We start from the raw sequence: 72089 nt of genomic DNA, 5'->3' as shown, positions 1-72089 counted from the left end.
AATAAGTTTTTTAAGATCTTTTCTCAGACCCAAAAACTCAAATCTGTGTCACAAAAATTACTAGTTGCTATTTAATAAAATGTCTCCTATATAAGCTGATTATTTGCAAACTTGCTGACCTTGTGTATAATACATGCAAATGAGATATTGCTGTTTTCTTAAGTAAACTATATATATACAAGGAGGCACAATAATGAATTCACCTGCTGACATTTTTGGTATTGACAGGCCTTGCTAACCTCAAATAGATTCAAAATTCCAGCAGACAGAATCAATAGCATACGTAATTCCTGAGGGAATACTTGGAAGAAATAGAAATCTGATGTTTACTATTCTATTATGAAAGACTTCCATTTTAGAGTAGTTCCTTTATTTGCTTTGGCAATGATGAAATGTAATTTACTTTAGGCCTCTCATGCTGTTTTGCATGAAGAAAATCACCAAAATTGTATTTTTTGTATCTTGTGGCTAAGCCTTATTGCATGCCCAGCAAGTGGCCAAGGAAGAGGTTAGTGCTCATTCCCTTTTTATTTGTGATATCTTGTACCCCACTTTGCAAAGGGAGAGGAATTGATGCTTGCAAGATAATTGCTTTCACTCAGCTATGTTTCAAACCAACTGTACTGTTGGAGTGAAAAATATTAATATCTCTGTCCCATCTAAATGCTAAGTTATTTAATTCTCATCAACATGCAAATGTCACTAATTTCCACTAACACAGAGTGCTCTGTAAAGGTGATTAGAACCCATTTTGTCACTGAAGAGAAAAACAATATGCCTTGGCATATATCTTGACCTTTTAATTGAGTTCATCATCACTTGTAAGCCATATGTAGCATTGTGACCATGGTGTAGCAGAAAGTAGAAACACAGGGAAGGCAGGCACAGTAAAAACATCTCTGGTAGATCTGTGTGCTATGGTTAGCTTAACTTCAGCTTGGAGAGCATAAACCTGTGAAGTATGAATGAAAAAATGAGCAGCATTTATTGAGTTGCTGATGAGTCGCTGTTGTTGATTTGGAAAGCTTTTTATCTGGACACCAGCTAAGCACTAGGAAGGATAACATTTCCATTCTAAAATGGTGTTCTTTACTTCCTGTGTCTCTTGAACTCATTTTCCAGTTTCAATCTGGCCTGAAATTTTTCATAGAATATTATTTTGTGCCGTGTTTTGAAAAAAAAAAAAACTTCTAAGCAATGTCTTCTATAATTTCTTCTTTACATCCTTTTGTGGTGAGATACAAATACACTCTGAGCAGTATGTTGTAAATTCAAAGATGTTCTACCCCCCTGCAGAATAACAAACAATAGTCTTTCTAAAAAGCAAGACACATCTTGCATAATTACCATTTGATTTTAATATGATGTTACTTCTGCAAGGATGATGGTGTGGAAAACTTTTATTTTTATAAGATATTTATGTTATAGAACAGTCCTGACACAAAATGGAAGAGGCTCTTCTTTAAATAGAAGATCCTACACAAGAGATTTTATCAGAGTCCATCAAGAACTGTCAAAGCACATTTCCTTCTTCTTCAGAAATTAAGTATCCCTTCAAATCAGAAAAAAATAAGAGGTTGTGAAATTAAATTATGTTGCTTTAATCAGAACTTAAAGACTTTCAGCCATAAACTGAAAAATTAAGGTATAGAAAATGCTTTATGGAAAATATTGTTTATTTCAGCATCACTTAGATTTCCTTGATAATTTCCTAAATTAAGATGAATAGATATATTCTCATTAATAAATTTCAGTATAAAGAACTGTATAGTTGAGTACAGAATATTCCATTCCAGATACCTTAACTTTGACATTTCTGAGTGTAAGGCAGAATTGTCTCACTTCATTTAAGTTTGCATTTCCAGCTGAGTTTTTCACAGAAGTCAGGCAGTTGGATGTGTTTGTGAGCAGTCTGGTCTAGTGGAAGACATCTCTTCTCATGACAAAGGAGTTGGAGTTAGGTTAAAAGGATGTTACCTTCCAACACAAGCCGTTCTATAATTCTATGTAGAATCAAGGATATGAAATGATTTGAGATCAGTGACAATAAAGCAGAGTATTCAGGTCAGAGAACCCTAATAATAACTCTAATTGCATGCTCATAGGGATTTGGAAACCTGCTAAATTCCCACTAATACTTAGTCCTCAAGAGAATTAGATTCTGTTCAGTATGAGAATTTATTACAACTGATTAGAAGTATGGGAACAAAACTAAGATAGTGCTCTTAATAATAAATTAAGCACCTACTAAAACTTAAAGACACTTTTGAGGACGTAATTAATTATAAAAGTTTATTTTGCAAACTTTGCAAATGTGTTGTAGAACACAAAAGTCTGGATTATTTCGAAAGAGAACTTCATGATCTATCAGCCCTTGATAAAAGTGAAGAAAAACTTCTTTAAAAGTCGTAAAAGAAAGAATTCAGACTTTTAAATGTCTAGGGAACTTTTAGCCACAAGAATAAAACTAGTTCAGAAAATTATTATGCTACTTTTTATTCATGAACTGCCATTCATGAACTGAAACTGTTAAAACAGACAGCTCATGGTGATCCCGAACTAGTGAAAAAATAACAGCAACATTTAAAATATATACATCTTCAGATAAAAGGTTTCAATGAAGTTGGAGGAAAAAAGATGGTAACTCTTAGAAATGTAAATCCCACCTATTTTGCTAACTACCTCACAGCTCTCCTCAGCTTCTCAGTTTGCTTTTTTGCTTCTCTACTGGTCTTACTCAATTTTGCCAAGGCTGTGTCAACAACGCCTTGAACCACATTTCAATTCTTGCCACTCCTACCTACCCTAAGCGCTGCTGTTTCTTACAGCTGTCACTTCTGTGCCTCTTTTCCTGAACCCTCAGCTTCTTCCAGCTGTTGAGCTTGGACTTGCTATTCCCTGTTCCACCAGGCAGGGCTGGCTGCTCCCCATCTGTCAGTAATGAATGGACTGCGTTACCTTTCATAAGCTTGTGAAAGTACCAGTGATCAATACTGCACTATTAACTGTTGTATTTGTATATGAAAGATAAAGAGAACCCTCAGGGTTTTTTTCTGCGTATGAATAAAATATTTTAAGTCTCACTGATTTTAGAGCAAATCTCAAAGATATAATATTTCTCAAAAGCTCTTCACAGAGGAATATAAGGAAAGGATTGTAATTGAAGGAGTAAATGTTTTTAAATGTGTTCTATTTTACATTTTATATTTGTTTTAATAATCAAATAATTATTATTGATAGCTCTGATTTTACCTTTTCTTGGGGGGGACAGAGGCCTGTGGGGAAGATGTTGCCTTTAAATGTGACATAGTATGAGACATGGAAAATAAATCTTTGGTGAGGAGACAGAATTTTTAGTAAGAGAAAGGAGTTATCTGCAAATTCAATTTTTCTATTGCAGGACTCCAGATTTTATTGCTGATACCACCAGCACCTGTCACATACAAACACTCCCCCTTGCCTGGCCCTTCAGCCTTAGTAGTGAGACACTCTTCCAATAATGCCTTTTTATGCAGAGAAGTTTATAAGTTTTAATATAAATTATTTGATCACCATCTCTTGACTGCATCAGTCCATGTCATTTTCTATGATTATTTATTCAGTATCAATATTCAATTGTCTCCTCTTCCTACTGCAAATTCTTCACACTTCTAAACCATTCTCTGCAGAATTTGAATTAGCTGAACAGATGTACCTTAAATAGAATTATTATGCAATAGAACTCAGGTAGTTTAATGTCAAATACACACCACAGCCAATTCTCTCCTTTACTGTTCCTGTGCTTTACAACAAAGCTGCACTTTTCAACCAGAAATAGGTACCAAGATATTGAGTCCAAGTTTTAAAATAAACAGCTTCATAAGATGCCAACACAACCATTCTAGTATTTGATCTGCACTATTTCTAATTGCAGCAAATTACTTTGGTGTGTCACATTAGATTTTGTGTTATTGATTTACAGTTATTAATTTAAATGAAGGAAGTTTCACTTTTCCTCAAATTTCTTGGATATCAAAATGAATGCTGTTTAACTGTGGGGTTTATATTTTTTGGTTGTTTTTAATCTGTAAACCTAAGGGAAATAGATTCCCTTAAGTTAAAATAATAAAAAAAATAGAGATAAACCCAATGACATGTAAAAAATACACTATATGGGTGCAAGTCAAGTCAGATATTTATAACTGACACACCTCAAGTTCATTGCTAAAGTCATCTCCAGCTAGAATCTAGGTCTCTATATATATTTAATGAATATTTTGCCCAGTCTTGCACGTAATAAATAATTTATTCTCTTTGAACTTCCCATCGAAATGGTGTTAAGAGGTAGTCTTTGCCTACAAAAGGCTTTACCATTATGAGAGCTGCTCAGAACAACATTATTTATGGAAGAAACACAAGTTCCAGACAATTAAATGTCTTTTATGTTTCAGAGAATATTCAGAAGTGGGGAAAGAAGCAGATGGTTATGCTACTAAATATGGTGTGCAATAGTGTGATCTGATGACAGAAAATAAAAAAATAGACACACACCACCCTACCTCATCTTCATCCCTTGCTCTCAGTTTCAAGCTCCTTTCCTCATGAGACAAGAACTTAATCTAATTAAAAAATGGTCTAGGAAGCATAAAAGTCCAGTAACCATTTTTTTTTGTTTGTCTTTATTTTGTTTTGGTTTTTTTTCCCCAGATATGGAAGAAAAAATAGTATGAAGAAGCATGATGTTGTGGAATAAAATCTTACAAGAATGTTAAAGCAATGTCAGAAAGAATGAGGACAGATATGTGCTCAGAAGAAGTTATGTCGTGCAAGTGCACTGATCAGAGTGGTTTCAACATCTGCTGCAGCACACTTCATGTTCCTCAGCAATCCACACTGTGGATGATAGGAGGGGAGAGATTAAAGATTAATGTGACGTCATGGAGAATATAAAGAACGTATTTTATTTGTCCAGTATTTTATTAAGTGTAAAATACAAGTTTATGGAAAAACCAAGAGACACAAAACCAGAAAATATGTTAAATAATTTAAAGAAAGTAACTTGCACATTAGAAAGTGAAATGTCAAAAAATATAAAGAATAAATTAACCATGCTATATAGGGTGTCTTCTCAGATGTATATTTTTTCCTAGTACTTTCTGAAATGTATTTTGCTGTGAAGATCTTCCACTTTGTGATTTTGTGGTGCTGCTCCTGACTGAGCAACAGGAAACAAGAAGTGTCTTTTCTCTCCACTACTTCCAAGGAGCAGTGGCTCTTCTGTGGCATGCTGCAGTTTACCTCTTATATGGGCACCATGGCCAAGAAGATTCTTATGGTCTTGTAGCTGTAGCTTATGAATCTGAGGCAGCTCACAAGTAAACTGACACTTTTTTTTTTTTTTTTTTTAACAACAGTTTATAAATAACATTATCTTTCTGGGCCCAGTGAATTAGTAGGACCACCTAAAGTCATACCTTTTGAATTCTAAGGATAAAAGATGGCCAACACAGTTTAATGGGGAAAAAAAATAGAAAAATGTTTTTATAGAAAAGGAAGGAAAGACCATAAAATGTTAAATGAAGAAAAAAAATATACTGCATACTGACAAGAGAAAATTGTTTGGGAGCTGTTGCTCCCAAATCACAAAGCTTCATACCTAGGGATCATCAGGCTTTATTCCTGATGTTCGAACATGAAAGAAGCAACCATGGTCCTGGGTCAGAAGAGACTATAAATAAAACATTATGTTATCATGAGGAGGTAACACTGAGTAGGTGTTACACACAGCACTGTAGCACTGGCAAGGATGACCCTTTCAGACCCTGATTTGCTCTGTTGAGCCTAGACAGTGCAGGATCCTCCAGACTCTGAGGCTTTGTCACCTTCTGTCTGTTGTGTGTGTCCAGACTCCTGCATGTGCCAGACTTCATCCCACAGCCTGTTTCCTTGCAGAGTTAATCTTCTGGATCTTCTGATTGGAAAAGGAAATGCAAAAGCAGAACTGCAGGAAAGCAGAGGGTATATTATGTGAGTCATACTTTCACTAATGGTACTGTGTCCCTTCATTAAATATTCTTTGCTATCCAATTAAAAAAACAAGCAAACAACAACAGTAATTTTATGATTTTTTACTTGGATACAATTTCATTCAATAAAAAAGGTGGTTAAATTATCAAAGATTAAATGCCAAAATATAAAAACGATTAATGCCTTTTTATTGGGACAGACAGTGAAATATGAGTAAGAGCATTAAATTATTTTATAGAACTGAAGCCAGAAGCAGTCTTCATTTGCCTTTATTTGTTCTGGAAAAATAAAAACTTTTTTATCTCTCAGAGAATCCTGATGAGCATTTCCTGCACATAAAGGCAAAATCCACAGAGTACAATTGCATTAGTGTTATGAACCCTTATGACTTTATGAGTAAACATACAATAATAGATGAAACATGTCCAAAAGCACTCTTAAAATGTCCAAAGCCATGCTAATGAAAGTGTTTTCATGTTAAAAACATCATATCTTCCTGCAAATTGCCAACTGGAAGTTGTTCCCATATCATTTTAACCAAGTCCTGATATGTACTGTGTGGGGGAATATAAAATTGATTGGGACAAATAGTCATACCGACTGTTAACAAAGATGTGTTCTATGTTCTACCATAAAATATTAACTGGACATGTTTAAATTCATTAATAGAAGTACAGGTCATGTAAGAGTCTATAGCTCAGATAGGGTTTGGGTTTATTTTGCAAATCCAGTTCATAATTTGGTAAGAGAATGTGTATGACATTGAAGAGTTTTCTTAGTGATTTGCAAAAATATTTTTAGGACTGATTAAAATGTAATCTCCCATGCAGCATGAAAATAAGCAAATTTATAGCTGCTTTTGCACACCTTCAGAAATGATGTATATCAAGAGATGTGCATTTGGCATTGTTTCTTTTGTTAGTTTTGGTTTTTCTGTTGTTCACTGATTTTTTTCAAGAAATTAAGTAAAATTTTGAGTATTCTATTAAAAAAGAGTAAATATGTAAGGCTCTTTTAGTAGCGGCATAGCAGAATTTAATGATTAAAGTTCATATCTAATGAAGACAGACATAAGCCTGTACATATACATATGTGTAATGATTTAAATTATAACTGTTTTTAACAAATTTAAGTTTAGATAATCCTTCTAAAGATTTCAAAAACATGAGAGCAGATTTATTCCAACAGTGAAGATAAAAATTAAGGGCTGCAAATATGAACTCTATTTTCTTATTGATCCAAAATCTTACTTTTGATTCCGGCAATTATTTCTCCCTTGAACAACCTGTGTTCAAAAATGTATCTCTTTTTATATTTGGCTAACAAAGAAGCAGATAAATTTAAGACATTTCTCTTCCTTAGAATTTTAATCCATTTTTTCTTCTTTTCCTTTCCCCTCTTTTTTTTTTCTCTTTTACTTTATTTCTTTCCCCTTTTTATTTTCTTTTTTTTTTCTTCCTCTTCCCTTTCCTTTTCTCCTTCTCCTCCACTATTCTGGGGAGTATTTTTTTCAGTTTATAAGATATACAAAGCCATGTTTCTCCAAGTGATTTTACAGTTCACACATCTGCAACTGGCTGTCCTCCAATTGTGTACGAAATTAACTTCAGGGTAAATTGTTCACATATGAAGAAGTAAGTTCAAAGTAAAGGTGAAAGGTTATTCTAAAAGACTTTTTCCTCAGCAGGAAGGTCAGTTTACCTTTGCATGCTTTGGGAATTTGATAGGGAGTCGTATTGATTTCCTTCTCTCCTTCACCATAAAACCACTTGCCATAAAAAGGTTATTGAAGTCTCCTAGATCAAAGTCATCACTAGGAACTTGGCAAAAACTAGAGGATATGTTTTCAACCGTCTTGATATCAGTAGTAACGTGACACATCACAGATCTGAGCATGATCTTCTCTTTAAGCAAATTATACTTTCCTTATTCTTACCTTTTTTTTGCATTCAGGTCAAAATGGAAGGCTTGCATAGTGTCTATTCTCTTTTAATAGATATGAGAGACTCTATTACTCTAGATAAAATTTTTCAATTCATTGTAATAAATAATTTCCCATATTTTTACCTTAGACTTTCCTCTTTACAGTGCTGTGATTCATGCTTTAATAATAATAGCAATTCATCAGACAAAAATCTATGAGACATATAAATTGTGTTGCATTTCTAACACATCTGTAGTGGTGGTGAAGAAGTTAATAACTAGTGGAATTTTGTAAGAATGCAAAAGCAACAATTTGACAAAATTGAAAAATAAACTTTAGAGGTGTATTTATGGTCTTTTATGGCAATTGGGAAGTTTTGTGGGTGCACTTTAATCAGTCAGAAAGTTGCTTCATGCGCACCTACACGTTAGACTATAGGAGTCTATATTTTTAACATATATTATAAAAAAATTTAATGGAAACATCTCATCTGAAACTGACAGCTTTCCTCCTCCAATTTGTTACAATATAGGTGAATCTCATTTATGCATAAGACAGAACCTCTATAAGGAAGTTTTAAGATTGTGAAATGCATACTCGTAGGACCAACACAAGCCTAATGAACTCCTGCTTAACATACAAGCTATTTCAATAAATACTATAGAGTATATGTGATTCAAATAAACTCAAAAAGTTTACATATGAAAAATACTTCATATAAATAAGTTTATGAGAGAAAAGGCTTAGCTTTAGTTAAGATGCTATCTTTCAAAAGAAGATACAATACTGTTAATGATAAAGTCATTTTGGTCACTAGTGAACTACTTAAAACAAAAAGTTCTTTTGGTAGAATTGGATGGCCTAAGGTGATAAAATAGCACTAATAAGGAAATAATAAGCTGAACAATTGAAAAAGTTTTTTGTATACCTTATTTAAGTCAATAGTAACAATAAATATAAACCAGTTTATAGATTTGAAGATAAAGCTGGAAAAATCTCTCATAAACCACTATTCCCCTTCTATGACAAACAGCTGAGATAAACAATATTTAAATGTAGTCAGCATAGATAAATTAATAAAATGTTTGTTTCTCTTGAAACATCTGTGCTTAAGCACTGCACATAGCAGGAGGGCAATGAAGAAGGTGAAGGGCCTTTGGAAGAAGTGTGTGAGGAGCAGCTGAGGTCACTTGGTCTGTTCATCCTGGAGGAGACTGAGCAGAGACTGTTGCAGTCTACAACTTCATCATGAGGGGGAGAAGAGGGACAGACACTGACCTCTGCTGTGTGGTCATCAGGGACAGCACTGGAGGGAAAGGCCTGAAGTTGTGTCAGAGGTAGTTTAGGTTGGATTAGGAAAAGGTTTTTCACGCAGAGGGTGGTTGGGCACTGGAACAGGCTCTCCAGAGAACAAGTCACAGCACCAGCCTGACACAACAGAGCTCGAGTGTTTGTACAATGCTGTCAGGCACACGGTGTGACTCTTGGGGATGGTGCTGTGCAGGGCCAGGAGCTGGATTTGATGATCCTTGTGGGTGCCCTTCAACTCAGCTTATTCTGTGATTCTGTGGTTTAATTCATAAACGCAACAACAAGAAAGCAGAAAAAAAAACCAAACTAACCATTCATGAATGACCAGACTTAAATTTAGGTACACGTAAGTTTGGTCATACAACATTGATTTTCCAACCATTCCTTCCTAGGATTATGCCTATATTAATATCTGGATGGACTTTTCTGTCATCATTACTAAAAAAAAAGTCAATTTTTTTTTTTGCTCTAAAACTACTTAGTAACTTCACATAGGCAGCTTTTGGATTTTATTCCTTTCCATGAATTTCCATATGAGACATTCACTGAAAATATTGGGAGTTCTCAGTGTATCTATGTCTATAATTTGCTGTAAATGTAAATTGTCATGCTGAGCTGTTGTCTAGTGCATAAGAAAAACATCAGCTCATATCTAAGAACAAGTGTTTTCCTAAGCTATCCTACTCCACTTCCATATCCTACTTTCCCTACACAAGATGTTTCTGGAGTGCTTTGAAGACAACTTCTACATCAAGCTTACTTTAGGAGGAGTATTTCATTGAACCTCTTACTTAAAACCAAGGGAAAACGGGCTACAGAGACAAAGGTTGGGACCAGATTGCTGTAACTGTGAGTCATGGATGCTTATGTTGGTGCTCACGAAAGGCAAATAGCAATGTCACAGCCCAGAGCCATCACAGACACTCACCTTCAGGGACATTCTTGGAAGAATCCTAGGGGAGCATCATTTTTGAGAAAATGGAAGAGTTAGCAAGAGTTAGTTTGGTTTTCTAAGGGTCACCTCTTATCTCAGAAGCAGTCCACCTGGAGAGACAGGAAGTCAGAAAAAAGTTGGAGAAGACCTGTGGGAATTAAGAAGCTCCTGAAAATTTCAAAACACAGGGAAAAGAGAAGCATGCAGGGGGTGGAGGTAGGCACAAGAGAGTGGGTGTTGTCTATAGCACAGGTGTTTCTGCTGTTAGAGAACTTGCCAAAACTCTTCTTCAATTTTCATATCCGTAGTGTCTCATCTCCATTCACCTCAAAGCAAGGTCAGAGCAAGAATGCTTGTCAACAGATCACATAAACATGCTTACAATATTATAATTACAGTATTACAAGCATTGATACATGCCATGTAACTCTGTTCAATGAGTTGTTGTACAATCTACTCTATTGGGTTTGCATGGCCAGACTGGTAGCCAGGGGGCTACAGGGATGGCTTCTGTGAGAAGCTCCAGAAGCTTCCCCCTGTACAGCAGAGTGAATGCCTGGCAGCTTCAGACGGATGTGCTGCTGGCTGAGGCTGAGCCAAACAGAAATGCTAGTAAGACCTCTGTAATAACATACTGAACAAGAAAGAAGAAAGAAATAAAAGCAAGAGAGAAGAAAGAAAGAAGAAAGAAGAAGAAGAACAGCAAGAGCAACAACAAAAAGGATGAGAGGAAGAAGAAGGAGAAAAGAAAGTTATCCCACAGTTTTAATTGCAGTTAGGGAAGACGTGGGTGAGATGCACTCAAGTTGGAGAGGTCAATGGAGAACTCTGCGGGAGACACCACAGCTCTGGAGCAGGGGAAGGACTCCTCTCCCTGAGCAGCTGGAAAAATAACTTGTGATGATGCCCATAAGCCTTGTTCCCTGTCTCCCCGTGCCACTGGGGAGGAGGTAGAGCTGTGAAGGAGGGACAGGTGAGGGAATGTGTTTTTAAGGTTTTATTTTACTTCTCATTATCATGTTCTGATTTTGCTAATAACAAATTCAATTGATATCTTTAATTCAAGTCTATTCTGGCCACGATGGTATTTGGTAAGTGATCTCTCCCAGTCCTTAACTCATGAACCCTTTTTTATAATTTCTCTCCCCTGTCCAGCTGTGGAGGTAAGCGATAGAGCAGCTTTGGTGGGTGCCTGGAAGCCAGCAAGGGTTAACCCACTACATTAAAAAAATTAACTTTTTTTAACATTTACCAAATCTATAAGGCAAATAAGCATCCATTACTGAAATCATATAAGAGCAAAATTCCATAAGTACATAATTTTCCTAAATTTATTTTCCATTCTCATGACATCAATTCATTCTCTTAGTTAAATTTTGTACTTATTCTCAACTCTTAACCAAAAAAGAATCAATTTCACATGTGATAATGAATTTAATTTTATTGCTGTGATGGAATAAGCTGATGCTATTCATGTTATTCAGTTAGAAAAAAAAAAAATACAATACACAGGTCTTAAGAGTGGAACTAAGTTCTGCTGATGGAATGGAAAAAAAAAAAAAACAAACCAAAAAAACAAAAGAAAAAAAGAAAAGCAAAAAGCAAAAAAAGGCAAATAAACCAAACCAAACCAATGCAGTTTTTCCTAGTTTTGGATAAATTACTATGTCTGGAACTGAAATTCATGGATTCTGAAAGATCCACACCAGAATAATTACGTTTTTATTTCTGTGTATGGGGTGTTCCTGAGATAAATTTCTTTGCATCATAAATTTAATCTACAGGACACCCATACCTTTCTGAGGCAAATAAAAGTTTGCAGTTTGTTTAAAGGATATCCTAAGGGTTTTTCATGAGCATAAAATGTTTTTAGGGCTGGCAGGAACATCTAGTTACACACTTCTTACTGTTATTGCCAATGGCATTCTAATGAACAGCTTGTCTTATCAGCAACCTGTTCTTTATTATAACAATAAATGGTACCATGCAAGGCATCGTTCTTCTCTGCAATAAGCATTAGGATAATATATTCCTTTTGTTCAGAATCTGCAGGGAGAAGGAATTCTTTTCTTCTTTTATGTTTCAGTCTAGGGTTGTTGACTATGCATAGAGAGCTGTAACAGCATTTAATGAAATCTTCCTTGGAAAAAGAAAGAATCCCATAAATTCTAACGCAGAGCTATGCCAGAAGCAGAACACCTGCCACTGACTCCTTCCAATGGATAACAGTAAAAGACTCACTGCTTGTAGGTAACCACCCACTGGCAGTAAGCGTTCAAAAACAGCTTTGGAATTTGACAGCTTTGTGGAACATGACCTGATGCAGCCACTTGTATGTGCTACATCATACCATCAGCTTAAATAAATTAGATATTTTGGGGGGTTGTTTGTTTGTTTTTATTTCATATACTCAAGGATGTTGTTTCTTGAGTAACAAATTAGCTTATTCTGATGCCCACTTTTTAAATAAGAACTTTGGCCTGATAGATCATAGATTTGAAAATCTAATAATATTATTCCAACGCCCCAAATCAGGTCCAGAAGAAAGAATGCTTGATACAGATCAAACACTTTCCTGTATTATCTTGAATTATTTTACTTGTATATTTTCCAATTTGTTCAATCACAGCTGATTCTAGCAGTGTTTTCCTTACATTTATGCTCTGAATCTTTCCACTTCACAGCAGTATTTTCCAGTGGTGTTCTACAATGTACCTAATATGTGAAAGATAATCACTGAAATGTAAAAGACATAAACCCACTGCCTCAGCATGTATAATTATATTTCTCAATTCTTGCTGTTCAAAGTGTATGAAGTACATTAAACCTGATCACACAAATTCTCTTCAAAATATAACTCCATCCATACACAGGCACAAACACACCTTGTTAAAAAATAAGTAAAGACTACCACATAGCCTAGGGAGCTACATCAAGGAATGCATAGGCTTCTTTTGCCAATTAAAACTATGTGATCAGATAAATCATTACCATAGATATGTAAGAAGCAAATTGTGAAGCACAGAATGATAAAAAAAAATTTGGTTGGTACTGTTTCCAAAACGTAAAATAGAAACATGAGAGACTGCAATTTGGAGATCTTTTTATGACTGGGTCACTTTGTATTATTTCTTTTCTCATTAGTTGCATAACATGGATAAAATTGCCATATGGAGCCATGACCAATACCATCTTCTATCCCAACTCCAGTGCTTAACCTTTGCAGCCTTTTCTCTCAGCTGAGTGTTTTTATATACATCTTCTTTTGATCTTCCCGTGTCGAACTTGCCTCCTCACGAATGCTGAATTTCTTCTTTCCTATCAAATTCCCTCTAGTTACACTACTTTTAACATATTTTGAACTTTTTTCTTCTCTCCATTATTGATCTTTCCTTCTAATCAGTTGATCCTAGCCTCTGCATCTCCAGTTGTTTTTCTTCCACATTAAAAAACAGTATTGACATGCATTTGACTGTGGCTGTTTCATACAAGGAGTACAGCAACTTTGCTCTTGATCCTAACATCACCTACAGACATCCTAAAATATTTCTGCTTCAGTGTCTTTATTTAACTCAGCTCCCTCAGACATCTCCACTTGTAACTTGCCTAAAAGATGTGATGACAAAAAACTTTCAGTCCTGTCACTTGTAATCTGAGAACATTATGTCAGGTTATGTCAGGGACATGAGCTGATATACCACAAGAGTAAAATTCTACTCTATTACTTTTAATTACCTGGTTAATTGTTTGCTGGTACAATTCACACTGAAAGTAAAATTTGATCTTGGTGTGTCAGTGTTTTAAATGCTTGTAGCTTTCCAATGCACAGTGTGATGTATTTTAGGAGATTGATTACAAACATAACTAAAAAACTTCATGAGACATCCCCTTGTTTGAAGAAAGAAAAAAAATCTAGCAAAGTCTACATGTGATGTAAATTACTGTAATAGGAATACTTAAGTTTTCATTATCTCCTAGTGTATGAACTAGTTTTCAGTCTCTTAATGAATGAACAGTCTGTGATTGCTATGTGTTCTTGTTCTTATTCCCTTACTATATCAATAACAACTTTTTCCTTTTTTTCCCCCCCTCCACTGTTGAGAGAGATGTAACAAGAGTCTGAGATTTCCCTCCCACAAAGGTGAGCATTTCAACAGGCATAAAGTTATGTAGTTAAAAAATTTATGCACATGACTGTTAGTCTTGTAAATCTGTTTTTATAAATTGTTAATATAAATTAAACTGTTAGTTATTATTAATTAGCGTATTCCTTTCTACTGGGAAAATTTTCACTTCAGATGCAGAACATTACAAGTGTGTTGAGATAAAATGGATTTTCAGAGTTACAAGACTTCAGCAGCAAAATCAGCAGAGTCATGGAGGGTGGGACAGCATAAAAATTGTGTTTGTTTGATTGTTTCTTTGTTTTTAATTTTATTTAATTTTCATAGGTTTGACATGACCACAGAGAATGTTGGAAATAAATTATTTAATTGCTATGATATAGCAACCTGGAAAAATAAAATACATTTATTTTAACTTGAATGGAAATATTGAGGCAAATCCTTTATCAACAAAATTCTGTAGTGTCAGTTTGTGTCTGCCTGTGTAGTTGAACCATATACAACATCTTAAATAGGAATAAAAATTTTATGCATTTGTTCTAATTTGCTAGCTTCATAAGCAGTGTGTGGTGGTGCACAAATCCTATTAGAGTAAGTATTATTAATGTGATTATTTAAACACTCAAAGTATGAGTTATTGCATGAGAGTTATACAGTATTTCCTCACTGAACTTCAACACTTTGTGATTTACCACCTGTGTTTCAGAAGCTCCCTGATATGGCTAGCAGATCTTTAAGAAAATTAATGTGTAAGTGGGTGCACAGAAAGTGTAGAAGGTGAATTTCTTCATCACAGAGATTTGAGACTCAGAAACTGACATAGTGTCTTCAGAAATTTCTGTACAAGATTCTTTTTCCATGCGGTTCACTTTGATTTTATCCATTCAGGGAATCCTGCCGAACCACTGTCAAAATTCTCACACAAACTGTCTGTTTGATTTTTCACTAATTCCCCCGTGCTGAACATTTTCTATATACAAAGTAAACTTCTTCACTAGCTGTATTTCCCATGCTTCAAGAACTGCAATTTACTATTCTTGACTAGGAAGGATTCAGATTCAAACACATCTTTCTGCTCTGTAAAATGGCAGCAAGGGCAATTATTAACAATCCAAAAAGTCAGAATTACTGTCAAAATTTGCCTCAGAAATATTTTGCTGTTTCAAATAAATTTAAAGGTATTTAAACTATGTTGTAACAGCTGTTTCTTACGAATTAAAAATGAGTGATTGAAAAATTTTTATGAGTTTGTTGACTAGTCACACTCATTTTCTTTGTTGAAATGCTCCTTAGAGCTCCTTTTGGAGTCCTCCAAACAAATCACAGATACACATAAAGTTTAAGGATTTATTGCTGTAAGGATGTGTTCTATCCAGTTAATTTATATGCATATTTGGGGAAATTGATTTCATATGGAAGAACCAGACATCCAACAAAAGATAAAAGTTGGCCTATTCTGCAAACTAGGCACATAAAGATCTCTGAGTACAGGGAGAGCTAAGCCAAAAAAAGGAACTGTACAGCAGTTAAGGTCAAACAAACTGAAGAGATCTAATTCAAATACTTCTGGCTTTAACAGTCTCAGAGAAACTGCTATTTCAAGTGAGCACACAGTCAAAATGTTAGAATGTCTGTTCCTGGAACAAAATGGCAGTTTCACTAAAGTTTTTCAAGCTTCCCTGGACTATATTTTTATCAGAATTTTGTTCCTTGGTAGGAAATGTAATCAAAAATTTCTTGCATTTGCAATCAAGCATACAGAATATTGATGAATGAGAATATTTGAAAATATGAAGGAATTACTCATTTAAAATTTCCTTTAAAAACAGTAGTTTATTAATTTTCCCTTTTTTTGGAAAGATGTCTTTTTTGTCTCAGTTTTTAAATCAAAATGATGATTATCATGAAAAGAGGTTTTTTATTTTTCCCATCTTTTTTTTTTATATTATTTTGCAATATGAGGCTTAAAACTCGAGAAAACTGTAGCATCTTCCTTGGTCTATAGAAATCAGGGATTTTACCACGAAGGAAAGGTCACATAAAGCAATCCAAATAGTAGTGACCAGAGGTGCTATATTTTCAGAAGGTATGCTATTAAAGCATTAGCTGGGCAGCTTCACTGCTGCATGGAGATAGCTCAGGGGATCTTTGCCAGTGCCCAGAGGGGAGATGAGTCCCAGCAAATTCCATCTCCAATAGTCCATCAGCGTTAGATAATCCTGTTGGAGGCACTTTCTGACTGCCTTTACAATGTGTTTCTGAGAATCTTTACATGGATCCCAGCTTTTTCCTTTTTCTAAGGCACTGTCAGGTTTTAATATCCCATTAATTTATGCATGAAGGCTAATCATAAATTGGCCCAAAACCTGAAAAAACTTTAAAATTAATTTTAGAAATTCAGTTAATAATGATGCACTGAATGAATGAATAGCACATGGGGACTTGACAGAAGCAGACAGGAAAGAGGGAATCTCTGTGTCTTTTTTTTTCTTCTAGAATTACAGGTATTCCTTTATAAAGCAGCCTGGGACAGGCAGGCACTTCAAGACTCTGAGACAGAATTTTCCACTGATGATAAATCAAGAATGGATAGGATTTAAACAGGTTGGAAGGAATGTTAGCATTGATACCAGAAAGGTGAAAGAAAATGCATCAACAAGAAAATTCTCCAAAAACAATGAGAAAATATTTTATTTCTCTCATAAATGAATGCATTATTTCTACATTACTATATTGTAAAGTTTTCTGTGTTTCATGCACAGCGCTTTATTTCAGACTCTCTACTTGCAAGTGAGGATGAATTGCCTATTGAAGATATCCAAAGAAGGTATTTATTTTTAGACATCTCAAGAACACCTGATGTGAGGCTAAAGTTAATGGTATTTAATTTGAAGAAGGACTTACAGCTTTTGAACTTTGCTCTTATTACTGCAGATAATAGATAACAGATTGGATGATTAAATAATAGCAAGGAAACCTCTTTTCATTCCTGGTAGCAGCTATAATTCCTCCAGAGGTTTGGATTAGGCATGAATGGAGGACTATTCCTTGCAATTCAGCTCTACATAATCAAAAATTTATAAAATATTTTATTATGACTTAAATATTTACTATTTTACTATGACTTAAAAGATGGACAATATCTAAAAAGGAATATTAAAACAAATTATTCAGAGACCTTATATATGAGATACTCAAGATGGATCTTTTATATGGATTTATTTTTTTAATCAAAAATATGTACCAAAAGAATTTGCAGCTATTGTAATAAAAAAGTTTTGAGGAAATTTACCTGAAACTGCAACAAAATAGGGAAATTGGTAACACAGTAATGATGCTTTAATTTTATGAAACAATCACTTCATTTCATATAATGCATAGATAAGTTTCTAGTGCAGACTGCAAAATTAATCAACTTTTTGGGGGTTTTTTTGGGGGGGGTTTTTTGTTTTTTTTTTTTTTTTTGTTTTGTTTTGTTTTGGTTTTTTTTGTTTTCTTTTCTTTTGTTTGTTTGCTTTTGATGCTGCTATTTTCAAATGAAGGCATTCTGTGTCAAATCCCAAGACCTTTTCTGTCTGCCACTATGTAGTAACTAGTTGGATGCCTGTGTTGCTGGTCTGACACAATGCAGGTAATTATAATTCTGTGTAAATTTCTAAAGAAAAATAAATTTCCCTGAATTCAATTCAAGAAACATTCATTCAAGATGTAATATCAGAGCTCAGGGCCAAGCAGCTGTTCAGTGGGAGAACAGGACACAATACCTCAATCTAGAAGCAGTTGGAAAAGTTTTATGTTTTGTATAGCAATTCTGCTATGTCTTAATTGAAAGTAAATATTGATTTAATTGTAAGTAAAATATTAAAAGTTGCCTATAAGAGAAATGCATTTTTCTTTTCATTTCTATAGCATAATGTGAAGTATTAACATAATTATAATAATTTAATATATAGGAAAGTATTTTTTAAAAGTATTTTCAGGAACTTTTCTTGAGATGATAGCTTTTTTGGCAACTTCATGCATACTAGACAGATATATTCATTTTTTCTGTTTTATTTGCTGAAGCCTTTAATTACAATCTACTTGACTTTACCTCATGATGACAATTACATGAGAGAAAAAAAAAAAAGGAATGTAGGGAAGTTTCTGCATATAGGTTGAAATGGTCCAGCATTATTTTGTGTTATGTCCATGTGTTTCCAAAGGACTGTCATTTTCCCAGAATGTCTGTTTCTCATGCTTGATTAAACTGGTTTCCCACAGTCTTACATCATCTTTCTTGCACTGAGACTTATACCGGTAACCTAAATCCAGCCCTACCTCCATATCTGTTTTGGAAATAAATGTCATTTATTTATTTTTTTTATTTTATTATTCCGGGTGTGCTACTCCTGACATGTTTATTTCTAGTTTTTTCTCATGATCTTTCAGAACTAATGCTGAATGGACTGGAGCTGATCTGAGGTGTGTTTTCTCTTTCTTTAGTTAGCTTTTGATGTATTTATTTTGTTGTTTCTTTACTGCAAGAAAGATGTACTCAATTCTGTATACTTCTCACTGAAATTCACATATCTTATGGCAACAGAAAGGGTCATCTTCTCATAAACTCAGTTGTCCCTAGCAGTGCCTTTCCTAACTATATTGCAAACAGATTGCAAAAAACCACTTTTTCTTTTAACATTCAAAAATAGAGGGAAGTGAATTATGCCTGAACATTTGAAAATTAATTTAAAGAACACAAAGCAAATGGTATTTTGTTTTTTAATAACATTTGGGCTAAAAGGAATTGTAACATATTAGCAGTGTTTGCAAGCTGATATTTAAGGAGACCTCTTTTTAGCCTTGTATAGGAGCTTCTATGTTTAGGAATATTTGGATAGAGATTATGAAAAAGAAACAGTATAGCTTGATACAAAGGACTCCTAGTTCTTTCTTTTAAAGTTATTTTTATTAACTCAGAAGTAGAAAGATGATGTCCAAAATCCGTTTTATTTTCTGTGCTACATTTTTCACCTGTGCAATCATGTAGGTTTTTTTATGGCTTCTCAGCACTGAATATATTTGTTAGCTAACATTGCCATACCAAATTTTCCTGAGGTGATGCCCCCTCAATAAACAACTTCAAAATCAGTACTACAGGATATAGGTAATGACACTGTGGATTTCTATCACACCTCAGTCTTTTCCAGTTCCCAAGTATTAAAAAAAAGCTTAGCATTGATTTTGCATACACTTGCAGCATAATTTACTAAATTAGATCTCAGTATTAAAACCACAAGGACACCAAGCTCCCTGTCATGTACAGGGTTGGCAAGACTCCTGTTAAAAATCACTTTCCCAGCAGAAGGCCATGGTGTTAATGCAAACTTCTCTAAGTTTACTTGTTTTGTGGAACACTGGAATTAAAATAGGATTTCTTCTTTTCACTTCAGTAAATCTAGAATCACAGACACATAATTATTCTTGTCTTTTCAGGAATTTATAACAAAGCAAAATGAAATGAAATGGAATGAAAGCAAAAATATTTAGTTGTCAGAAATGCAGGAGCTACTGTGAAATAATCATCAGCAGAGCAAATAAAACCCTCAGTAAGAACATGTTATCCTTCCCAGAGGACCATGTGAAAGCCATGTTTCTCTGAAAAAGCCTGTGCTGTGAGCTCATTACTGCACCTGGGCAGCCTGCTATCACAGACACAACAATCTTTACTATACCTGAGCTATTTATTAAGAGAAAGAGGCACTGTGCAGTAAATGACCTGAAGACCTTGAGAGAAAAAATTTATAAAGACCATTTCTCACTGTTTTTTAAATAAAAATGTGTCTGCATGGTAGAATACAAGTCACCGTTATGGTGACTACATGGAACATATAATTCTGAAATGTATTTAAATAAGTCAATAGTCATTAATAAAATTATAAGGGTAAAACATGTGTTTACCCTGCATTCTGTAATGATTGCAGGGAAATGAATGCAGGGACAACTTTCAGAAAATAGCAGTGGCAGTCCTATATGTGCCTTATAATTCCACCTGCAGAGTCCTCTTATTGTATCTTGCTGTTAATCTAGATTGCTTTAATTAGAAGTTTGAAAGCTGATTTTATTACAGGGTACAAACACCTTCTCAGGAAAGGAAAGACATGAAAAGAGCAGGGTTGAATTGCTGTCTCCAGTATGACCTGATCTGCCCTTCACTGCTTCTCAATGAAACAATTTATCAGCTTTCAAGTGAGCAAAATAGATGTAAGCATAACCACGGACCTCCTAATTTCAGCTGTAAGTAACAAAGCAATGTGGGTATCTGAACCCTATGGAGACCCATGAGCCTATGGGGAAGAGGGCAGTGGTAATGCTCTGGGGGACATGCCATAGGCTCCAGGCACTCCCCACAGCTTAGGGTGAGGAAAGACACTTCCCCCTTGGTGCTCTCCAGCACCATCTCAATTGGTCCCTGTTCTGCCTTCCCCATTGATCTGTTGGCCCTCCCTACCCCTTTTAGCTTTACCCCATTGGTTTATGTAACCCTGCCTCTCCACCCTTGCATTCCCCATTGATTCCTTCCCAGTGTACTGCCCCTGAGCCCTCAGACCATTGGATCCCTCATGGTCTCCTCTGCCCTTCTTTCCCTGTATTTCTACCCTAGACCCTCCTTTGTCTTCATCTTTGGCCCCTGGGGCTCTTCAGTGTCACCTGAGATAAAGCATGTTGGAACTCCATGCCTGGACCCTCCCGTGTCTTCACTGCCTCTGAGCTGCTGTCTGTGTGTGTGTGTGTGAGTGTGTCGGTCTGTCTGTCTGTCTGTCTGTGTGCTAGTGCTCTCGTGGCTCCTACCTGCTGGCAGATGATGCTCCTGGGGAAGGTTGTGTCCACCACCACTGTGGACCACAACAGAGCCCCATCGGAGAGAAGGCTTCCCTGGAAGCAGGCAGAAATATGCTACCATCCGTGCTGAAGTGCTCTCTTCTGAATGCCAGGACATTTTTCAAAAAGATTGTCCTGTTTATGTCCTTTAGCAAAATTCCTTGTAGTATCTTTAGCTCTGATTGTAAATTATCCAATAGATTCTTTTTTCCATTCCTTCATCATTTTTTACTACTTCTAATTATTTTGCCATTTTTATCAGACTAACAGTAAAAGCAAAAAGATTTGTAAAGCCCTATAAAGGAGTTGAATTCAGTATAATGTCAATATTTTTAGGTTAACAGCACATTCACTGTGTCTTCCGTAAGACACAAACTGTCTCAAGCCTTAAAGGTCTGCAGATGCTGCTCTGTCTTGTATCCATGATCCCACAACCTTCATAATATTCTTAATGGCAAATTTTGGTTTATCTTACTCTATGTATGTTATTAGCCCATCTGGAAAAAAAAGCCAACATCAAATAAATCTACTAATATCTATTGTCTCCAGCTACTTCTCTTGTTCTCAGACAAGTGGTTATTCTTGGATTGTGAGAAACAACTGATTCTCCTTGGATCTACTTAAGGATGCCAAAAATGTTCTGGTGAAGCACATGTTATTATATCAACTGACATACCCTGGCTTTTTCTGATGTTTATTGGGGATAAATCATAGATAAGAATACAGCTGTGAGACTCCTATGAAATAAACCTGGACAGATTGATTTCTCAGCAAATGGAGTTTCTGTTGATACCATGATATAATCAAGTGATTGGTGGGGTTGTCTGACAACTGCAAGTCTTCTTTTCCATCTTTTATTCCCCTGGTAGTCTTTCATTTACCTTGTTATAGTTCATTATTGTATTTTCCCATAGCTCATATTTATTTCAGTATTATCTTTCTTTTTATGGCAATTACAACACCATAGGTACAATTTTATTATGCAGTCTTTTTTCTTGTTACTTGCGCCTGAGGACATGTTATGCTCTCTGATAAAAATGACAGCTGTTATCAGTTATGGTAAGGAAATAAAATGGTGGAATAGGTCATGTCCTTTTCTAGAAATCCATTGGAAATTTTTAGCAACAATAAATCTGACTACTGGAACTTAAATCCTATGTCTATGATAATGAAACCACATGGGAAATTTTCATATTTGGAAACATTTATCCAGTTCAAATCACTTCTGCATCTGCTACTACCGGTATACATGAAGGAGAACTTGTAAAAGCCATTCTGAGAAGTGTATACTACAAGAAATAGTGTATTTTAAATCTTGTTGCAGTGTAACATGACAAAAAAGACATATTTCATATTTGCAACTAATAGTAGACACGATTTGGTGCTAGATTCTTGAAAGAAAGATGCGTGAGACTTTGTGTACAATAACAAAACAAATTAACTTAGCTGCTGGAAAAAATAGAAATGTTGGAACAGATCACTCTAGAGGTTATTTCCAGTTTTGTAGTCACCTAGAATGTGATTATTGGATGCCTGCAATAATGAGCATTCTTCAAAAAATTACTTGAAATTCTTAGTAGGTTTTCCAGTTCACTTCAGTGTCCTCTCTATATGATTGCCTAAGTCATTGCATTCTTAATATAAATTTAAATGCACTAAAACTGCAGCAACCAATTGTGTGATTGCTTGTATAATTGGCTAATGTAGGAAGATCCAGCACAAATGTGTAAATGTTACCTAATGAAAAATTCCTGAGGAGTTGAATGGATTTAAATTGTTTCTTTGGAAATTTTATAATGTCAAAAGAAGGAAAATATTCAAAGTCTAATTTAATTCTACCTTCCTTAGAAAGGGTTATATAGAATCTCATTTCATTACTTCATATGAAGGAGACATTAAGTACAATAATAATTCAAATGAGCTTTCAGCAAATAAAGGCATGAAAATTTTCATAGATTTTGACATATATTAACTTTATTTATTCTAGTGTGTATGTTTACATTGATTACCTTGACCTTGATTGATTATATAGATGTTGAATATGAACTAATGAATATGTGAGATTAATATACGAAGGATTTGGAATATTAAATGATTGCATAACTGCTAAGGGTTATGACGTAAATAAGTTATAAATTGCTCTCTTGATAAATGCTGCAAATTAATTCCATTTGATTGTGTACATATATATCCATACATCTATGTATATATGAGAAAAGTTAATATTTATTGAAATTTATGCAATGCAATTTGAAATATTAATGCAGATCAAAGGCAAAGTATCAGTAACATATTGTCTGAATAATAGTAACAGGAGCAGAGAAAGGGCAACCATTTCCATGTGGCTAGTTGTGATTATGGCCTTTAAAAATATATCCACATCAAATTTTTTTGGGCTGCCTGACTCTAGGGCCATCTGTTTGGATGGCAGAATGCCCTTTCAGAAGTTGGTGGAGCTTTTGCCATTAGGCAGGGATGCCAGGTATCAATAGGATTGAGATAGGAAGACCTGCAGAACACTGCAAAGGACATCTGTTCTCCAGGAAAAGGGGAGAGGAGTCCATCTTCTGCGACAGCCCCACTATACTGGCACCACATGCTTCCTTGCACCTATTGACACCTGTTCCTAGTTATATGCCAAAATAGCAGGAAGAAAATGAGCCATCTCTGAGCAATGGAAAATGGGTAGTATGGGCTGTTACAGGCCTCTGTGGCTGCCAGGAAAATAGGTTCCACTGTGGTAAGCATTTGGGAAACCAAGGAAGACCATATGGGATATCAGAATCAAAGTCCAGGCATTTTGTATACCAACAAGCCCCTGGCAAACAATTTTTCTTGGAAACAACAAAAATTACAAAAAGCAGTAAATGAGGAAGATCTAGACATAGGTTTTTTGCACTTTTTATTAGAAGTGCAAATTAAGGGTACTAGATCACTAGAGGCATGGGTTATTCCTCTGAGTGCCTTATAAAGAAGCAGCATAACTTCTGAGTTTATGAAAACTGTGGATTACACATTATTAAAAAAGTAAATGCAGCATAACTTTCTGTTTTATTTTGTCACCCTGTCAGATAAATGACCAAATTATCATTCTTCCAGATGAAATAACAATAGGACACTTACACAAAGACATTGAAATTGTTGTAATGTCCTGTACATTATAATTGTAGTATAGGATTTTTATATATCATCTCCAGCTATAAAGATTAGGGATATTCAAATTTTTTAACAGTTTTATCAGGGAGAGCACAGTTTCTTTGAGACAAAGTTGTGGGTACTACATATGTACTTAAAAAACCTGTCATTCTAGTGCACAAAAAAGGAGGTTTTAGTCATAAACACAAATACAAGTGCTTGCAATTCCACCTGAATACAAGAAAATACTTTTCTGCTGTGAGGATGGTGAAACTGGAACTGGTTTCCAAAAGAGACAGAGCCCCCCGTCTGGAGATACTCAAAAGAATGACTTTCTCTAGCTGACCATGATTAAGCAGATGGTTTGGGAGAGATGATCTCAAGACACCCCATCCAATCAAAAACATTCTGTGAATTTTGTGGTTCTTTGAACATTAAATTTTGTGAATGGAATAAACAATTAAGGGATGTGTTTGACAAAAATGACTAATCATCTGGGTTTCGTTCCATAATTTTGATTGCATTTTTAATGTTTTTTTAATGTTTTATATAATTATTTCAGACTTATTCAAAAGTTTCCACATTCTAAATTTTTATTATTCCCTAGACATATTTATAATTATGAAAATATTAATAATTATTAGCAATACTTATTAAAATTATATAGTATTAAATATTTCTCCTCCATTGTTATGAAGAAGAGAGATTTTTAATTGGTTGACTGAAACATCTTAAAAAGGAAGCCATCAAAAGGCATATGGTATTCTGAGAGAGACTTCCACATGAATTTTACTTTTTGTTATTATTATAGACATATGACATATGACAAAACCAAAAACTTTGAGCTCTGTATCCCTCATTTGTGAACAAAAAATAATGTGATTTTTTTAAATTGATAACATGAAAGAAGCTTTTTTTAAGGTCATAGAAATGGTTTTCTAATAAAAGTGTGAAAATTTCTGCAGAACTGCAGCAATGACTACTAACTTAGTAGTGTTCAAGTTGTCAAGCAGAGTTTAAATCTTGCATGCATGTGGTTATTATGCTCCAACGAGTCTTTCTGACTTTATCCGATTAGACAAACTTCCACATTTCAGAAAAACATGGCTTCTTGCGTGTCTGGCAGTATGATTCATGAGAAGTTCTTTGCCTAATTTCTTGTCTTTTCCTTATATTATATTTCAAACTGACAAAGGTCATTTCATGAACTGTAGATCTTTACACATATCTATTATGTGGAAACGAATTCAAATAAGAATTGTATGTCCAGCTGTTCATGGTGATAGCCACTGGGCTTTAAGACGTCTCTCTTTGATTCCAATTTCTTATCTCAGGAGCAAATAACCTCCCAAGGATACTTGTAGGAGATTCAAGATGACAGGCAATGCAGTAACAGCATTTTTAACTGGCTGAAAAGCAGGCATATTTCTCATTCCAGGGAGTTTCTGGACAGAACTTGCATCTCCCAACTGAAAGGCTAAATTTGGTATATAGTGCATAGCTATTAAGTTTTTATATTATATTCCATGAACAAAGTTAATGTTAAAAGATAAGTTTTAAAACCCTATTGAGATCACTTCTGTAAGTAATGTGGAATTTTTGCTTTTAATGACAATAATTCTTGCAATGTAAATACTAAATTCTATTGCAAATGAAAGTCCATTTTATTAAATAGAACAGCTTTTATTTTCACATAATAAACCTTTAAAAATATTTTTCACAGCATAATGCATAGTTTACTAGAATTGGTTAGAAAATATTGATTGTTCAACATATGTTTTTTTTTTCTGGAACTAAAACTGCATCTTGAAAAAATTCAAACATGAGTATGTATAGTAATAAAGAATTATTATCTCTGCTACACTCAACATTGTGTAAATTGATGGTTATTTTACTTTATTCTTTACACTGGGAACTCAGTACTACATGCAAGAAATATTTCCACTGAAACAGATACAGAGAAGTTCCTGTAAGGAACTTCTGCTTTGAAAAGCCAAGCTGTTCATAGGAAAAAATAACATTGCCATATTTCTAGAAAGAAAAATAAAGCCTGCTGAGAAAGGTTATTTTTTAATGCTCTTTTATTCTGACTCAATTGTTACTTTATATTTGTGTAGAATTTTTAAATTATTATTTCACAAAGGAAAGATTTTACAAAAGTATTTAACATCATAAATGATGTTCTTTTCATAATTAAAACGTGCAGGAAAGAATATAAAGTGGAAAAGGATATGTCTCTAAATTCCTAAAAAGAGCTAGGCACAGAATATTCACCTTTTGCATTATACAGCTGATGTGTAGATGCAACACACTATTATCAATCAATTATATTTAGAGCTGCTCAGCAAAGCAGAAGAAATATAGAGTTTTATATATGTATGAAATCACTATCAAGAGTATTAAATAGTGTTTCATATTTTTTTCCATAACACATATACAACAAAAGGTTTACATCAAAATTTTGCCATTTATTTTTAGTCTGCATTTAATTAAATATATAAATGGTAAGATGCAAGGTATGATTATCTCGTCTGGTAATCTTAGTTGGTTATCTACTGTTTTCCTATGGTAGATCAAAAAGGTAGATCAAATTAATTTGGGCCAGAGAACAGGATTATACACATTCCATGTACAAACTGTACATACAGGAAAAAAATCTAAAAATGACCATTTAATGAGGTTTTTTTTCAAAGATTATATGCCTGAAATGTCTGTTATGTTTTAGATATGCAGATAATGAGTACAGCAGTTGAGCATAAGAAGTTCAGAATTAACTAGGAGGAAGTTTTACAAGTTTATAAATTAAACAAAACCCACATGGGATTTTGATTTCTACCAAATAACTACACCTCTCATTTGTCACTTCTTGGTCACTTTAGATACAGAGATGACCTGGAACACTGAAAATATTCCTTCTGTAAGTGATACTTCTGTGCAGCTAGATTCATATCTTTTGTGAGTAGCAGGTTAGGAAAATAGACTTTGAAACGTGACCTCTGTAGCTGATTCTTCACAAATTTTCCCTTGAAATCCTATCTTATAGGAAAAGGAGTCAGATGTCAGTAATTTAACTAACATCCTTCTGAATAATACACAGTTTTTTTCTGACTTGGATTTACAGATAGATACTTTCTTGGCAGATACATTATTAGTATACATGAAGGTGTACTGACTTTCTTATATAGAGAAATATTTTTAGTATTAATGTTTCGTCATGATACAAAGAAAAATTATGAATTCATTTTTTTCCTGTGCATTTTTTTAAAACTTGCTGCCTTATTTAAATAAAGATGTTTTGCCAAGATAATATCTACTGGTTCTTCATAAAATTTCTAATTAAATGATTTCTTTTTTTCCTTTTTTCCCAAGTTCAGAGCTATCACAAGGAAACACATATTTTTAAAGTCAAAGTTTGGCCTTTGTTTAAGAACGCCATTAATTTTAATGACAATGGTAGATTTAAAACTCTAGGTACTGTTCTAAGATTAAAAATATTTAATTTTTTTGGTTGCTGTTTTTAAAATATATAATTTTATCATTACTTTTGCTCTTCCTCTGTCTATAACATACATGAAAGTATGGATAATCAAAGATCAGCACAAGTATCAAACTTCTGAACTATATCAGCTATGTATGCTTTGGAAAATAATCTTTCTGCAATTTAAACCATGAACAGATCAAAGATTAAGAACAGTTCAGCCACAAGCAGGATATACTGCATAAAGCATTAGTGTGATATTAAATTAAATTACTTGGGTTTTTGCTGAATATTTTTGCCCTTTTTAGGGTCAATAAATAATGAACACAGATAAGCCAGACCAAAGCAAAAGGTAAAGATTAGTCTTTAACAAAATCAAAAGATTAGACTCTTAATAAAATTCAAGGGGAAAAAATAGTTAATTCTTATGCTTTCGGGAAACTTCAGTAATATTCAATACTTAAAAACGGGAAGATATTTCTGAGAAACAATGTTGCATTGCTCCTAAGTACTGAAGAATAAATTAAACTTCTTAATTTAACTATCTGTTAAAGTTAGTATCACAGTTTGAACAGCTCTTCAGATAGTCCTTGGAGAAAGAAAAATGTATTTCCATCAAGGAAAAATTCATTTTTTCCCTTTTGATTGTTTAGGGAATTTAGAACAGCTTTTTTCCTGTTTGAAACACTACAAATGACAAATATTTGATAAAGAAATCTGAACATGAATCACTTTGTGCCTAATCAGAAATTAAAGCTTCTCTTTCTTTGTGGTAAAGCAGGGTGATTGTTTCCTTAGGAAAATAAGATTAAAAGGCAATATGATTAGTAGAATAAATGTGCATTTTTATTATAAAATGAAAAATTAATATCATATTTACTCACACTTTCTTAAATATCTCTGAAATAGTTTTGTAGAAAGACGAAAAAATTCTTTAGGAAAGAAAAAATGGAGTGACTATCAAATCTCAATCTCATCTGATGGATGCTTGTTAGTGTTATGAATGATGGGGAAGATGGTGTAGTAGGAAAAGCAGATAGATTTGACAGAGTATTAAAGCACTGAAACCAAAGTCTTCTAAAAACTATTGCAAGAAATCTACATTCTGAGAGAATCGTTTACATATTGAAAAAAACGTAATGTCAATTAATAGAATAAATGTTTTCTTCATTATGTCCTCAAACACAGAAAAAAAAATAGTAGATTAAGCCTTGGGGAACAAAATTTATTATGTGCATGAAAAATGTTGCAGTTCTAATGCAGTTTTTAAATGACAGCATAATATGTTATGGATCATTTGATTTTTTGTATGAAAACGGTATTCAGCGCCCAAAAAGGCATATGCTGCTAACGGCATGTATTGCAGTCCTTTCCTTACGACAGCTGGCAGCTAGCAAATGCCAGTCAAAACACAAAATGTCAAGCAGAAATTCTTCTCAATAAATGTATTTGTTTGGATAATAGTACCTAAATATACTTCTCAAAAGTGTTTCTATTATTTTTGGATGCATCATGCAAAAGATCAACTACATTAACCCTTCAATAGTACACGAAAGTATGTAATTAAAAGCTGAGAATGATATAGCTTCCTTCAGAGGAATCACTATTGTTTCCATTATTATTATTTTTTAAAAAACACAACTTGAACTTTTCTTGTCAAAATATATAAGGAGACAGGAGAACATTGCCTTTCTTTACATAATAATAAAAAAAAATCTCATTTAAGAAAAGATGATGTGCATAGATTATTGCTACCAAAAGTTTTGCTTTTTTTGAAAAGTGAATGATGACATACTTAGTTTAACAACAGTTTGTACAGAAGTCACCATTTGTCTCCATCAGAAGTGACAAACTCCTCATTCTGATTTTTTTCCTACAAGGTAACTTATCACAGCAAAATCCATTGTTTAGGAAATTGCATTTTTCCCCTTATAGTTGTCTAATTTATTTTTTCTTTTTACACATAAGCAACATTTCAGTGAAATGAGTGAAATATCCAAGAAGGAAGATAAAAATTTCTAATTTCTCTTTCAACCTCTGTTGGAGAAGAAACACCTAAAAAATTTTAAGGAAATGGGAGAATGGGAATACTCTAGACTAGAAGTGGGTAGAGATTTATGGAATTAGTTCATAAGACCAAAGGCACGAGAAGATTCTACTGGCATACAGATGTCCAGGCGCCCAATAACCTTTACATTATCAGATTATGTAAAAAACTGAATGTCTTTAGTTGTGTTTAAAGACATTTATTTAATGATACCAATATCACTTATTTATTAACATCAAGTCTCGCAGGTAGTAATAAAAAAGTTTATCTTAAATGACTTAATTAATGATAACATTCCAAAAGTTGTCTTCAAGTGTTGTAATGAATTTACAGAACTGATTCAGGCAGTGAAAAAAAAAGCCTAGAAAGCTCTTATCCCTTACATTAATTTCATACACATTGTTATTTAGAGGGGAAGAATGCCCAGTCATGTAGGAAAGGAACCAATATATGAAAAATTTTGTAGCAATCCAAAAGAAAGGCTGAACAGAATACAACTTCTGTTTGTAAATAAGAAGAGGTGTCTCATGATACATTGAAATGAGACCGCTAACAACTGTTTCATAAAAAGCTCACTTTAAAAAACAATTAGCATATATTATGACACAGAAACAAGGTAGCTTTGAAATAGAGAAAATGCATGTGTCAGATAATGCAAGTTAAAATAAAGGACTCATAAATCAGTCTTTTTCCAGTTCAACGTTTCTTTGTGTCATGAGTAGTTCATTCTGACTTCTTCACCATCAAGAAACTTTGAGTAACTGTTGGGTTGGAAGTAACTTCACACAACTCTCACTAGGTTCCAGGAGGAATTTTTAAAATAGTCTAAAAGTCTGAATAATGAAAGACTATGTGCTCCATTCAAGTAATCTACATAGCTCTCTGTGAATTTCTGTGCGTTAGCAGCGTGAACTAACTTAATGAGCTAAAATAACCATCATCCAGAAAGAAAATATACCCTGATAATGCCGAAGCCTGGCCTTACCGTTTGTTATATTCATAGTTGCCATGTTCAGTCTTTCAACAGAAATGCATCAGTGGGGCATTTTGGTTTCTGGATGTGTTACGGTTTCACTGAATGTTGTGTCTTCTTACACGCTGCCCTTACTTCTCGCAGTATAAACATTTCCCTAACTGAACGTGCTCAGTTACTTTCAGGGAAAATCTCCTCCTCCAGCTTTATGATTTTTATGATACAGTGCATTGCTGCTATGACAAAACAGACTCAGCCATACAGTAAAACACACCCAGTTCATACAGTAAGCTACTCACAAACAGAACAGATAACATCTGTCATAGAATGCTCGAGCATGCTTAATACATGTCAGCATCCTTGATACAATATAAATCACAACAGCCATAACTACTCTTCCTCTGAAAATATAGCTAAAGAAATGGAAAATATGCCTTTAACATTGAATCTGGCCATTATACTATGTTCTTCAGCAGTGAGCAGGGAGCTTACAATCGAGGTCCCTGCGAGCTAAGGATGACAAGGGGACTTGTGATATCAGCTGTTAAGGTATCAGAACTCTATTATAGAGAAGTTAGCATCATAAGAGGAGATTATGTTTGATTTGAACTGATCAGTCAATTTTGGAACATTAAGGGATCAAATCCCTAAAAGGAGAACATGACACAAAACAGAAAACTCTGCAAGAGATCACAGAAATTGACCTGTGATGAAGCACTTGAAATTTCCCAAGCAGAGGTCATCAGGTCCAGAGGGAATCTAATGAAAAAGAAAAAATAATCTCACACAGAGAACAGGACTGAGAATAGAGAGCTGAGAGATAAAGGCCAGGAAACTAAAAATCCTTCAGATCACATACAAAAAGCTTTGCACATTATGTTAGTAAGTAGATTATCTGTAATACTTAGAAAAAGCTGTGACAATGTAAATAATTAAACAATATTTATTGTAATAAGCTCCAAAAAGCAACAGAATGTGATGATATTCTTTGTAGTTATCTCATAAATGGAAGTTTCTGATTGCTGAGTTAAACTCAGTTGATTCTCAGGTGGCTTCCATATCCTTTAGTCTCATATAATTTCAGCACAAGTACAGGGAGCTAGTCTGCAGCCACCTCCTTACCTTGAATGGATTACTGCTCACAGAATGCTGTTTAAAATAGCATTATGGTATTTCAGTCTTGTTTGCCTGAAGGTAGAATATCAAAAGCTGTGTTCCTAAACCAATCATGATCAATAATATCCTCAAAGTGTCTTTCTGGGCAGATGTGCTGTGGTTTTTTCTGTATCCTATTTCATTGCATAAGAGTTATTTGGGCATTTATCTACCACTTATGTTATCTGTGTACCCAGCCCATCACAGCTGGCATTCACTATTGACACCTAGATAGACATGTAGTCAAAAGATCTTAAGAACTGCCCACTTCATCTCATGTAGAGAACAGCACAGCAGAATGTATATAAAGTTTATAAAGGTGAATTATTTTTTGGAGAAGACATGAATATAGTACCTTCATAAAAACAAATTGAGCAGAAAAAATAACTTGAACTCCTCTGCCCAAAAATGTAGTGTAAGAAATACTGAAAACCCACAGATTAGTGAATGCAAATAGGCAAGTCTTGGGGACTGAAGTGATGTGTTTTTCTCCTTGCAGAAGAAATCTAGCTGTTTTAGAAAAGAATCTGAGCGTATTATCACATAAAATTTCACATTGATGAAAGGGTGGGTTTAAGAAAATGGAAACAAAGAATCCAATCCTAAGACTGTAAAAGGAAATACAGAGGCAACTTTATCCTTATGGCTTCAAGCAGCAGATTGTTCCTCAAAAATGACCAAACATTCGGACATTCAGAAAAACTGAATGTGCATGTGTTTTTAAAAATATTTTTTAAAAGGTGCAATTATCTTATGAAACAGATCACAAATATCTGTTATCAGAGGGATAGGTAAAAGATGTAGCTCTGTTCTTGAAAAAGTGTCTTTATGGCCTGCTTTGAAATGAAAATGTGGAAAAATGATTGATTTTACAGCTCCTGTATATAGCATAAACTACTAATATAAAGACATGAACTGAAGAAAATCTCTGGCCAGCTCCTTACTCTAGAATAATTAGTGAAGCACTTGTTTTGCATAATTTAGAAATAAGTGGTGTCATTTGCATTAATTTAGACTACAGAAGGCATAATTAAACTTACTTAGCATATATAAAGTATGCGCTATTCCTTCAAAATCATTAAATCATGGAATGGTTTGGGCTGGAAGGGATCTTAAAGATCATTTAGTTTAAACACCCCTGCCATGGACAGGGACATCTTCCACTAGACCTGGTTGCTCAGAACCCCATCCAATCTGGCCATGAACAATTCCAGGAACTGCACATCCAACAGGTTCTCTGGGCACCCTATTGCAGTACCTCTCCACTCTCATGATAACATTTTTTTTTTTCCCAATATCTAATCTGAACCTAATCCCAATTTGAATAATTTCCCCTTTTCTTGTCACTACATCCTATTGTAAAATTCCCTCTCCATCTTTTTGTAGGCTCATTTAAGGTACTGGAAAGCTACAAATAAGAAATTCCAAAGCCTTTTCTTTTGAGGCTGAACAAACACTTTTCTCTAAGCCTTCCCTCTTTGGAGCGGTGGCCTATCCATCTAATCATTCATCCTTCAGTAAATTGTTCTTCTGTAAGACATGGAAGAAATGGAAAAAGGTTTAAGGATCTTTGTCAAGTCTCTTGTGAATCAATATTGTTCTATTTCTTGTATTATTTGTACACCCTTTAATACCTTTCAACTCCCTAGACAGCAAGGTCCTGTAATAAACTGTGTAGAATATCTGGGTTATATCTTTCCACCACCCCCTTCCTGTTATTAATAGTTTTGAAGATTTGTAGGTAGAATATCTGTCAGAATGCAGACAATGTTTGAGCTCCCACAATAGTCAAAATTTGCATTTTTCCATTGTGAGGCTGTCACTGTATGGCTACATGCTTTTAAAAACACTAAAAAAGGTAACTACTTATATAAATGAAATGATGCAGTGTAATGCTTCTGCAAGCTACTTAACAGCTGGAAGCCACATGTTTGAACCACTGTTACTAAAGAGAAAGATGTCTGTTATTTATTTTATTTACTTTTATTATTTTTTCATCTGAAAAAAGGATTTATATCTTTCTGCATTTACTTGACATGCCCCAAAATTTTTAAATAAAATTATAAAAATATTTAATCATGTTGGCTGACTTTTAGGAATTATAACATCTAAAATATGAGGAAAAAAATAAAAGAAAAACGACTTGTGCTGTTTTTACATCATGCTCCAGCATAGATTACTCCGTAAGTAACATTATCCCGTTGAATTACATCATGTCATCTTGCTTTTACTTGATTTACCCCATCTTTAGCTTCTCTAATGCTGGCATTTTTTGTTAGCATGCATAGCATAACATTGTTAAAATTCTGTGCCAAAATTCTAGTCAAACATGCAAATGAACGGTATGTCTGCCATAACGTTTTCCTCTAGGGTACCTTTGAATGAAACAAGCCAAAAATATCTTGTTCAATTTTGCTTGGAAAAAAATGTAACCAAAAAGAAGAGTTTAGATGTGCATTTCCACCACTTAAAGAAAGAAAATAGAGATATGCAGTCCAAAATATGGGTTTGGGTATACACCTTGGGGAAATAACTTTCAAACTCTGTAAAATGCCTGCTTTAGTTACTTTGCAATGCAGGGTTTGTTTTGATCTAAGACATACAATACTTGCAATGATACATGCCATTCTTTCTGTAATGATAAATTTTGTTAGAATTTTTAATCACTCTTTGTTATGTTATGATATCTCCTAATACTTTTTCTCTAGGGTTATGGTTCTATGACAGTGTAATATCTGCCAATTTTTGACAAAACAAGTAGTTGGAAATACTGAGTTTGTTTCTTTAGTGTATTATATCCCCAAATATAAAACTAAACCAAGAAATGCACTCATGTATTGTTATTATTTTTAAACATCCTGCCAACAGACTCTAATATCCAATAACCTTTCTAGGTTTGTATTTCCATATTTATTCTCTAAGGTATACCACACTCACTTCTTGAACTGGACAATCAATTGCTCCCCCTGTTTGTCCAAGACAAACCCAGCCTGCCTACAAGCTGACATAAAAAAGGCACTGCAGGGAAGGAGAGGCTGGTGAGATGCTAGAAGAGTAAGAGATCTAGCAGAGTGGGGAAAAAGGGGCAAAAAAAAAAAATTTTGAAAAATGGACCCTTTTTGAAAGACAAAAAAATAGAGTCTGTTTAACATGAGAATGAAGCCATATCCTCTGAGGACAAAGAGCTATAATGTGACAGATACAGTACAAAAAAGACCAAAGAAGATATTTGTCATAGACTTTTTCTGCATCGAGTCATAACTCAATCTTTCAGCACAAACTGGGCAAGAAATCTATATTAAAAACAGCACCAGAGGTAACTGTAAATTGTCCAAGCTCTTGATGGTTAAACAGAAGGCTCCAGTACATTTTGCTCAGGAAAAAAAAAAATCCCCAAAAATGAATAAAATTTTTGGCAAACATTGTATGTGATTATTTATCTTCATTAAGAGCAGCCAGGTGTAGAAAGTAATGTGGGGACATATATCCTCTGAGGAGCCCTGGCTGGCACGAATATGTGATGGGAGGTTGTAGACTAATTAACCTCTATTGTTCATTGTACACAGGAAGAAAATCATATTCATACAGAAGACCTTAAAGATAAAACAGCTGGAAAAAGAATATTGGAATGATGAGCTTCTAGCTTGTCAGTGTATCACAGAGCATTCAGAGCATTTAGACAGACCTAAAAAGGCTTTTGAATGCAGATACTGGTTCCCTTTGCCCACACTGCAGCTTGACCTGAGCTCCCAGCAGAACAGAGTAACTGCTGTGCTATCACAATACATAATGCAAGCTCTGTGCTTGTCTCCCTTCGGGGATTACTAGATTCATGTATGATAACACACCGAGGAGAGCTATGCAGTTCTCCATCCAGCAAGAGCAAGGCAGAATAAGCTTCATTTGCTTTTCTGAAAACCACATGAATTTACACACAACAGATTTAAAAAAAATAAATCAATAAAACCCCAAGATTTCTGGAAGGATCTGAGCATTGTTTGAAATTTCCAGGTTAAATGATCCATACTGATTTTTTTACCATGGAAGTCTACCATTAAGTTTTGGCAATTGAAGGTCACTGCTTTCAAGTTCAAGCCTGATATCAAATACCTCAGCTCATTTACTTTAAAATGAGCTGAATACATTAATAAAGATTTGCTAGGTGGTTTTAAGACTTTATCATAGTGTTTTAAACCATATTTTACTCTATTTCTCATCATTATTATGAGTACTAGTATTAGTACAACATTATTTTCTCAGTGTTAAGAATATTGTTAATAAGTTCTGTAAATTTTTTGTGATGATCTATCAGGTATTTTTAAGGTTATGAATGCTGTATTGTAGGTTTCAATGTTAGGTATTTGTTCCTTGATATTGTTGGCAGGTTATAACAGGGAAGTGACTTTTTGAAGAATTATTATTATTATTATTATTATTATTGTTATTGTTGTTGTTGTTGTTGTTGTTTGTTGTTTGTTGTTTGTTGTTTGTTGTTGTTACTATTATTATTATCATTATCATTATCATTATTAATGATTGATTAAATAAGACCCCAAAACTTACAAATTTATCCTGTTAAATTAAATTAAAAAAAAAAAAAGTGAGAATAGAGGATTGATACTTAGTGGAAATGGAAGCTAAATTAATATATTCCATAAAAGGTAATATAGAGGAAAATTATCTTATTATCTGATGGAAACCAATATAAAGAAAATGCTCCGAAAAGAATCATAAAAATTTCTCTACTGGAAAGGAAGTGTTCAATCAAGGAATTTTCTATAATCATCCTGGTTTCTTCCCTGTTTTTATGCAAGAGCTGAACTACCATTGTAATGACTATTTCCATCAAATGGAAGACAATAAGGATAGCATGTGTTTTATGCAAACTTCTTATGCACATCCATGTAGAAGACATGCACAGATGATCTGGGCCACTCTATCCTACCTTCATTCAAGAAGCTAATGATCTCACTCTTATCCAAAGTAAACAAAAATAAAACTCCATGCACTAATGAACAGAGGTGCTATGAGATGGCTGAGTTTGGCACACATCCCCGTAATAGCTTCATGTGCTCAATCTCCAATGTCCTGAGGAAAATTCCTTGCATGCACAGATCACCTCCTGCACAGAAAACTGTATTAATATGCAGAAACTATGCCAAGGGGATGGCCCTTCTCCTTTATTAATTTAAACATTTTAATATTCTCTATATGCAAAACAGAATTAGAATTAATGGACTTTAGCACTAATGCAGTGCCTGAAGCTAGCTAGAGCATCTATCTTGTGCATATGATAAACATGAATTTGAATCCCTTACCACCAGCAAGGCTGGGAGCTCAGCTCAGTCTGCTGATGTAGTTTGTGTCCACATAAAGATCATATCAACTGACAGACAGAGGGAATTATCATCCTTTTGATGAGATAAGCAATTGGTCCTCCAGGGAGGAAGTAAACCATGACTGAGTTGCACTGATTGTTAAACAAGATCTCATTATAAATCTATAAAGACAGTGTAGCTGTGTTACAGTAGCATATATCAGACAGAGAATAAATGTCAGATTTTAGTCTCTTGTGCCCAAATTGTTTATAGTTTCCTTGCAAAAAATAAAAAATTCCACATGTGACAAAATAGAAAATAAAATTTGCATTCTGTCTGGTATTTCACATTCACTTAAGAAACAAAAGCTTATAAAGGAAAATATCAGAATATTTGATTTGAAAGTAAGCATGAAAAAATGTGGCAAACAGAAGCAGAAATTCAGAATATGTTGGATATGAATTCTGAGAAATTAGAGTGACTATTATTAAAAAGCCAGAAGAACTCATGCATTGTTTTTATTGTTTTCTCTGAACTGAAAACAACAATAAAATATAAGAATTTGGTTTTGCCAGCAGAACAGGAATGAGAAGGAATGAAAAGAAATGAAAGTATTCAATCCCTCATGATTATTTGGTCCCTCAAATGTGGAGAGATTCTCTGCTATGGGAATGGTGGGAAAAAAAATCCACCAAAGGTCTGAATTCAAGAACTACTCAAAATACCTAAATCTACTGTAAGTCTTCCAAGTTAAACACCAGCAGGAAGCTTGTCCAAACAGAACTCCTCACTCATTCACCCTCAGTGGTATGGGGAAGAGTATTTAAATGGTAAGTGTGTCAAAACTCATGGTTGATAGAGACAATTAATTATGTAAAGCTGTATGCATGGGTGAAACAAAATAAGAATTCATTCTCTGCTTCCCATCACTAGACAACAGTTTAGCCATTTGCAGGAAAGCAAACCTCCATCGTGCGCAACAGTTACTTGGGAAGGCAGGTGCTCTAATTCCAAAAGTCTTTGTTCTACAGTCCTCCCTTCTCTTCCTCTTTCTTTCCCCCAGATTTTAATGCTGATCCTGACTTCCTGTAATATGGAATAGCTCTTTAGCCAGTTTGGGTCAGCTCTGCTGACTGTGTCCCTTCCCAAGACTCCCAATCTACCCATTGGCTGGGCGGTGTGAGAAAGAGAGATAGGCTTGACATTGTGCACTCACTTTTCATGAAGAATTGCAAAATATCGGTGTGTTATCAACACTGTTTTGTTGACAAATGCAAAAGATAGCACCATACCAGGTGCTACGAATAAAATTAACTTATCCCAATAGAGTTAATTTTAATAACTTTAATAGTTTTAATAGCCAAACACAATAATCATTATTGTTATGACCTGCCATAAGAGACCTGGCCTCTGTTTCCTGTGTTGTTATCATACAGGTTTAAGTGAATTGCTGGTGTTTATTATAATTTCCCTTGTTTGACATGGTATTTGGAGGACAACTGTACAAAATATTTTGTGCATATAAATGCTTTTATCTCTTTATTGTAGTAGAATGTTAGACAATCCATGACTTACATTCTTTCTCTGCACATGCCTCCAAAAACATCCTATTTCTTTCTACAATTAAAGTTTTGGCAGTCCAGTGACTGATCTTTCTATATGTCCTTGTTCTCAAATCTTTAATGAGTACACTCATGAATTAATTTTATGTCAATATTAAATACTTAACATAATATTTCCACAACTATATACGAGCTGGAAACATGCTCAATATAACAGTGATTTTAATTAAAAACAGTGGTTTTCCTCTTAATTGTTGGGCTAGTGAAATATGAACTCTCACAAATTGCAAAAAGTGCATTTTTTCAAACCTTTTAAATTACTGTCAGTGGGTGCAGACAGATATTTAGAGCAGCATGAGGAAATAATAACACTGATTATTAGCTTATGTGCACCTGGTAAGCCTGACAGACTATAAAGAAAATCAACTGAGTGAAAAGGATTTATCAATAAGGAGAAATTTCTGTTCTGGTTGGAGTTCATGCTAGGGACTTGGTGTTTCTCGCTGAGAGGTCTTAAAGAATGGACTCGTATGTCTCAAAGCACTGTCAGAGCCACAGAAGGAACTTTGGGTAAGATAAGCCACCAGACAAATCTCCAGTGAGATAAGCACAGACAGCAGAACCAGCAAGATGGTAGTTCCAGGTGTGGGGAGCACATCTGGGTAACCTATCCAGCAAAACATTTGCACAGTTATTGGTAAACTGTTGGAAAGGAAGCAGCTGCTTATAAACATGGCAGCCCAAACTGCGGGAATAAAATCTATTCCCCACTGAGAGTTTTTTTGCTACCACCAGAAAAACGTCTCTAGGACCCCCACCAGTGGAAAGACCAGGGAAAAGAAGAGCATCAGGATTCCGTGGAACCCATGTGATGGTGCTATCTTTCTACTTAATCTTTCTCTTGCTCTCTGTTTCTTCCCCCATCCATCTTCTATTCCTTTTTATCTCTCTACCTCACATTTACTGTTAAATAAAATCTGTAACATTGACTTCAGCATATGGTGCCTTACAATCAAATCTTAACAGTCCTCAAGTCATATTGTTAAAAAAAGTATAATAATGGTCCCTGTAAAAACCAAGAACTTTAAACTTGAATAAGAAGCCAGGATCCCTGCTGCAAAAGCTGTTTACTCTTTCTTCTCATTAAAGAAACCTGCAGATCTCCTGTAGTTATGCTGCCATTGTCAATTCTAGAATTACAGCTCTCTCACGTATCCATTCCTATTTGATACATGATAATAACCATGTGAATTAAAAATATGACAGAAATACAACAGAATATCAAAAATATGAACAGAATAACCATGATGCATGTGTTGTGAATGAGTGGCATGGCTCTTAAAAGAAATACTGTCAAATATTAAAAGCAGGGTTTAATATGAATTTGTGAAAATGCGACTTCCCAGAGTTTGATGGAAAAGTTCTCTCTATTACTAATACACAGATTAAAATATAGAAAGGAAGATAAAACTAGAAGAAATTTGGAATCATATACACAGAAGCCAGGAATGCCAAAGAGGGCAAGAGTGCAAAGCATAAGGATGCAAAATAGGGGTGTGGAAGGGTTTAGCAGCACTTAATCATTGAATACTTTAACATTTACAAAGTGATTCAATAGGGTTTTCTAAAATGATAAGATTGATTTAACTACAGATTCGACATAGTAATATTATTGTCATAATCAATTCACACAGACATGAGTAAGACTATGTATACACCTATTTCTTGTGTGTAAGGATACCTATCAAAAATTCCATTGGGTTTAGTGAAATACAACAAATCCTCTGTGTTTCCCAACAGGCAAGGGCTGCATCTCAAGGAATGTGGAGATGTAGGGGAGGATGTCTCAACATCGATTTCTCAGGATGGAGGTGCAGGGGGCAGAGAGCATTGCAGCCATCCAATCAGTAAGTCAAGGGAAGGGAAGGGAAGGGAAGGGAAGGGAAGGGAAGGGAAGGGAAGGGAAGGGAAGGGAAGGGAAGGGAAGGGAAGGGAAGGGAAGGGAAGGGAAGGGAAGGGAAGGGACTGATGCAAAAAGAAATAGAGATATTGGAAGAGTGGGAAGACCTTACACAAATATCACATTGAAAATTTTCTACCAATATTTGATATAGTACACATCAGTATTAATTAATCAGTTATGCAGTCAGTTTGGGGGGGGCTGTCCAACAGTTTTTTCCCTTCCTTTTCTTTCAAACTCCCTTTTACTGGTAGCCCATCTCTTTGCCCAAATAGAAGAGGTTTGTGTTCTCCCCAGTTGGAAAGGTTTGATCCACTTTCCTATTTCTCAGTGTCTTTAGGTAATATTTTCAATGACAATTCACTTTTTAGCATTGCTCAGGCTTGTGCTCATTCTCTCAGGATGAAATCTTTCCCAAAACATCTGTTCCCAGAAAGAACAATCTACAGTAAACTTGGATAGTTGCCAGCTTTCCGGAAAGTTATCCGTTGGGCTGTCTGAAGTATTATATTTCCCACTCGAGTAAGTGAAAAAACCTCATTACTCAGTATAATAATTTTGTGGATAATTAGTAACTCTCCCATTTCCTATAACTCATTCTTCTCCTTGCATTGCTAACGTTGGCAGCTATAACATCTACTGCAATAGATTATAATCTTGAGGACAGATTTTGGATTTGATTTCAATTTTCTGTACCCTGATGATTAAGTGAGCCCTTTTACAAGACTGATTATTTTTCAGGTGGAAATATGAATGTGCTTCTAATATCAAGTGGCATATTCTTGGATCCTTCCCTGTTTCAAATTCAATTCTCTTCAATAGCCACATTCAGCTTTAAACCTTGAAAGGTGTTTTCCCAGAGCACCAAGTCAGATTCATTTTAGCTCTGATGACAGTTCTTGCTCACAACCATGACCACTCAACTTTAAGCTGCACCTGATTTGGGTTTATTTCATGGCCACAACACTGTCTGTATATCAGCAACTGTTTTCTTTTCCTATGCTACTTATGAAAGTGAAGGAAAAGCCAACAGCTTCCTTCCAAAAATTAAGACTGTAATCTATGCTTCCAGGAGGAACATTTGAATTTAGTCAAATGGCACCATCACCCATCTTGAATTCCCATTTAGAACATCAGAAATGCCTCAGAAATACAAATTTGGTGTCATTGCCATGTCTGACTCAGATAATATCAAATGTTGAGGAAGAAATACTGAGATACAGACAAGGAACTGCAGCAGTAGGTAGTTCTCTATTGTTTTGTCTGGAAAACACTGTGTAAAATAATCTTTTTGTATACAAGGGGCTTGCTTCTCTTTTCCTTAAAATTCAGAGATCTCAAGCCTTTAATTTTTTTTACTTTGCATTATAGACCACTAAATTTCAAAAGCCTACCTAAATAATTTCCTTCTACAAGTAGTAATCCAGTGAATAGATCTTATCTTCTTAATAATGACTGTCACATGGATTTTGGTGTCAAATTATGAGAGTTTCAGTCCTGGTCTCACATACTCCTGTCAAAATCTCTCTGCACATTCAGATATATTTCAATGCAGTAATCGTTTTGGATATCTCCTTGACCATTCATCTTTATTTCTTCAAGTAGTATCTGCCATGGAGACAGGAAAGATCTTCACAGTTTAATTCTTATCTCCTGTGATCCTGTAAGGCTTCAAGATCCCCAGGGCATGTCTGTCAATCACCATGTTGGAATCTAGCATCCCATCTTTTCCATTGAATGAAAGGCTATTGCACTAACTGAAGATTTGCACAGTACTCAGTATCACTTTTTGGTTTTAATGAGATTTTGATAATAAATTGAAGAAGAAGAAGGAACCAGATTGAAAACTGTAAAAATATTCACTCTGATGGTACCATTCCAGCTATGAAATTGAAGATTTTGAAATTCATGAAAAAGTACTAATTCTGAAGGTTTTCCCATGAGATCTCTAATTGGTTAGCAATTTATTAACAGTAACTTGCAATCTAATCTTTTGTTTAGGCATTTTGGACACAAAAAAGGGTCTGATTTTATTCCATCAGTGGGTAACACTTCCAAATTGCCACCTGACCATAACAAATAGACTTATATTCTTCTGAATGAACCTGTGCTGCAAATGAAATTGTATCCAAGTGGCATACTTCCAGAAAAGACAAGCTTAATAAAGTAGTTAATATTAACGAGGATATCCAAAATGCTGAATTGCACAATGGATTTGAGCCCTAATATGTTCAGTTGTTGTAGGCAGACAGAATTCTGCCCTTAAGCTTGAAAGCAATATTTCCTTAAGCTGCTCAAAATTCATTTGCCAGCAGTGCCAACATGTCTTTAGTATATTAAAAATATTAGAACAAATTATAGGCTTTTAAAGAAGTGATATTAAACAATTTGAGTTCAAGATGTTGTAGGAGATATTTTAAGCAGTAAATGGCCATATTTGGAGAGCCCTTAATGATGAGCTCCAATTTTTTTTACTAGTTCTTTGAATCCTTCAAATATTTATTTTAAATAGGGATAACTGATCTTTAGAAAACTCATTTACTTCTGCTGGCTTTGAAGGTCAAAAACTAGAATTATAGCTAATAATAAAATACGAGACTTTTTTTCCCTTAGCATTGAAGAGCATTGTTGTTTTTAATAATGGCCTCTTTAGCCTTGGTCCACAATATCTGTGGATCATTATAATCAATACAGACTAAAACAATCTTAATGATTTTTAGCAACAAAATATAATTGGCTAGATGGTTTTAGCGGAATGAAAAATATTCTGTTGAAACTAATTTTCATATATTCAAAATATTTGATTTCCTATTTCTTCCCTTTATAGAACGTTCCTTAATTCTTTATGTGTATGCGTTTGTTTAAATTGTATACAAACACACTATCTCTTCCAAAAGTGCAGTATAAAGTAGTATTTTCCATTTTACCCCATTTCTTCTTTTCTGTATCTCTTGAATTCTTCACAAAAACGATAGGATGTGATATTATTCATTGTGTCACAGACCACTTATCCTTTTTTTCAGTTTTCCCACCCCATTTTCCATTTCTTCTCAATGGTCTACAAACAGGACCTGATACTCTTTTTGTGTAAATATAATATATCCCCTTAATTAGTTTGAAAATTAATTGTTCATATTGATCTTTCAAAGGTATATGAGGAAAACAATTTTCTCTCAGTTCAACTACTTAAACAATAACAGTTTTGGAGCTTTTTTTTCACATACAATAAATAAGTGACTCTCTATACAAACTGGATCATATGTGAATCCATAATTAAAGTATTTCATAAATATATATGGATTTGTTTAGGTAAGGCTACTTGTTAAAGAACAATAGTAAGTGTTATTCAAGGAAAGTTTTTTCATATGTTCTAAAATCTGGTTTTATATATGATGAAATATGTATATCCATGTCTTCAGGTTCAAAAATATCAAAGGAAGCAATAATTTAAGAAATAACTAGAGAACCTTTTAAAGTACAGAACATGGGTAGTATAATCAATATTGTTCAATAAACTTAATGGGGAACTTCTTTTTTATTTCATGTATTTCTGGCAAAATTTTTTTAAGAAACGTCTTCATTCACTTCAACATTCATTTTGTAATTATGGAAATTGGCACTGACTACAAAAAAGTCTTTCCAAAACTTCCTACAAACACAGGCTGTCAAGTGTTGGGATTTTTTAATAGCATTAGGAAATTTAATTAAAAAAAAAAGAAAAACAAATATAAACCATATAGATAATCTATGATCAAAATTTTTTCAAAATCATAGGAATAATATTATTGTATATTTTACAGCCATAATTATTATATTCATGTGAATAATTTGTTTGGTGTATAGCATTATTAAATTATGATCATATTAACATAATATGGAAATTTTTTTTAATAATGTTTTTGCATATTACAATAGGGACTTAGAGAATGAGGTAGAAAAAGAATTGTCAGAAACATTTTTTAGGTCATTACAACATAACCCTCTCCTCCCTCCCACCTGCATTCATTTTGTTGTTCTCATTCATGAGAACTTATGTATGTAAGTTCTCATTTATGAGACAACTGCTCTTCCATAGTTGGTATGTACTTATTTTGGTTTTGTCTTTTTGGGGTTTTTTATTCTGTTCTCTTTTAATTTTTCATAATATGTGCTCTGTGTAAGATCCAAGCAATTATTCAATGACAATTAGTTCAATAAACATTGCAGTACTTCTTTTAAACATCTATTTGAAATATTTAGAAGAAATTTTTGTTCTTCAGTTATTGTTTATAACAATTCCTTGTAAATTTTTCATTTTTTTTAGAAAGGATTATGATGGAGTTGAAAAAACTGGAATATTTCTGTCAGTGAGAGATGATACAACTCCAATGGATATTTATGTTCTTTTTGAATGCCAACACCAACATATTAAATTATAGTATTTTAAGGAAGTTTAATGTCTAGCACCTAAAAATATCCATATTCCAGATATTTTGGATATTATTTTAAATAATTCTTCATTTTTTATACAATTTTGCTACCTGCAAAATTTTCAGAGGTAATCAAATTTTGTCACAATTTAAGATTCTGGATTTTATTTTGAGTTTTCATATGAGCTTTTTTGGAATGGCCTACACATGAATTGGCATCGACCTATTCATTCCTGGATTTCATTTTGGTAAGGGTCAAAGCTTATTTAATTTTCTTCTTTGAACCACATAATTGATTTCCCAAATCAACAGGAATATATATTAATAAATGTGAATATTGCAGATCTAAGCAATTTTAAAACTATTTAATTAAAAAATAGTTCATTACAGATTGGCAATAATACATCAAAACAACTATTTAATTTCTTCACTTAGTAGTGAAGAATTCACAAATGGCAATGGTAACAAATATCCTACAAACAAGCCCATTGTTCCATCCTCCCCACTCTTAAAACTTAAGGCACTATTAATGAAGTTGTTTTACAAATCATCTTAGTAAAATATTAGGTGACATAGTAAACATTTAGGTAACATTGGTAAAATTTAACCATGGAATTGAAAATCATTCCAATAAATGGAAGAGCTAATTCTAAATAAACACAGTCCTACTCTAATTATAAGGCCCAGGTGAGGATATATTACAGGTATCTTGAGATGAGTAGGGCCATGTACATGCACATACACACAAAATGATCTCTAAGGATATCTGACCTTAAAAAGCATGATAGTAGCTGTAGGACATAGCTGGCAAATGGAAATGGAAGATCTTCTCTTATATATTGCAGGAATCACCTATAATTCTTCAGTACTGCATGGCACAAATTGCTTTGGTGTGGTTTGGATGAAAAATCCCAAAGATAATGAAGTGAAAGATGCCTGAGCACAGTGCTATAATCATCTGGATGGATTTGGGATATTATGGCAGAATGCACTGGATTTTTCTTTCTGATTCTCTGGAAGGCGGGTTATCTGGTGTGACTTTTTAACTTTAAAGGAGAATGCCACAAAGCTTACATTGTCTGATAACACTCTAAGTGGGCCTGAACTTTTTAGGTTATTATTTACAATATTCAAAATAGCTCTTTAATAATTACATTATTATTCTCATAAGATAACTTTTCATCCATCCAGAGACAGGTTAGTGGTTTTCTTCCTCCTCCTCCTCTTACCCCTTGATCAAGCCACTTTAGAAGACGAAATAAAATGCATTTAAATTCTTTTCAATTATTAGTTGTAATCTTGCCTAGTAAAAATGCTCAAGTGCTTACAGGGTAAGCAGGGATCCAAAATAATATAATTTGATTTTGCCTTTTCAACTGATTCTAACCCATATACGTTGAAACTTCTCAATAACCAAATCAAAATTGTTGATAAATTATTATTAAATTTTCACATCTTTCACAGAAGATCAGAAAATATGTTCCTAGGATGATATATTTTTACCTTCCAGACTTCCATGCACTTCTCTTCACCCATTCCTTTTCCTACACATATAGAAGCAACAGAAATAGGAGCATTTCTACATCAGCCAATTATTACTTTTATTTGAAAATATTTTATGCTATTATTACATATTTCCTCAGTAAAAGAGGGATGACAATGATGAATTTGGTTTTATTGCTATTTTTTAGCTATGAAACAATTAATTGATGCTACAATGTAATAGCTGTTTCTACATTCCACATTTAAGTTTTTGGGTTTTTACAAAAAAAAGGTAATGTAATATTGAATCTAGGAAAAAAATAATAAATTAGGATGCTAAGGGCATAGGATGTTGATGGCATAATCTGAAATAGAGGAAATACTTGTTCAATGGCCAAATTTCTGTGGCATTGCCATTATTTTAGAAGTGTTTGTATCCATTGCATCTGATGCAGAAGAATCCTTTGATGTGTGAGATTGTTCTTTTGAATGTATTGCTTCAGTCTATTGGTTTTGACTGTGGCAGGGCCTTCTGAAGTGATTTTAAAGATACCAGGTGGGAGAATAAGCAGGGAACTCTATATCTGCCTAAATTGGTCAAATGAGAGAAGGAACAGATGAAGGAGTATGATATAATTTCTAAAATGAGATCTGCAGTTTGAAATATCAGGTTTTCTCTGTACATTTAAGGACACACTGACAAATACTGCCCTGACTCCTCTCTCTTTTAATACAAAGACATGAATGAAATTACAGAGTATAAAAAAGTAGGCAGAATTTGTTTTTTCATTCTGCCACCATTTTTTTTTTCTCTTTGCCCAAAACCCTGAGTGGCTACATTTGAGCATAATAACACTTCAATAACACTGAAAGCGCATACTTTAAACTAAGGTGCAATTTATGGCACATTTTAGAGAACAGCTACTGAGACCTGGGCAGAGTTCCAGTGCTGACACTGCAGTGCAATTGAAAGACATTGCACTATCACACGTTGTTTCTTTTCTGATAGTGATTATAAGAAGATCATCTAAATTCCAGGGAACTTCTTGAAGTGAGGTGTGCTAATAAAATTCTCTTTTTAAGTAAAACAGGTTGCAGTCTTTCAAGGTTCGTCTGAGATATTGTTGAATATGTAATGACTAACATTTGGCAATATATTTCCATTCAAAACTGTACCAAATTCATTGCTTTGTGAAGCTTGAAAGTTTATTTATTCTTATGGTAAAGCAAAAGCAATTATAGATAAGTTTCTATATAACTCTACATGTTTCTATGTAACATATTTTAATCTTTCAGAGTTTGGAATTTTTTACAGCACTATGAATCTGTGTTTATTTCATTATGTATGCAAAACTACATATCAGTTAAGAAAAATTAAACAGGATAAAATAATTTGTTTATTTGATGTAGCTGATAGCTATGTAGAGAACAAACACAAGATTAAAAGTTATAAAAACAAGTATCAATACTGATGGGAATCATCATAGGTTTCCTTTTCTCTTTACTGTACTCTGGATGTTTTACTGTATGTGATAAACAACATTTTCTTAATAACTGCAGAAAAACTTATATAGATATAACGAGCAATTCATATATGATTCACTGAATTTATGCTATTAATATTCATTACTATTTACTATTCATTACTATATACTATTACTATTACTAATACCATAATTCATTGATTGTTTCAACTGTCTCAACTATGTTTAGTAGAAGAATTGGAAGTGTTAAAAAAATCAAATTAATTTGGAATTAATTTTCCAACATATAAAAATCTTATTGTCCCACCTGGCTCCATGCTGTAATAAACTGTTACAGGAAGATTATTGCCTGTTTTTATTATAGAGCCACAGCACCAGTGCCTTGGGCAAAAGCAGCACCCATGGAGATGGAGTTGGCCCTGACATCAACATGCCCACAAGGTGCCAAGGAGGGCCTCTCATGGCCACCAGCAGGATAGGGCTGCCCTCTGCCATGCTGGCACTAAGCACTCACCCACCCAGATCTGAAGCCACACTCAAGTGGGGATACACTTAGGAAGCTTTCAATAAGATTGGAGGGGTCATCCTGAACATTTCCTATTCTATTCTATTCTATTCTATTCTATTCTATTCCATCCTGAACATTTCCTATTCCATTCTATTCCGTTCTATTCTACTCTATTCTATTCTATTCTATTCCATCCTGAACATTTCCTATTCCATTCTATTCCGTTCTATTCTACTCTATTCTATTCTATTCTATTCTATTCCATCCTGAACATTTCCTATTCCATTCTATTCCATTCTATTCTACTCTACTCTATTCTATTCTATTCTATTCTATTCTATTCTATTCTATTCTACTGTAACCTTCACTAGTCATTTTCTTGCATCCTATCACTTGTCACTAGGGACAGCAGACACCCACTTCACTACAACCTCCTTTCAGGTAGTCATAGAGAGTGATAAGGTCTTCCCTCAACCTCCTTTATGCTCCTCCAGAGCCTTCACCAGCTTCCTTGCTCTTCTTTGGACACATCCTCATACAATTAAATGTATATTTTTGATCATTCATTACCTCACTTGTTTCCTCCCCTGAATCATTAATATACTTCAGAATTCTATTATCAAATTCAATTATGTAATGGGAATACATTAAGGCATTATATCAGTTAAAATATAAAATTATCTCACAGTTTTATGTTCCTCAAGGTAAAAGTTTTTTCCATTTATTGTAAAATCAGAGAATATTTTGGGTTGAAAAAGACATTTTAAAGATCATCTAGTCCAAGCTTACTGACATGAAAAGTACTAGATCAAGGTGCTCAACGCCCTGTCCCATGTGGCCTTGAGCACTTCCAGGGGTGGATCATCCACAACTTCTCTGGGCAACCCATTCCAATGTCTCGCCACAACCATTATAAAAAACTCCTTCCTTCTGTTTAATCTAAACCAGCCCTCTTCCGTTTAACACCATTACCATTTTTTCTGTCACTACAGTTTTTTTTTATAATTCTCTATATTTCTAATAAGTTCCCTTAAAAGTCTGAAAGAGATCTGTCTCCTCTAGGTGACTCAACCCCAACTGTCTCAACCTTGCTTTTGTTTAACTTCATTAGATTTTTCTCCACCCAACTCTCCAGCCTTTCAAAATCCTGCTAACCAGCAGCACAGCCTTCAGGTGTATCAGCCACTCCCCCCAGTTTTGAATTGTCATCAAACTTGCTTAGGCTGTGCTCTATCTGTTGGTCCAGGCTGCTGATAAATAAATTGAATAAGACTGGACACAGTGGTGATCTCTGGGGAACACCACAGACTATAGGCCTCCACTTCTATTCCACTGGTTGATCCACCCCACCGTCGATTCATCTAACTTACAATTCCTGAGGTTGCCTAGGAGGATGTTATGGGAGAGAGCAAAGAAAGCCTTGCTGAAATCAAGGTAGATGACATCCACTCCCTCATCAACCCATACTGCCATGCCATATCAGTCAGGCAAAACTTCCTCTCAGTAAATCCATGCTGACTACTCCCAATGACCTTCTTTTCTTTTACACGAGTGGTAGTGACCTCCAGAATGATCTGTTCCATCAGCTTTCCAGGGATGGAGGTCATACTGACTGGCGAGTTTCCCAAGCCCTCCTCTTTTCCCTTTTTGAAGAGGGGAGTAAAATTTTCTTTCCTCCAGTCATCAAGCATTTCTCATCCTGTTCTCCATTATTTTTAAAAGATGATGAAGAGTGGCTTAGCAACATCTGCCAGCTCCCTCAGACCCATCTGTGCATCCCACCAGGGCCCAAGGATTTATGGATATTGAATCTCCCTAGCCTATCTCTGACCGCAAAGAAGTCTTCATTTCTTCCATCTTCCTCTCTTAGCCTCAACATCTGTGATTCCTGAAGCCCAGCCTCAGCAGCAAAGACTGAAGCAAATAAAGCACTAAGTAATTGCACTTTGTCTTCCATCACCAGGGTGTGACCTCCTTGCCTTTCTGGGGTGAAAATGCACGTTGCTGTCTTATATCCAACTTTTCATCCACAGGTACCCCCAAGTCCTCCTTGGCAGGGTGCCTTTCAATCTGTTCATACCCCAATCTGTATTGATATCAGGGACTGCCTCAATTTAAGTGCAAGACCTTGTAGTTGATGTTGGTGAAATTCTTGAGATTAAAATAAATTTATAAAAGAACAGTGACATTAGGGACTTTGTTTGTTACTTTTCTAGTTATGTTTCACATTTTAAAAACAAATCCTATGTAGATCATAAATATTACTGACATTTGCATGCTTTAAGACTTTATGACACCATACAATCACTTTAATCCACCTGCTTATGATGCATAATTTCCTAATACAAAGCTCTAGTGAGATGTTTGAATTGCATGTATTTCTAAGGTCAATAAATATTTCATCTAACAGCTCCATCATTGCTGCTATGGTCAGTCAGTAGCATCATTAGAAAGCAAGAATCAAACTGCTGGCAATATTCCAACACAATAACGTTGGATGGTTTCCACAAAGACTTTTCCAAAAGACATTAGTTACTCCATCTCTGCCTGGACTGGCGGTGATCCAGACAATGTCCTACGCTCTGTATGGTGCTGCCCAGTGACTCACTGTGTATTATCTATGCCCCACTGCATCATGGATTGTCCTTGGTACCTGATAGCAATCAACTGGAAATCTCACCATGATTCTGTTACAGATTCTTGTGCCATTTTAATGTCTTTAGATACTTGAGAGGGTTTGCTTAAGGCTGTATCTTTATCTCCAGCAGATTCAGAGAGGGATTCCATGAATCCCAATATGTTCTGCAGATCATGATTTGAGAAATGAAAGAGTTGTCTCAAGATTTAAAATTCTAATACATCAATCACTCACCACCTGAATAACAAGAAATAGTACCTGAGAAAGTTTTAAAGATAAGAAGCGAAGGTAACTTTGAAGAACATTAAGGTAGACCCAATTATATTCATGAAATGAGATAGAGTTTGATTGACTATTTGCAGGAAAGTACTGAAATCTTGAACCAATTCTTATTTTAAGAATTTTGTGAGCTTTATCGCACATCCTTTATTTAGATGACATAAGAGAACAATTGGCAGGTCGATCTTAAAACATTTTTTCATTTATTTAGGGCATTTTTTGTCCTAAAGAATTTTTACGCAAATGATGACTCAGGAATAAAAGTTACATATTTAAACTGATGAACTTTATGCCAATCAGCATAATAGCCCTTTTACTGGAACTGCATCAGAAGTAAATGGCTCTCATGATTCTCTCTGAACTAAATCCAAGAACAAATTCATTTTCTGTAGTGTTCCAAAAAATCTGTCCCTCTGCAGAGTAAAGTACAGTGTGTAAAATTGCATAGTGGAGTTTTGCACATTTATTTTTCCTCATATAGTGATTTAGAAAATTGATTTTTTTTTCTTCATTCCCTCTTCTTATCTCCTATGTTGACTTTAATTTCTCAAGTTGTACTGTGTTTTTCAAATTACAGATCAAAGGATTCTGTGATCATTGGAAAGAGCAACATGTTTCACAGGCTTCCCTAATTTTCTCGTTCTCACAGGTTATATATACTTTTCTTAAGTACCATTTTCACCACTGCAGTGAAATAGCCTGCAATTATTTTAAAGAAACAAGACTTAGTGTATAGGTAGTACTTAACTTATTTTTTTTAATTAAATGCATAAAATATTTTATATTTATATATATATATATATATATATATATATATATATATATATAAATTTTTTACAATGCATTTTGATGAAAGCAAAGGTAATATTGTTATGATCAGCTGCAGTGTATGAATTCAAATTTAGGTAAAATGAACTCAGCAGCTGCTTTAGAAAATGGAAAAAGAATTAACTACAGTACTAGATGACAAGGAAACTAGTGCAATCCTTTGAAGTATATCTCCTTGACTTTCATTTCAAGACAAAGGTAATTTTTTACATCTGCACTTGTTTAATGTGGCTACACAAATATGCAAATGAGGTCTACAAACATACTTTTAAACAATCTGGCTTTGACAGAATCAAAAAACTGCTCTGATAACTCATTTTAGAGCTCTATGCTTTGTTAATCAATCTGACCCTGTAAACAAAAATATGGTTTTTTAGCTCTTAACATAGGTATTTTGTTAGACTAAAATATTTAAAAGTATAGGTGAGAGGTATTAGCAAATCTATGTTATGGCTTAATAAGGTAATTATTACTGGGGTACTTCTATGACTCTTCTTGGTGATCATATTGATTAAACTCTTTTAACAATTCTGTGTTTGGTTGTTTTTTCTTTATAAACTGCAACAATGAGCATTTCACTTGGTTCAAAAAAACAGACTCACACAATCTTTGACTTATTTTTTTGCATCAATTAAATGGAGACATTTTAGTCTTTGAAAAAAATGCAGCCTTTATTAAGAGGTGAGGTAAACAGCAAGCTGAATTCAGATATCCTTTTAATTTAATCAGGAATTGTTTTCAGCAATAAAAGATAAATTAGTACTTGGATCAAATAAATTTTGGTGTTGATTTTGCAGAGACACTCTTTTCAAAATTTATGGCCTAAAAAGAATACTGAGAGGAAAGTGCTTTCTCTTGCCTTTTTTATTTTTCATCAAATTAAAAAATCTTGTCTATGTTCGTGGAATATAAAATTAAATAAATCCACAAGTTTGCTTTACATCAGTTTCAGCTTGCTTTGCTTATATGCAAATGCAGGATTTCTATGATCCCATGCACAATCTTCATCCCAAGTCACATCTGCTGAAAACATGGAATGGAGATTGCTGCCGTTGCATAGTTTTAGTCAGGATTTTTTCTAAATATTTAATTAGCTATGAAAGTAGATTTCTCCCCTGAAGATTCTGCTGTTTTCCTAGACAGGACAAATTACTGCTTGTCCTGGATATTGAGCACTGTTCTTACTTTCCTGACTTGAGCAATGTTGTCTCTCCATTTACACATTTGCTCATTGAACTGTCCATTTTATGGCATTTAGAGAAACTTGCACAAAGATAATTTCAGCCCCTGCATAAAATTTTGAAAGATCTTAGCAGTATCTGAAGGACTATAAAGTGTCTGAAAATGCATCATGGTAAATTGGGTTTGGCCAACCTGATACTTTCCTATGAAGTAGCAATTTGTAACATCAAAATGTGAAAAAATAGAGCTGTGGATGTCATCTACATCATCTTGGTTTTAATAAGGCATTAAACTGATAAGATATAGACTGACAATAGGTGAAAAATTGGCTCAACTGCCAGACTTAAAAAGGGATATTGTGAGTAAGAAGGAGAAAAACTATGGAAGGAAAATTCTCAAATGTGTCATAAACTGAAAAAGATGTTCACATTTAGGAGGCTCAAGGGAAAAAGAGAGCCCACTGTGACTGTCGGATTCATAGGACTGTGTAAGAATTCTGCACATAAAAGAAGGAAAAAAAGTTTGGTGAGATTAGTTAATAGAATTTATCATCACTATTCATCTGAAGGGTCTGTCTGACACAGGAAAAATACATACTATTTCCTTGTTGCTACTATTACAATTTCACTAAACAAACATGAACAGTGCAAAATATCTGTTTAGCTAGTTAAAACTCTTTTTCCATACTTTGAGTAAGAAGTGAATTTTATTTATATTGCTATAATTGCATAGTTTCAAAATTAAGGTAATTAGATCAGCTACACTTTCTGATAAAAATGTGTAGAAGACTGCATTTGGCCAGATATATTAACAAGTTGTGTATTTTTTAACTTACAAGTTAAATTTGTAGTTGAAACAAGAACATGATGAATTTTGGTTTTATCACCCCTGGCAATTGCACCAATGTGGTTATAGAATCATAGAATAATTTATGCTTGAAAAGGTCTGTAAGATAATTGAGTTGTAAACTAGCTGTAAACTAGCACTGCCAAGTTCACCACCAGAGTAGTTTTATGGCACTTGGGGACGCGTTCCTGTCTTTTAAACACCTCTAGTGACGGTGGCTCAGCCACTTCCCTAGGCAGTCTGTTTCGAGCTTAGCAACCCCTGTGGTGAAGAAATTTTTCCTGAAATCCCATCTAAACTTCCTTTGGTGCAGCTTGAGGTCATCTCCTCTTGTCCTTTTGCTTGTTGGACAACTGTCCAACCCCATGTATCTGTAGAGAGCAGTAAGGTGGCCCCTTTTCTCCTGTCTGGACAACCCCCTCTGCTTCTCCTCACAGGACCTGTGCTTTAGCTTTGTCATGTGCTTTAGCTTTTTCATCAGAATCCTTGCTGTTGCTGTTGCTGTTTCACCAGCCTTTTTCATTTTGGTGCATCCTAAGCTATTTACAACGCTGTTTCAGGATATGTGCTTAATTTTCTGAGATCTGACAATTTTATTTATGGAAGGACTGTTCCAGTCTTCACAGTATGTTAGGGAAAGGATTCACATTAGGTTGCCGTTACCAACATGCACTTTTGCCTTTTAAATACATAATTTTTTCTGAAGTCTGCAAACAGCATTAAAAGCTAGGCCTTCTGTCAGTCACTAAAACCAATGTATCTCACTGTTTTTAAATTCATTTTGCTTATATCTAGACCTGATGTGCAGATTAATTGACAGTACCTGGTCTAACATTTTCAACTTTGATTATGAAAGAGAAATTGAAAAATGTTCAGGGTATTATTACTCTAAACAATAAGTGATATAGTAGCTGGAAATCTCCCTTGAAAATCTTTAACATATTTAGAAAGTGTCTTACTGTTTTAAAGATTCCCAGACCTCTAATAGCAAGAAAAGTAATAGTTGTACAGGTATAAAGTCTTTTACTTTCTCACATCTTCAAATGCTTCATGTATTAAAAGCATTATGCACATTAAGACATAAATGCTGAAGTATCTAGATGACAAGGCTGCAGACACTGTCACACTGTATATGTGAAAGAGACATTTGGTGAAGGGCAAGCATCCATGCTAGAGACACAATGGAAGAGATACTGTTAATTTGGGTACATATATTGTTATTTCAACCAACATGAAGTCTTGGATTTTAAAGCTAAATCTAATACGGCATCTGAAACATTCTCTGGTCAATGTTTTTTTTTAATATTTTAGATTTTATTCTTCCTATTTTATTTCTTTCACTTTTACCAGTGAAATCTCCTTTGTTCTTTTCATCAAAGAGGCATTTAAATGACCCTTTTGCTGATGTCTGGGTAATTTAATTCTGCTCAATTATCATAGGTATAAGATTTTCACAATGAAGTGCTCCATGTATACCTTGAGAACTGCAGATTCTAACCTTTGAGGCTTTCTAGTCAGGATATGGCAAACTTACCCATAATTACTTATTTTCAGTGGCAGTGAGTTGTGTCATTCAATTCATTAGATATCTTGCCTTTCTGTAGAGAAGGCAAAACTTAATCGGAACTCTAAGATATAAATGAAGAAAGGCATAAAGAAGTAGTGGCAAAAATAACAACTACATATATTCTTGTAAATAACTTATCTACATTTCAAATTGCTAAAAATAATTTCAAAGATTGTAAAATATATTCTAATGCACTTGAGAAAATTCCTCTACATGCTGCAGCTAACATTGTAGTTTCTTGGTTTTCAGATCAATATTTCTGAGATTGTAGAAATATTGCTGTTAATGTTTTGAGAAAAAAAATCTTTTGAATAAAATCTGATAACATACATTGCTGTCCTTTAATGTTTTTTGATATGAATGAAATATCAGCGTTTACCAGGAATCACTGAATATTAAAACATGCAGTAGAATTAAAGGCCATATTTACACTTTTATAAGGCTAAAATTCTGGAAAACAGCATACCTACAATAATGAAAACGTTTACATGGATTTCATAAAGTATGCCATAAATGATTTTATTTTCTATTTTACAAAAGCCGTGAGAGTTGGCATACTAACATTGCCATGGTGAGTACACTTCAGTCATCTAAAAAATGACATATTAATCAGAAATATAGTCAAAGTACTTCCCAGCTGAAGATACTTGCTGTGGTAAATTCATTGTTATGAAAAAAAACCTTTCTAGAAGGCCAATGTGAAATAGTATTTGAGTTTTCCTTCAAGAGAATGTTCTGATATTTTTAGAATTCATCCTATGGTACAGAATATAGCAGCTTATAATTAAACAAAAAACAAATTAAAAAACAAAACCAAAACAAAAAAGCAACAACAAAACAACCAAAACCTGCCCCCATACTACTCTGATGTATCTTTTTTATTGAGATCTCTGAAAGCATTTGGGCTCAACTTTTTCTTTCTAAGGTGAGGCACATTTGGGTTAATCAAAGCACCAGCCTTTCTTGCATGGGAAATACTCTTTTACCAAAAGAAAAATGTAGAAATGAGAATTTAAACAGGGAAGCAAAAAAATTCAGCTTTACTTAGCTTTTAAACAGTTCTGATGGTATTCAGAGGTTAATCTAGTCCTTTGTGTCTTTTTGCAGTGTCTCTCACAGGTCAGAAGTTAGAAAGAATGTTGTTAAAAGCAATATTTTTAGAAGGAAAATTGCTTTGAAATAACATCTATATAACCTGTAAATCTGCTTGAATAATTATATTTTTTTTTCTTGAATCAGAAGGGAAGTTATTTTGAAGTTCTTGCTGAACCAAAATCAGAAGCCAACATAACAGCCTTGTCCAGTTACTGATTCAACTAAAAACTGACATCTCCTGGCAAGATCTGAATCAGCATGAGGTCTCAGTGTTTACCACAGCCTGCAGGGCAGCCTCATGTTCCACCTGCCTTTTCATCCAGTCATCATTCTCTGTTTTACTGTTAGATTTGCCTTCATGTGCAGCGTGACCCTTCTCTTTCTTTACCTTACCCTGGTATTGTATTGGTTTCGTTTCTAAGAAGATATTTAATTTGAAGTTTCCAAGTGAGTTGTTATCCTTCCTCAGCGGACAGCTAGCTCTGCTGCTGGCAGAAGGTCTGCAAATGCCTGATCAGTCCAAGGTCTGTCCTAGCAGTGCACATCACTATGTGTATTCATGCCTTGCCACGTGCATGAGCTGTGCAAAATGCAGAGTGTGAAAAGAGATTTGCCCCCTCATCCCCCAAGCCCCACAGTTGTGTTGATCACTACTACGCTATAGATAGACTTGTAGCACTACAGCTCAACGTTGTTTATATCCCAAACTATTGTGTGCTGGATTTAGGCAACTGGAAAGATGATGGACAATTGTTTTGAAAAGTACTGAGTTCTTGTACTCAAGCACCGATGACCCCCACATAGGCTTACCAAAGCAATTAAAAGAAATTATATTGATGTGAATTAGAATTTAGCCAGGCCAGTTTCAATCAGAATTACCTTAAAGGAGCGCTGAAATGAAAGCAAATCTCTAAAAATCACAAAAAGGTGGGAGGAAGTCTCCTGGAGAAAATAACTTTTAACAGAAGTCTTTTGTTTTTATTAGTGAGCCATCAAGGTAACTGGTATTGAATGTTTAGGGCATACTAGAAAATATAAACTGGCTGTTCACTTAATAAGGATGTGGGCATCTGAACCTAATTTCAAGTCCAAAGCAAGATATCACGTTTGTTTTGCAGAATTCTCAACTTCCAAATTCATTAGGCAGTTCTTTTAGATTTCTAGTTTCCAAGGTTACTATGCACCATATGTTTCCTGAGTAGCTTGTTCTTCAGACTAGATTTATATTACGAATCAGGTTTAGACAGACAGCTGCCTAAATTCTATCTCAAAAAGTAAAAACAAACTAACAAACAAGCAAACAAAAATCCCGCTGGAAAACCAACCAACAAATTAGAAAATTTCATAACCATAGTAAACCAGAGCTTTTAATTAGGTATTTTTTATAGTTTTGATGAAAGTGTAAACATAAAGTCAAGCAAATAGGTAGGTGCAAATAAGATATCATTGACGTATACATCCACACCAGGGAATTTTTTTACTTGTCTGCCTACATTACACCTACCTTCTAAACAAGGATATGCATATTTATTTATATTTGGTGAAACAGGTGCAGATAAATTGAAGATGCCTGTCTTTGCAATTAAGCCTACGACTTTGATACTGTACTGACATGTGCCTGGTGCTGTGCCATTAGTCTGGTTGGGATAGGCTGGCAAAGATACCTTCAGTGTGTATTTTTTTATTATTTATTCCCTTAATGCCTCTTCCTTTTCTTCCTTTAGGTTACCTCATTGCATTCCAGCTGTGAAATTTCATTTGTTGCCTTTTATATGCACATTGTATTAAATTAGCTTATTGCAAGTAGCCATAAAAAGGCAAAAAAAATAATTTTTACAGTGAATCTGAAGATAATTTTCTGGGTGACTCACAATAAATATAAGAACAAAAAAGAGCACAAGAAATTTTGTTTAGTTCAACAGCTATTTTTATTGGAAAATTTCTTTTCATTTACTTATTTTGTCTTTTGATTATCCTGATTATCTTTGACCTTTTCTTTTTAAATTTTCTTTTGAGCTGTTATCATTCACTTTTATAGCTGCTAAATTGTATTGTGCAAATCAAGGGCATTTTAATTTTAATGCAGCTGTCTAACAGAGTGATATCAAGGATATTATAATGTAATAAAGGTTGGGATACCACCAGGATCAAAACTGATAATTATGTCATTTTTGCATAAATAACTGTATATTTACAAAAAGAAATAGAAGACTGAAAGTCACCACTATTTAAATAAAATTCAAATAGCTGCAAAAATGGTTTTCACTAAAATCATTCAAACACAAGAAATTAATAACTTTCTGCAGAACCGGAGTTTTTGTTGAAAGACAAGAAATAGCACCAGATGAAAACCTGTTGTGAAATTTGTAGCCTGATTTAACCACAGGCAAAACTAGGATCACTGAACAAAGTTAGAAAGTTGAGTCCTCAGAAGACAATCCTTGTGGTGTGAGATTTCCTTGAAGAGAAAGGCAAGAACTAACAAAAAAGCAGAAAACATGAACATTACTTTTTATCCCCATATGCTTTTTGCTGTCCCCAATCTTCCGCTCACACAGTGTAAAAATAGTAAAGATTTGTACAAACTCTAAGCAAACACATTGACAGAGTCTACAGGAAATTACTTTTGACGAAGCTTTACTCGCATCAGGAAAATTAGTGTTTTACAAGGGTTCAATGATAATTATTGCTGTTTGTCTCTTGCATTTTCTACATTAAGAAGCATGACAACAACAAAAACAGGGAAAAAAGCTCAGAGCCCAATTGTCAGAGCCTGGAGCGCTCAGCTCTCACCAGGTACAAACACTACATAACTTATTGTTGTGAGAAGTGCTGAAAATCTGCCCTGAAGAATTTGCAATCTCAAATCACTAAAGACCAGTTCAAACTCAGGTGAAATGCCACCCATTCGTTCGAAAAATCAAATTACATGTGATATTAAGCCTGATGAAGAGGAAATTCGAGAACAGTTCCAGAAATTAAAACCTACAATAAACACCATCAAAAAGCAATCAATAAAATCTCATCATGGCCATCTTAATCCATAATAATAAAAAAAAGAAAACTACAAGTCAAGCGTAGGAAGGGAAATCAAGTGGATCAAGTGGTATATAACAGAAATATTCTTTCACTGGATAGTTTTTAATGACTATGATGGTATTTAATTTTTTTCTTTTCTTGTAACGTCCCTTGATTTTCTTCCTTCTCTCTTACTCAGTATGATGAAAATTAAGAACCACTCCTTTTCTTTCTCTTATTCCTTTTGTAGTTGTTTTGCTTATGGACACAAAAGGGTCTAAATGGGTGTCTGACTTAGGACTATGAAAGGACATTCACTATCCAACATCTTACTCTTTCCTTTTGGTAATTGTTATATACATTCCCTATTCTCCTTATTCTTACTGAAGCCCAGGGACTTGGACTGGAGTCCAGTGACATGAAAAGTCTCATTAATTCCAATGTTGTTTAATTAAACTCTGATTACTGTGCCTTTGTGGACTCAACACCTTTCTTGTCCTTATTTAATCATTTCCCTCCACACCTTTATTGCCACATTGCTGTATGTGAGTATGTCAGTGAAATTGCTGTCCACTGTGGAATATTTTCCTCAAGAGCTGATGAATTTCCCTCAAGAGGGAATTATTATTTTTTCTGAAAGTATAAGCTAAAGCTTTTTTAATACTCCAAGTAAAAATTCCTATTTCAGAAGTGAAGTTTAATGTTGAACCAAAAATACACTTTTTAGCAGAAGCAAGGATTCTTCACAGGTGTGGTTTTACTAGCAAAATTAAATTTTTTTTGCTCATGGGATACTGGTTTATCCAGCTTTTCTATGTAAAAAATGCCTAATTAAATTGATCGTATGCTAAGCAATATCAGTCAAAGGTCAGATGCATGCTGACTTAAATTATCATGAGAAAGACAATCGAAATAATGAAGTTTCTAATTTTTTTTCTAGGAAAATAAGGAAGCAGAAGTTTCTAAAGTAAGTGAATGGTAAATGCAGGATTTAATTTAATTTAGTCTGTGAAAGAAGTGGCAAATTTCGTTTTCTGCTCTCATCTCTGAGTACTTAACCAGTTCCTGTACAATAGCACTGGGTTCTGAAAACACATTACCAACTCAGTTGGTGGTTGATCCTTGCTAGCTTATATCACTCAATTAGTGTGACTAATATATGAGGTTCCCAGAGAGCTACTGATATTTTCCCTTACTTTCTGATGGGACTTAGAGTAATTCCTGCACATTTACATTGCTCCCTCCCAATATCTAAAGTCTCTTACTGATTTAATCCAATTTAAACTCTGAAGAATTTTTCTAATATGATAGAAACTGTCTGGTGTTCTGTCTTGTGTTCTGAAAACAAAAATAGTTTTATTTTTGTGATTAGTTTTATTTTTGACAATGGTTTGTAGTAAACTTTTGGATGGATCATTAACCTAAGAATCTTATTCAAATATTCCAGATAAGCAAAAAGAACATTTCCTAATGACACAGGCAACATTTTGTAGAAAAAAAAAAAAAAAATCATTCCACTAAATATTACCTCTCAAAGAAGTAAACAAATATGACTTTGTAAGTCTAGGTTCCTATTTCTCCCACAAGGATATGGAAACTAGTCACTTCTGACAGTGTGACTAGTTTTCTGCGTTTTTCTTAAGACTATATGTAGATCAATTCTGAAAATATACGGGTATTGACAAGACAAGGGCCAGAAGCTAGAATTATTAAAAGTGATCGTTGGGCAAGTGCAATGGGTAGTAAAAATTTTGCATCATAAAAATTTCATATTCATTATTTCAGTCTATAACAAAAATAATTGCCTTATTTCTGCTGTTAATTTCTTTAAAAACTATGATTGCTTTCTTTTTGCTTTTTAATTTTTTAGAAGGCAAATAAACCTGGCCTCATTCAATAGATTATTTTTATCTTCCTGAAAACTGAACAATTTTGCAGGTTACAGATAAAAATGAAATCATAAATATTTTTTGTTATCTCCTGCTGAGCACCATTTCCTGTGTTACTGCACTTCTGAATATCTGAGTGATACTCTACTGCTATGAAGGAAATCTGCTGTCACAATTATTTTGGACTGACTTTCAGTAACTGGTTTCTAATTTTGTTAAAATTACCAATGTAATTTTTAATTATTTGGCATCTTCTCAAATGATCTGTGTGATTTTGTCCAAAAATCCACTCTATTTAAGCCTGTTACATTGCTCAGCACATTAATTTTAAATATTCTATCTTAGTACTATTTAATGTGTTATAAAAGTTTGTCAGGAAAAGACTAGGAAGATAATATATTAGGACTTTAATTCCATACAGAATATTAAGGATTAAAACAAAACTTTTTCATACTACTGTGCTTGCTATAAATATTCCATTAGTACCCAATATAGGAGTACTACCCATTCCAACTTCTCCCAGGGAAAGTGTATGAGTTCACTGTGTGGATAAATTAAAGAAAAGAACCCAAATATGAATATAAATTAAAGTCCAACCCAATGTAATTCCTAAAGAGCTTTGCCTCAAACAACTAACTCTCCCAAGTCATGGTTAGTACCTTAATCCTCAGGAAAAGCACTAGGCAGACTTTCCTAAATATTTAGATATTCCTATCTTACATTAGGAATTGTTTCACAATATATCCATGCAGAAATAGGAAAATAATCTACTTGTTAGAAATGAAAATTTCTATACGTTGTATGAAAAAAGTAAATAGAGAAATTAATGATGTTATCATTAATGTTTATTTCATGTCTAGAGTACTTTGAGGACAATTAATTAGTAAGAGTAATATTCTGGTGACATTTGCTTTTGAATAGACTCCTTAATTTATATCACCAATTTAATTTGGTGATATGAATTAAGGGGTTTATTCGAAGCAAATATCAACACTCTTGAAAAATTCATTTTGGTACCAATGTAAGTGATTCTCTGGACCTGTTTCCATAATTAACACTATCAATTATTTCAGAATCTTAAGGCAATTTCAATGAAATACTATACTTCAAACCTCTTTCTATTTTCATTTCTGCTTCTTGGCAATGTAGGCCCAATAACATAAAATATAATATATAATTTTATTTCTTAGAAAATTACAGTGAAAAGTTACCTGTGAGAGCTACTAGCTTTTTCTTCAGCTCAGAAAGGGACTGAGAAACAGCTAATAAAATCTCAATATCCATTTTGTATTAAGAAATTTAATTTTCAGCATGTGTATTGAATATTTATGTCATCCTCCAACAATTTTCCAGGAAGTCTATTGATATTCACCAATACATAACTTTATTATTTTATATTCTAAAATTTCCTTTGTCTAGTAATCTTGAGATTTGGATACAAAGATGTTCAGACAAAATACTTGTCTTTCTGATTCTAAGGAGAATATATTTAGTTCTAGTGATTTATTGTTCAAATTCAGTGTGCTAGCTGAGAGACAACCCATTATAAATGACTCCCAGTCTGTCATCTTAACCAGACCCAGGTAAAGTGAAAAACATCTCAGACAATATTGGGTTTGAGGCAGAGGTACCAGTAGGAGTTTAGTCATGCATTTTTTAAAAATGAATTGATTTAAAATATTCACCAAATTTCATTTGAGATGCAGAATTTATTCTAATCTTGTTTCAGTGCAATTATTGCATATGCTTCAAATCAGCAGCATGTTTTTGCTTCTACCCCATGCTGATTATCCATTTCTGTATTTGTTTTCTCATTGGACTGTAAAACCTGTTTGATTGTTGCCCTATTAATCCAAGCATTTTAAACCCTGAAAATTTTGAATGTCTGCCAAATTGAAGCTCTGTTCTCCTGATGCTTTTTGCCAGCAGAAGAGAGAAAAGATCTAATCTTTCTCAAAGCTGGATTGAGAATGTAGGCTCACAAAAATTAGAGATGACAAACCAGAAGAGGGTTTTCTTTGAACACTGCTCATGAGACCCATGGTACAGGACTCAGAAGGTGAATCACTCTATTCTCTCATTTAATAAAACAAGCCAATTCAAAATAGATATTGTATGTTGTACAATATAGACTCATGTCATCCTCCATTTGGATTTGATACCATATTGTTCTCATCTAAATTCACCAATCAACAGCACATACTTGTACACCTATATGTTTTGCCTATGCATGCATGTTTTTCCCCAATGACTAAAATTAAGGGACAATCCCAATTTAACTGACTGCTTAACTAAATGCACCATTCTAAAAAGAGTAAACATCTATAATACAGGCAGAAAAACAAAATCAACTGAAAAAAATTGTAGGATTATACTTGCTAAATAAGTTATATTTAAGAGCAAATTGCTATGAATCACAAAGATGTTGAGTCTCTTGTGAGAATTTGAAAGGTTTTTATTACATCTTTCAGAAACAATGTGGGATTTTTTTTTTCTGCTTGTTGATTTAGTCATTTCCTCTAAAACACTGCATGAAATTTTTGCAAGCAAAGTTTTACAATGTGGAAACTGAAAAGAGGCAATTATTACCCAAAGTAATAATAATATAACTTAGAGCAGAATTTAGTAATGAAATCCCATGGCTGTGAGTAATATAGTCTTATTTTTTATGGTTGAATAGATTTTACCCTACATTTTCTGAAAACACTACTTTTAAAAATAGATGCAAGATGACCATTAGAAGTTCATATCAACAAAACCTGTATGTATGTATGTATGCATGATTAATAATAATAATAATAATAAAAAGTGATACTTAATGAAAAGTGGTCCCATAAATAAAAGTGCATGCTGTAAAACATTAGAATAGGATGAATGAAATCATTATGCTCCTTTTGGTTTGTTTTTTTCCTTGAGTCATTAGCCAAACATTGCTATTAACTTCCCTGACTGAAAGTTTTGATTACAAAAAGATTGGATTTTCTGCTTCTGAGTTACACAGGTAAATTTAAGTGCCAAAAATGTAATTTATATAAAGATAGAATGTTATTTTATTTTTCCCATGACTGGATCAGAGCTGTGATTATAGACTGGAAGATTCAAAGGCAAGTATTCAAAAATCCAACCTCAGAGCAACCAGTAGCCTTTCATTGTCCGAAAACTAGCAGGCAGGCTATCAGAAAAGAAAAGAATGTTAAGAATGGAAACAAAATAAACAAAAAGTTTAAAATATTTTTCTTTATATGCCTAAGTAAACAAGAAGATATTTATTTGTAACAATTCTAGGAAGAAATTTCTTGTATCCATAGCTTTGTTAGTGCAATAATAAATGTAGCAGCATCTCAGCAATAGTACAATTTTTAAAAGTTGCTATTGGAAACTTTTTTTATTAATTTTATTTCTTTCAAGAATTGGAACAGATGGAGTACCAGAATGTTCTATTTTTAGATGTTCTCAGAAGTATATAGCAATAAATGCTTAGAGGGTGTAGGTTTAGCTTTGTGGGGACATTTTATAATCAGTGATCATAAAAGACATATAGTGATCCACTTCAGGAAAGCTCTTACTTCCATGACACTACTGACTGTGGTTTTTATACATGTTTTGATATTTCATAATAAATTACTTCAAATTATCTGCACAACTAAATTATATAGTTTTATTGTGTAGATAACTTGAGGCAATTTATTATGAAATATCAAATATATCTATATCATAGAATTAAGAAAATCACTTATCATAAACACAACTGTAAAATGATAAACACAAAATCATGCTGCATATTAATTGAATATTGAAATACTTCAATACTGAAATACTCCAATCCTTTTGTCAAGGACTGAAGTAATCCTTAGACTGAGACTTTCAAAGAGATGATCCCACAGAATTTAACAGAGACAGTAGTTCTGCAGAGCCCAGAAGCAGAATGCCAGTGTACCCTCCAGTTCAGGGCTGAGGTTTCACTGGGGTATCACTGATGGGTGGGGATCAGGATCAGTCCCACTGCAGGGAACTGGGGTCAGACACAGCCTTGGAATGTCCAAGCTGGGCTGTGGAGATAACGATGGGCTCGGACATCAGTCCAGAAGTCACTTTACTCCCTCTTAAACACTTCTAAAATGGAACCATCCCTTGTGGTGCTCTGTAATTTTTGTGAGATTGTACCATGTTTGTTATGCCCACAGGTCTCCCTTATCACCTGCAGAATTTTCTCAGAGTGTCTTCCATTAGCTAAACCTCAGACAAGGATATAAACACAATGCTATACTGTCTTTTGTTAGTATGGTGCATTTGTCTAACAAATATTATAGCAAAATGTAAGTGTCAAAGTTTGCCTTCTCAAGCTCTAAAAATACCTCTGTATTATTTTATCTTTCCTATATGATTTCTATTTGGAAATGCATTTGAGCTGGTTGTTTTCTCAAACAAGGACCTATACCAAGTCCTAATATTTGGCAAAACCTCCATGATGCCTTTTGAAATGCAACAAATATAGGCATAATGTACCATCCACAAAGACTTTTAATGCTTACACTAATGTGCATTTCACTAGTTGAATAAGTGCCAACCATTCTAAGTATTTCAGCAAAGGTACCTGTCTTATGATTCCACAGATCAATGCTTTCTTCTTCGGTTACTACACAGAAAAAGCCAAAACTTGCAATCTATGGATCAGCTCCCCCCAGCTGGTGCCCACATCCTAAGCAATTAAAGGAGTTCCATGTGTCAAATACCTGCTTTGGCCACAAATACCTCTGCCCCTGTATTTCTTCACAGACTCAACTCAAATCGGTATTTTGATACTACAGCAGAGTGGAATTGTTCCTTTCCAATAAGGATGACAATATAAGTCCTTTAAGGTCAAAATGGCATTATTTTTCAGTATTTAGAATCCTGGAATTGGCTCAGCCTGCCAAGATGTACTTAATTTATTTTCTATTTGATTGCTAAGTGCAAAGAGACATTAAACCCCTAGATCCAAACAGAGGAATACTTTCTGGCAAAGAGATGAAAACAACTGCTTTTATGTGCATTATTTCATAAAATGGGGACAGGCCTCAAGGTGCAGAGGACATTTAAACTAGAAGTCCTCAGCAGACAACTCTGGATTTTCCAGAAAGTGTGAAAAAAAAGAATAAACTGAAAACAAACTGCTTAAATTTAAATAGTTTCTGCCAGAATATCAAAAGTAGGACAGAATGAGACAGGTGAAAAAGTATGTTTGCACCTTGTGCCTTCTCTACTGTTCTTCCGAGAAGTAAAGAATAGACTTCTTGTTTAGATTGGCATAGATACATAGTAATAGTATATTCTTTTTCTGTTTAATACTGAAGGATTAATACTATGGAACCTTTATCACACTGAAGGATGATAAAGGTTCCATAGTATTAATGTCTGGGATGGCTTATGCTTGTGAATGCTCTCAGGAATATAGTGATCCCTAAGAACATTTAAAAGATGAGTTATATGATTTTAAACTATAGTCAAACAAGAATGATGGAAATTTAAAATTTTATCAATAAATAATTGTTTGACAGTTTAGTGTTAGCATGGGTACTGATAGCAATCCCACCTATACATGATTTCAAACATACTCTTTTCCTTTCATCCTTTAGTTTCATTTTCAGTTAGGAAGTGGATTTATGAATCATTTTATATCTAGGAGCAAGTCCAGAAATAGTCCGAGGTGTCTAAAAGGAGAGGATTTTCTACCTGTGAGTAAATGTGTCATTATAAAACAAAATACAAAAATACTAACAATCTTGGACAAAGACAAAAGAGCTGACTACTGTCTGTCTTCTTAATATGAATACTTGGAAGGAGACATTACTAACTTTTGGGTATTCAGAAAATTGCCTTGACCTGAAAAATGATCAATTTATATCAGCCCTCTATTGTCAGCTCACTGTTCACCGTGCTATGTTTGCTGAGATGGGTTCTGCTCTTCTGAGGGTACGCAGTAGTTGAGAATTATCTCAATCCTGGTTTAAAATGCAGTTCCCTATATGCACAGAAGACAAGATCTTTAAGGTTCATCTTTGGTATTGGATTGATAAAGGTTGACGGTTTGGAATTTATTTTATTTCTTCTTTTCAATTTAATTTGAACAAAAACTCATAAAATAGTAGAAGAGATGCAAAGGTTGAAAGATGATTGAGATATTCACATTCCACACACACAATGAATCCAACATAAGACTGTGGAGCCATAAATCTCAAAAATTCCCTAACTGTGCTTATGAATCCACATTAGAAATACATTTTGGAAGAAGCTACTTTCTAGTAGTGGGTTGTTGCAAATTTTGCCATGCAATTTGGCAAGAAATGAACAAAAAGTTTATGAAATAGATTGGTTTATGGTAGCATGCAGGACAACTCAAGATGTTCAGTCAGCAAATTGTGTCTAAAAATGGTTAATATTAGTGTTTTACAAGGAGCCAAATTTCTGTAAGCTATTTAGTCATTAAGTTCTAAACAGAAAAATCATAAGTGCATATACACATGTACACCCTTAAACATGCTATAGAAAATCTGCTGCATTTCAGTGACATTTTATAAACAGTTTCTGCATAGAAATTATGACTCCATTATTTTTAATTTATTTTTCCATATTTACCATGTTTATACATTTCTAAAACAAAAGAAGAAGTGGAAATTTAAACCAGTTCTGTTTTTCAACTGGCAAAATAAGTGGGGGAAAAAATCACCATTTATTTATCAGTACAACAATATGGAGCTTAAACATAAAGTCCTGTTTATTCACCTCTTTTGCAAAAACATAAGCAGAATTTCTTTTTATCTTTTCCCATTTCAGAACAAAGCATGAGCCTTATATAAATCACATCAGGTTTTGTACTCTTTCCTTACAGTGACTTTAAATTTTAGCAAATGATTAGATCTTTGGAAGAAACTAAGGGAACATACTGAAGCTGCTGAAAGGGGGATTAAGTAATTCATTAACTGTGGTTTCAAAGGCTGGATGTCTAATTTTTGTAATCTTCTTAAATATAAAGAGACAGAAGTCCAGTTTCAGCAATGCTGTCTTTCTTTGCAAATGGTCATTCTGTCTTACGTTACGACTCCTTGGTGTACATCTGCTTAACAAGTAAGGCAGAACTCACAACCACAAAGCAACCAAGAAAACATTCAAATATTTAAAATAATTTTTTGTTCACTGGGGAGGTTGGAGGGGGGTTTGAAATTTCAGTTTCAAATATTTTCTTTACTGAGATTTATTGGTAGCAGAAGAACAATGTGGAACAAAATTCTTTTGTTCTCTATTCTCTATAGAGAATAAAGGATTTTATCACAATCAAACTTTTCTTTTAAAAAATGGCTCAAATATAGCAATATTTTTATTAAAAACATATACTGATAATGAAAGTCTGTAAAGAAGTATATAAAGAACTAAACACATTATAACTTTTCCAGTATAAACAGAGGTTTAACATCTATGGCTGATGTATACTGCAAAGAAATTACTTATATATAAATCGGTTGAAGTGTAAAATTTCTTCCCACACCTGTTTTAACATCAATCTTTCATACTTAATACTGTGGAAAAATCATACATTCAAGTGTCTAAGTGCCTTCATAGATGACACTTTTCCAAATTCTCACATAGGTGAGCCTTTCTGTATTCCTTGAAGTAGCAGTTTGTGCTATTCTGGTGGAATCCACATTCAATTCAGAATAATGGATTTTTTCATTACAATTTTTTAATGTCCCACTTGCTTTATCTGTTGACCCACTGTCCGTATTCTCTATACCTTATGTTTTGCATGCCATGTATTTTGTTTTCATTGATCAGACCACACAAGGTACAAGAAAATGGGGTCTTCAAAACTATCAGCACATAATTGTCAAAAAGGTTATCTATACTGTGAAAAACTCCTGAGTTTGATATTTCAGCCTTCACACACATGAGCAATTCTGCATACTGAAAAGACTGTTTAATTAAATTAAAAGTACTGAAAATCCTTCTGGGTTTCAGTACAATAAACAAAGAACAACCCTCTCTTTTCAGCTCTGATTGTATAATGAAACTACTAAAAACTAAACATGTCCAGAAAGCACTAGATTTGCCATTTTTATGGTTTATTTATTTTGAAAACTGAGGAGAGATCTTCAGCCTAGGACACAGAAACTCAATTTTTGGGTTTTCAGCTGCAGACTCATACTGTTGGAAAAATCAAGAAAATGCTTTGCACTTCCATCTTCTTCTTGAAATTTAGTGTGGAATAGTTCCTATTTGAACAAAGCAACAGGATTAAATTCAGTTCTTCAAAGTAATTTAAGATTTTGTGACAAAAAAATAAAATGTTTTGTGAAATTTATATTTGAAAAGCTCCATAAACTTCCTAAGCTACTTCTTACTTGCTTAACAACTAAAATGGTACCACTTTTGAAAAATATACAGAACAATATAAAGGGTAATAACCTTAAGATAAATTTCAATGTAAATAAAATTGATATCTGTCCTCATGAACTGTACTGATGATTCTGAGAAAAGTTCTCTACATTCTGGTGGTGCACTTCACATTTCTTCTAAGTATCCTACTGATTGTTAAAGGCAGACTGAATCAAGGAATGAAGGGTGCTTCCTGGGGTGTTTGCTCAAGCAAATTTATCAAATTCACATAATAACCTTACACTTGAAGACAATGGTTAATTCTTACACATTATAAATTGATATCACTACTTACACAAAGCTGTCTTTGGCAACCATATTATAACTTATATGTGAATATACAATGCCATGAAACAAGCAAAATATTTGTCAGTGGCAGCTAGAGCCTGGATAGGCCTGGCAATCAAGGGCCAGGTGACCAGGCTTGAGTGCTCCTTGAAAGAAAATCAAGCTGGGCTTGTTTTCTTTCTTGTGCCATTTTCTTCATTTAATTCCGATGTCTAATGCCTCCCTGTACCTAAGCTGAAAAATGTGTTTTCTGATTCCAGCATAGCTTTTTGGTGTGCATGTCCAAGATATCCTCTTTGTGGTATCTTGTGCTTATCTTGCATTTGTCTGATTACTTTTTATTTCTTCATTGCTTCCTTGTGAAATCGCACAAAAATATTTCCCTTCTATGGCCACATTACTCTCATGTTTATATAAAATGCTAATGTATTGTGTTTGGATATTCTATAAAAATATTACTAAATTTTGTTATTAATTGAAATGTTTTAGTCATACTTGGATTTAAAGAAAGCTGATATTAGCAAATAAAATTAAATAAAGAATTACATTTTAATTGGATATCTTAACACATCCAAGTGTCAGAAGGCCCTCCTTTGACTACATTGTCCAAATGGGCAATTACATTTGGTGGTTTCTAAAAGCAGTAGTGATGTTAGAAGTAATTTAAAACATACTTATTAACACTAGCAGAAAATTCTTTAGGTTTTATTATTTTCCATTGTAGACCTACAGTAGATTATTCAACATCCTGACGAGTTAACAGAATTCCTAGTCTATTGTGGGGCTGCAGTTTCTATCACTGAGGGTTCTGTGTGATGCCTTGATCCAAAAGCACACATAATTAAAAGGAGTCACTCACCCCTGCCACATATGCCATGTTGAATTCCATAATTCTAGAGTGCCCTTAGGCACACAGCAGGGCTTACTCTTCAAAACCCCATGTCCTCTATGTTATTACTTATCTAATAAGTAACATCAGCGCTGAATTCTGCTCCAGGCTGCTTTACATCAGAAAGCTACCATTTCAACACAATGGCAAAGTGGCATATCCTGAGTTAACAATAATAGTTCCTAAGTAAGGTAGCTATTTCCTTCATCTCTTCTCATGCAAACAAAAGCAGGCATGATGCGATGGTGCTGTTATTACTGTTCTTTGTGCTGCTGTAAAAATATGTAGATACTGAGAAAAAAAATTATGGAAATACAAGTAATAATAAAATAGTACATCTTTTCACTTTTTTCACCAGAACTTGAAGCCTTCTTCTGGGAGGCTAACTGTGCACGTTTCAGAATGAAATGCTGGACTAAATTCTGAAATATAAAAAAGGTCAAAAAAACTTAATAAACAATTCCCTTATTTATCACAGCTCCCCTTAAAC

The sequence above is a fragment of the Melozone crissalis genome, unplaced genomic scaffold, assembly GCF_028551555.1.
Source record: "Melozone crissalis strain CALT ecotype California unplaced genomic scaffold, PUWL_Pcris_2 ptg000006l_1, whole genome shotgun sequence".
In the NCBI taxonomy this organism is placed as follows: Eukaryota; Metazoa; Chordata; class Aves; order Passeriformes; family Passerellidae; genus Melozone; species Melozone crissalis.
Note: the sequence above shows the minus strand (reverse complement) of the source record.